The 66503-nt window shown below is 47.7% G+C and overlaps 1 protein-coding gene across 1 annotated transcript; it reads left to right on the forward strand.

Annotated features, from left to right (window-relative positions):
* The first annotated feature begins 3413 nt into the window (after positions 1 to 3413).
* On the forward strand, positions 3414 to 38576 carry MED6 (mediator complex subunit 6). The gene is made up of 8 exons (XM_063947289.1): positions 3414 to 3567; positions 15764 to 15923; positions 17725 to 17816; positions 30816 to 30898; positions 33645 to 33753; positions 35642 to 35757; positions 36094 to 36121; positions 38251 to 38576. The coding sequence occupies exons 1-8, from the start codon at positions 3546 to 3548 to the stop codon at positions 38379 to 38381; spliced, it is 741 nt and encodes a 246-aa protein (XP_063803359.1). The 5' UTR covers positions 3414 to 3545; the 3' UTR covers positions 38382 to 38576.
* The last annotated feature ends 27927 nt before the right edge of the window (positions 38577 to 66503 follow it).

Genomic DNA, 66503 nt, shown 5'->3' on the forward strand with positions numbered 1-66503 from the left:
CTCTGGGTCACAAAGAGACAGCAGAGTGTATGTATGCAGTGGCGGAACTGTGGGAGGCAGTGGACTCGGCTGCCGCCGGGCTCCTGACCACAAGGGGGCACATCTCCTCCACTGTCTCCCGCTGCCCGAGGATCGCTCGCTGCTATTGCAGACGGAGGAGCTGTGTCAGTGACGCGGAAGCTGCCTCCTGTATATGCGGAGAGCTGGCACTGGCTGCAGCTAGGGGGAGCTCCAGAGCGCAGCTCCTCCCAGGCCCTTCTAGTTAAGCAAGCCAGCCGAGGGAAGCTCAGAGCTCTCTGTTCCTCGGTCAGCCTGATGATAGCCAAAGGTAGGCACTGTGTAGGCGTTAATAAATGTTGGAGGCACTGTGTTTTGTGTGTGCTTGTTTTTAAGTGAGGTGTGTGTGTGTATGTTTTTAAGGAAAGTTGTGCGTTCAAGTAAAATAGGCATGGTGTGTGAGAGGCATGTGTGTGAGTGGCATGTGTGTGAGTGGCATGTGTGTAAGTGAGAGGCATGGGTGTATGTAAGTGAGAGGCATGTGTATGTAAGTGAGAGGCACGTGTGTGTGTAAGTGAGAGGCATGTGTGTGTATGTAAGTGAGAGGCATGTGTGTGTGTGTATGTAAGTGAGAGGCACGTGTGTGTGTAAGTGAGAGGCATGTGTGTGTGTGTAAGTGAGAGGCATGTGTGTGTATGTAAGTGAGAGGCATGTGTGTGTGTGTGTGTGTGTATGTAAGTGAGAGGCACGTGTGTGTGTGTAAGTGAGAGGCATGTGTGTGTATGTAAGTGAGAGGCATGTGTGTGTGTGTGCATGTAAGTGAGAGGCATGTGTGTGAGAGGCAAGGATTAAAGGAGGCATTTGAGCATTTCTACAGGACTGTGTACAGAGCACACTCCTGGTCTGGGTACACGCTACCTTATAAATATATGGATGGGTGTTCGTTCTGAATGTGTGTGTGTGAGGCATGTGTGTGTGTGTAAGTGAAAGGCATGTGTGTGTGTTTAAGTGAAAGCGGCGTGTGTGTGTTTTTAAGTGAAGGAGGCATGTGTGTGTGTGTGTGTGTGTGTGTGTGTGTGTGTGTGTGTGTGTGTGTGTGTGTGAAAGCGGCGTGTGTGTTTTTAAGTGAAGGAGGCAAATGTGTGTGTGTGAAAGCGGCGTGTGTGTTTTTAAGTGAAGGAGGCATGTGTGTGTGTGTGTGTGTGTGTGAAAGCGGCGTTTGTGTTTTTAAGTGAAGGAGGCAAGTGTGTGTGTGTGTGAAAGCGGCATGTGTGTTTAAGTGAAAGAGGCATGTGTGTGTTTAAGTGAATGAGGCATTTGTGTGGTTTTTTTTATATATATCTAGTGTTCACGATAGGTGTCTTTCACAGGGCGCTGCGCCCTGCCCCTTTTTTAGACGGCTGAATCCCGCCCTGCCCGTTTTTGTGCGCCCTGCCACCCCGCCGTTTGCTGCCTGCTGGACCCCGCCACGCCGCCGGACCCAGCCATGCGCCGCCGGACCCGGTAAGCACATGAGAGTCCCCCTAGGCTAAATTAACCTTGTAAGTACCTTGCAGTTGTAAACTTCAATCTCAGTGCTCTCTACCTGGTGCAGTGTGCCTCAGTGCTCTCTGTCTGGTGCAATGTGTCTCAGTGCTCTCTACCTGGTGCAGTGTGCCTCAGTGCTCTCTACCTAGTGCAGTGTGCCTCAGTGCTCTGCCTGGTGCAATGTGTATAACGTGCTCTATCTGGCGCAATATGTATAATGTGCTCTACCTGTCCCAGTGTGTATAGGAGGTTCTACCTGGTGCAATGTGTATTAGGTGCACTACTGTGTGGTGTAATGTGAATTGCCACTATTATGTGGCCACGCCCCTTCCCCACGAAACAACGCCCCTACATTTTTGCTGTCCATGTTTTGGTCTATAGGAATGGGAGCACCAAGCATTATAGTATGTACCTAAGTTTGCCCATCTAACTTAAAAATGTGCCCTCCCCATGATCAGCACCCTGCCCTAAAAAAATCCTAGAGTGAACACTAATTATGGGGGTCATTCTGAGTTGTTCGCTCGCTAGCAGATTTTAGCAGCATTGCACACGCTAAGCCGCCGCCCTCTGGGAGTGTATCTTAGCTTAGCAGAATTGCGAACGAAAGATTAGCAGAATTGCGCATAGAAATTTTTTAGCAGTTTCTGAGTAGCTCGAGACTTACTCTTACACTGCGATCACCTCAGTCAGTTTCGTTCCTGGTTTGACGTCACAAACACGCCCTGCATTCGGCCAGCCACTCCCCCGTTTCTCCAGACACTCCCGCGTTTTATCCTGGCACGCCTGAGTTTTTCCGCACACTCCCTGAAAACGGTCAGTTTCCGCCCAGAAACACCCACTTCCTGTCAATCACACTCCGATCACTTCAACGATGAAAATTCTTCATTCGGACGTGAGTAAATCTAAGTTTTGTGCTAAATTACTTAGCGCATGCGCGCTGCGTACCATGTGCATGCGCATTTTTGCCTTAATCGCTCCGTTGCGAAAATCGGCAACGAGCGAACAACTCGGAATGACCCCCTATATCGGCACACCGCTGTGCCAAAGCATCTCAATCGAGACCTGCTGGCGGGTGAGGGAGCACTCTAGGTGTACTATAATGTTATGCTGGTGTCTGTTTTATTGTAATGACTGACTTGGAGTGCGTCCACTTTCTATGTGTATGTATATTACTATTGGGAAAGGTACCTGAGCACGCTGCTACTGTTCACCCTTAGTGCCGGATAGCTACATATGGTATGTGTGTGTATATGTAGGGGGGCACCAGTATTTATCATGCCTCCAGGCGACTGGGACGAACTTACGCCACTGTATGAGTGCCGCGCCGAGCCGCATACCTTCACAAGTCCTCTGTGAGGGCATCTGCTGTAGGTATTAATGGTGTGTGTGAGCGTAAAAAATCCATTCAGAAACAGATTCAGAACCCACAGGCCCAATAAATGTGCAAAAAGAATCAAAAACATTTATTGCACATAGGTGTAACATGCCATACAATATACAGCACACATAGCGCTCACATAAGCAGTGTAGCGCCATAATACACATCTGTGTGCAATAAATATACTTGATACAATATATATTAGGTGTGCAAATATATGGTAGCTGTAAACGTTTGTGTATATGAGCAGACACACCTCCTCATATCACAGGAGTATATGCCCTGTGTAGGCTGGAGAGGAGTTTTCTTTTGCTGAGCCTCTATCCAGCTGCTCAGTGCTCACACACTGGGAGACAGTTACCAGGGGCCGGCCCTGCTCACCATTCCTCCATGCTCTAGGGGGCGATCCAATAACCCAAGCACAATAGAGCACAATACTTTCTATCACTAGAGAGAACACTGTGTAGTGTAACAGGCTGTAGTAGAGTCTCCTGTGCCCGGTTAGTCTGCTGGAGTATATTCTTCTGAGTCGGCACGTAGGACGTGACAAGGAAAGCTCCGGAAACATGGCCGCCACTGTGCCCTCGCACGGCGCTTCCTCTAGTGTTCGGCTCCGGAAGTGGTGTGTGTGCGGCTCCTCAGGATGGCTGCTGTAGACATCAGAGGTGAGTATTGTCCCTGCTCCGCTGCTTACTGAGGGGTTCTGTGTTTGTGTCTGCTGCATGTTCTTGGCTGAGTCTGTATGTAGCCAGGCATTGTCTCTGTATACCCAGGCATTGTCTCTGTATACCCAGGCATTGTCTCTGTATACCCAGGCATTGTCTCTGTATACCCAGGCATTGTCAGTAATACAGGCTGCACTCTATATACCCAGGCATTGTCAGTAATGCAGTCTGCACTCTGTATACCCAGGCATTGTCAGTAATGGTGGCTGCACTCTGTATACTCAGGCATTGTCAGTAATACAGGCTGCACTCTGTATACCCAGGCATTGTCTCTGTATACCCAGGCATTGTCAGTAATACAGGCTGCACTCTATATACCAAGGCATTGTCAGTAATGCAGACTGCACTCTGTATACCCAGGCATTGTCAGTAATGCAGACTGCACTCTGTATACCCAGGCATTGTCAGTAATGCATTCTGCACTCTGTATACTCAGGCATTGTCAGTAATGCATTCTGCACTCTGTATACTCAGGCATTGTCAGTAATGCATTCTGCACTCTGTATACTCAGGCATTGTCAGTAATACAGGCTGCACTCTGTATACCCAGGCATTGTCATTAATACAGGCCGCACTCTGTATACCCAGGCATTGTCAGTAATACTGTCTGCACTCTGTATACCCAGGCATTGTCAGTAATACAGGCTGCACTCTGTATACCCAGGCATTGTCAGTAATACTGTCTGCACTCTGTATACCCAGGCATTGTCAGTAATACAGGCTGCACTCTGTATACCCAGGCATTGTCAGTAATACAGGCTGCACTCTGTATACCCAGGCATTGTCAGTAATACTGTCTGCACTCTGTATACCCAGGCATTGTCAGTAATACTGTCTGCACTCTGTATACCCAGGCATTGTCATTAATACAGGCCACACTCTGTATACCCAGGCATTGTCAGTAATGCATTCTGCACTCTGTATACTCAGGCATTGTCAGTAATGCATTCTGCACTCTGTATACTCAGGCATTGTCAGTAATGCATTCTGCACTCTGTATACTCAGGCATTGTCAGTAATACAGGCTGCACTCTGTATACCCAGGCATTGTCATTAATACAGGCCGCACTCTGTATACCCAGGCATTGTCAGTAATACTGTCTGCACTCTGTATACCCAGGCATTGTCAGTAATACAGGCTGCACTCTGTATACCCAGGCATTGTCAGTAATACTGTCTGCACTCTGTATACCCAGGCATTGTCAGTAATACAGGCTGCACTCTGTATACCCAGGCATTGTCAGTAATACAGGCTGCACTCTGTATACCCAGGCATTGTCAGTAATACTGTCTGCACTCTGTATACCCAGGCATTGTCAGTAATACTGTCTGCACTCTGTATACCCAGGCATTGTCATTAATACAGGCCACACTCTGTATACCCAGGCATTGTCATTAATACAGGCCACACTCTGTATACCCAGGCATTGTCAGTAATACTGTCTGCACTCTGTATACCCAGGCATTGTCAGTAATACTGTCTGCACTCTGTATACCCAGGCATTGTCATTAATACAGGCCACACTCTGTATACCCAAGCATTGTCAGTAATACTGTCTGCACTCTGTATACCCAGGCATTGTCAGTAATACTGTCTGCACTCTGTATACCCAGGCATTGTCATTAATACAGGCCGCACTCTGTATACCCAGGCATTGTCAGTAATACTGTCTGCACTCTGTATACCCAGGCATTGTCAGTAATACAGGCTGCACTCTGTATACCCAGGCATTGTCAGTAATACTGTCTGCACTCTGTATACCCAGGCATTGTCAGTAATACTGTCTGCACTCTGTATACCCAGGCATTGTCAGTAATACAGGCTGCACTCTGTATACCCAGGCATTGTCAGTAATACTGTCTGCACTCTGTATACCCAGGCATTGTCAGTAATACTGTCTGCACTCTGTATACCCAGGCATTGTCATTAATACAGGCCACACTCTGTATACCCAGGCATTGTCATTAATACAGGCCACACTCTGTATACCCAGGCATTGTCAGTAATACTGTCTGCACTCTGTATACCCAGGCATTGTCAGTAATACTGTCTGCACTCTGTATACCCAGGCATTGTCATTAATACAGGCCACACTCTGTATACCCAAGCATTGTCAGTAATACTGTCTGCACTCTGTATACCCAGGCATTGTCAGTAATACTGTCTGCACTCTGTATACCCAGGCATTGTCAGTAATACTGTCTGCACTCTGTATACCCAGGCATTGTCAGTAATACTGTCTGCACTCTGTATACCCAGGCATTGTCAGTAATACAGGCTGCACTCTGTATACCCAGGCATTGTCAGTAATACTGTCTGCACTCTGTATACCCAGGCATTGTCAGTAATACTGTCTGCACTCTGTATACCCAGGCATTGTCAGTAATACAGGCTGCACTCTGTATACCCAGGCATTGTCAGTAATACTGTCTGCACTCTGTATACCCAGGCATTGTCAGTAATACAGGCTGCATTCTGTATACCCAGGCATTGTCAGTAATACTGTCTGCACTCTGTATACCCAGGCATTGTCAGTAATACTGTCTGCACTCTGTATACCCAGGCATTGTCAGTAATACAGGCTGCACTCTATATACCAAGGCATTGTCAGTAATGCAGACTGCACTCTGTATACCCAGGCATTGTCAGTAATGCAGACTGCACTCTGTATACCCAGGCATTGTCAGTAATGCATTCTGCACTCTGTATACTCAGGCATTGTCAGTAATGCATTCTGCACTCTGTATACTCAGGCATTGTCAGTAATGCACTCTGTATACTCAGGCATTGTCAGTAATACAGGCTGCACTCTGTATACCCAGGCATTGTCATTAATACAGGCCGCACTCTGTATACCCAGGCATTGTCAGTAATACTGTCTGCACTCTGTATACCCAGGCATTGTCAGTAATACAGGCTGCACTCTATATACCAAGGCATTGTCAGTAATGCAGACTGCACTCTGTATACCCAGGCATTGTCAGTAATGCAGACTGCACTCTGTATACCCAGGCATTGTCAGTAATGCATTCTGCACTCTGTATACTCAGGCATTGTCAGTAATGCATTCTGCACTCTGTATACTCAGGCATTGTCAGTAATGCATTCTGCACTCTGTATACTCAGGCATTGTCAGTAATACAGGCTGCACTCTGTATACCCAGGCATTGTCATTAATACAGGCCGCACTCTGTATACCCAGGCATTGTCAGTAATACTGTCTGCACTCTGTATACCCAGGCATTGTCAGTAATACAGGCTGCACTCTGTATACCCAGGCATTGTCAGTAATACTGTCTGCACTCTGTATACCCAGGCATTGTCAGTAATACAGGCTGCACTCTGTATACCCAGGCATTGTCAGTAATACTGTCTGCACTCTGTATACCCAGGCATTGTCAGTAATACTGTCTGCACTCTGTATACCCAGGCATTGTCATTAATACAGGCCACACTCTGTATACCCAGGCATTGTCATTAATACAGGCCACACTCTGTATACCCAGGCATTGTCAGTAATACTGTCTGCACTCTGTATACCCAGGCATTGTCAGTAATACTGTCTGCACTCTGTATACCCAGGCATTGTCATTAATACAGGCCACACTCTGTATACCCAAGCATTGTCAGTAATACTGTCTGCACTCTGTATACCCAGGCATTGTCAGTAATACTGTCTGCACTCTGTATACCCAGGCATTGTCAGTAATACTGTCTGCACTCTGTATACCCAGGCATTGTCAGTAATACTGTCTGCACTCTGTATACCCAGGCATTGTCAGTAATACAGGCTGCACTCTGTATACCCAGGCATTGTCAGTAATACTGTCTGCACTCTGTATACCCAGGCATTGTCAGTAATACTGTCTGCACTCTGTATACCCAGGCATTGTCAGTAATACAGGCTGCACTCTGTATACCCAGGCATTGTCAGTAATACTGTCTGCACTCTGTATACCCAGGCATTGTCAGTAATACAGGCTGCATTCTGTATACCCAGGCATTGTCAGTAATACTGTCTGCACTCTGTATACCCAGGCATTGTCAGTAATACTGTCTGCACTCTGTATACCCAGGCATTGTCAGTAATACTGTCTGCACTCTGTATACCCAGGCATTGTCAGTAATACAGGCTGCACTCTGTATACCCAGCCATTGTCAGTAATGCAGACTGCACTCTGTATACCCAGCCATTGTCAGTAATGCAGGCTGCACTCTGTATACCCAGGCATTGTCAGTAATACTGTCTGCACTCTATATACCCAGGCATTGTCAGTAATACAGGCTGCATTCTGTATACCCAGGCATTGTCAGTAATACTGTCTGCACTCTGTATACCCAGGCATTGTCAGTAATACTGTCTGCACTCTGTATACCCAGGCATTGTCAATAATACTGTCTGCACTCTGTATACCCAGGCATTGTCAGTAATGCAGGCTGCACTCTGTATACCCAGGCATTGTCAGTAATGCAGGCTGCACTCTGTATACCCAGGCATTGTCAGTAATGCAGGCTGCACTCTGTATACCCAGGCATTGTCAGTAATGCAGGCTGCACTCTGTATACCCAGGCATTGTCAGTAATACAGGCTGCACTTTATATACCCAGGCATTGTCAGTAATACAGGCTGCATTCTGTATACCCAGGCATTGTCAGTAATACTGTCTGCACTCTGTATACCCAGGCATTGTCAGTAATACTGTCTGCACTCTGTATACCCAGGCATTGTCAATAATACTGTCTGCACTCTGTATACCCAGGCATTGTCAGTAATGCAGGCTGCACTCTGTATACCCAGGCATTGTCAGTAATGCGGGCTGCACTCTGTATACCCAGGCATTGTCAGTAATGCAGGCTGCACTCTGTATACCCAGGCATTGTCAGTAATACAGGCTGCACTCTATACCCAGCCATTGTCAGTAATGCAGGCTGCACTCTGTATACTCAGGCATTGTCAGTAATACTGTCTGCACTCTGTATACCCAGGCATTGTCAGTAATACTGTCTGCACTCTGTATACCCAGGCATTGTCAGTAATACTGTCTGCACTCTGTATACCCAGGCATTGTCAGTAATACTGTCTGCACTCTATATACCCAGGCATTGTCAGTAATACTGTCTGCACTCTATATACCCAGGCATTGTCAGTAATACAGGCTGCACTCTGTATACCCAGGCATTGTCAGTAATACAGGCTGCACTCTGTATACCCAGGCATTGTCTCTGTATACCCATGCATTGTCAGTAATGCAGGCTGCACTCTGTATACCCAGGCATTGTCGGTAATACTGTCTGCACTCTGTATACCCAGGCATTGTCAGTAATACTGTCTGCACTCTATATACACAGGCATTGTCAGTAATACAGGCTGCACTCTGTATACCCAGGCATTGTCAGTAATACAGGCTGCACTCTGTATACCCAGGCATTGTCAGTAATACAGGCTGCACTCTGTATACCCAGGCATTGTCAGTAATACAGGCTGCACTCTGTATACCCAGGCATTGTCAGTAATACAGGCTGCACTCTGTATACCCAGGCATTGTCAGTAATACAGGCTGCACTCTGTATACCCAGGCATTGTCAGTAATGCTGTCTGCACTCTGTATACCCAGGCATTGTCAGTAATGCAGGCCACACTCTGTATACCCAGGCATTGTCAGTAATACTGTCTGCACTCTGTATACCCAGGCATTGTCAGTAATACAGGCCGCACTCTGTATACCCAGGCATTGCCAGTAATGCAGGCTGCACTCTGTATACCCAGGCATTGTCAGTAATACAGGCTGCACTCTGTATACCCAGGCATTGTCAGTAATACTGTCTGCACTCTGTATACCCAGGCATTGTCAGTAATACAGGCTGCACTCTGTATACCCAGGCATTGTCAGTAATACAGGCTGCACTCTGTATACCCAGGCATTGTCAGTAATACTGTCTGCACTCTGTATACCCAGGCATTGTCAGTAATACTGTCTGCACTCTGTATACCCAGGCATTGTCATTAATACAGGCCACACTCTGTATACCCAGGCATTGTCAGTAATGCATTCTGCACTCTGTATACTCAGGCATTGTCAGTAATGCATTCTGCACTCTGTATACTCAGGCATTGTCAGTAATGCATTCTGCACTCTGTATACTCAGGCATTGTCAGTAATACAGGCTGCACTCTGTATACCCAGGCATTGTCATTAATACAGGCCGCACTCTGTATACCCAGGCATTGTCAGTAATACTGTCTGCACTCTGTATACCCAGGCATTGTCAGTAATACAGGCTGCACTCTGTATACCCAGGCATTGTCAGTAATACTGTCTGCACTCTGTATACCCAGGCATTGTCAGTAATACAGGCTGCACTCTGTATACCCAGGCATTGTCAGTAATACAGGCTGCACTCTGTATACCCAGGCATTGTCAGTAATACTGTCTGCACTCTGTATACCCAGGCATTGTCAGTAATACTGTCTGCACTCTGTATACCCAGGCATTGTCATTAATACAGGCCACACTCTGTATACCCAGGCATTGTCATTAATACAGGCCACACTCTGTATACCCAGGCATTGTCAGTAATACTGTCTGCACTCTGTATACCCAGGCATTGTCAGTAATACTGTCTGCACTCTGTATACCCAGGCATTGTCATTAATACAGGCCACACTCTGTATACCCAAGCATTGTCAGTAATACTGTCTGCACTCTGTATACCCAGGCATTGTCAGTAATACTGTCTGCACTCTGTATACCCAGGCATTGTCATTAATACAGGCCGCACTCTGTATACCCAGGCATTGTCAGTAATACTGTCTGCACTCTGTATACCCAGGCATTGTCAGTAATACAGGCTGCACTCTGTATACCCAGGCATTGTCAGTAATACTGTCTGCACTCTGTATACCCAGGCATTGTCAGTAATACTGTCTGCACTCTGTATACCCAGGCATTGTCAGTAATACAGGCTGCACTCTGTATACCCAGGCATTGTCAGTAATACTGTCTGCACTCTGTATACCCAGGCATTGTCAGTAATACTGTCTGCACTCTGTATACCCAGGCATTGTCATTAATACAGGCCACACTCTGTATACCCAGGCATTGTCATTAATACAGGCCACACTCTGTATACCCAGGCATTGTCATTAATACAGGCCACACTCTGTATACCCAGGCATTGTCAGTAATACTGTCTGCACTCTGTATACCCAGGCATTGTCAGTAATACTGTCTGCACTCTGTATACCCAGGCATTGTCATTAATACAGGCCACACTCTGTATACCCAAGCATTGTCAGTAATACTGTCTGCACTCTGTATACCCAGGCATTGTCAGTAATACTGTCTGCACTCTGTATACCCAGGCATTGTCAGTAATACTGTCTGCACTCTGTATACCCAGGCATTGTCAGTAATACTGTCTGCACTCTGTATACCCAGGCATTGTCAGTAATACAGGCTGCACTCTGTATACCCAGGCATTGTCAGTAATACTGTCTGCACTCTGTATACCCAGGCATTGTCAGTAATACTGTCTGCACTCTGTATACCCAGGCATTGTCAGTAATACAGGCTGCACTCTGTATACCCAGGCATTGTCAGTAATACTGTCTGCACTCTGTATACCCAGGCATTGTCAGTAATACAGGCTGCATTCTGTATACCCAGGCATTGTCAGTAATACTGTCTGCACTCTGTATACCCAGGCATTGTCAGTAATACTGTCTGCACTCTGTATACCCAGGCATTGTCAGTAATACTGTCTGCACTCTGTATACCCAGGCATTGTCAGTAATACAGGCTGCACTCTGTATACCCAGGCATTGTCAGTAATGCAGACTGCACTCTGTATACCCAGGCATTGTCAGTAATGCAGACTGCACTCTGTATACCCAGGCATTGTCAGTAATGCATTCTGCACTCTGTATACTCAGGCATTGTCAGTAATGCATTCTGCACTCTGTATACTCAGGCATTGTCAGTAATGCACTCTGTATACTCAGGCATTGTCAGTAATACAGGCTGCACTCTGTATACCCAGGCATTGTCATTAATACAGGCCGCACTCTGTATACCCAGGCATTGTCAGTAATACTGTCTGCACTCTGTATACCCAGGCATTGTCAGTAATACAGGCTGCACTCTATATACCAAGGCATTGTCAGTAATGCAGACTGCACTCTGTATACCCAGGCATTGTCAGTAATGCAGACTGCACTCTGTATACCCAGGCATTGTCAGTAATGCATTCTGCACTCTGTATACTCAGGCATTGTCAGTAATGCATTCTGCACTCTGTATACTCAGGCATTGTCAGTAATGCATTCTGCACTCTGTATACTCAGGCATTGTCAGTAATACAGGCTGCACTCTGTATACCCAGGCATTGTCATTAATACAGGCCGCACTCTGTATACCCAGGCATTGTCAGTAATACTGTCTGCACTCTGTATACCCAGGCATTGTCAGTAATACAGGCTGCACTCTGTATACCCAGGCATTGTCAGTAATACTGTCTGCACTCTGTATACCCAGGCATTGTCAGTAATACAGGCTGCACTCTGTATACCCAGGCATTGTCAGTAATACTGTCTGCACTCTGTATACCCAGGCATTGTCAGTAATACTGTCTGCACTCTGTATACCCAGGCATTGTCATTAATACAGGCCACACTCTGTATACCCAGGCATTGTCATTAATACAGGCCACACTCTGTATACCCAGGCATTGTCAGTAATACTGTCTGCACTCTGTATACCCAGGCATTGTCAGTAATACTGTCTGCACTCTGTATACCCAGGCATTGTCATTAATACAGGCCACACTCTGTATACCCAAGCATTGTCAGTAATACTGTCTGCACTCTGTATACCCAGGCATTGTCAGTAATACTGTCTGCACTCTGTATACCCAGGCATTGTCAGTAATACTGTCTGCACTCTGTATACCCAGGCATTGTCAGTAATACTGTCTGCACTCTGTATACCCAGGCATTGTCAGTAATACAGGCTGCACTCTGTATACCCAGGCATTGTCAGTAATACTGTCTGCACTCTGTATACCCAGGCATTGTCAGTAATACTGTCTGCACTCTGTATACCCAGGCATTGTCAGTAATACAGGCTGCACTCTGTATACCCAGGCATTGTCAGTAATACTGTCTGCACTCTGTATACCCAGGCATTGTCAGTAATACAGGCTGCATTCTGTATACCCAGGCATTGTCAGTAATACTGTCTGCACTCTGTATACCCAGGCATTGTCAGTAATACTGTCTGCACTCTGTATACCCAGGCATTGTCAGTAATACTGTCTGCACTCTGTATACCCAGGCATTGTCAGTAATACAGGCTGCACTCTGTATACCCAGCCATTGTCAGTAATGCAGACTGCACTCTGTATACCCAGCCATTGTCAGTAATGCAGGCTGCACTCTGTATACCCAGGCATTGTCAGTAATACTGTCTGCACTCTATATACCCAGGCATTGTCAGTAATACAGGCTGCATTCTGTATACCCAGGCATTGTCAGTAATACTGTCTGCACTCTGTATACCCAGGCATTGTCAGTAATACTGTCTGCACTCTGTATACCCAGGCATTGTCAATAATACTGTCTGCACTCTGTATACCCAGGCATTGTCAGTAATGCAGGCTGCACTCTGTATACCCAGGCATTGTCAGTAATGCAGGCTGCACTCTGTATACCCAGGCATTGTCAGTAATGCAGGCTGCACTCTGTATACCCAGGCATTGTCAGTAATGCAGGCTGCACTCTGTATACCCAGGCATTGTCAGTAATACAGGCTGCACTTTATATACCCAGGCATGGTCAGTAATACAGGCTGCATTCTGTATACCCAGGCATTGTCAGTAATACTGTCTGCACTCTGTATACCCAGGCATTGTCAGTAATACTGTCTGCACTCTGTATACCCAGGCATTGTCAATAATACTGTCTGCACTCTGTATACCCAGGCATTGTCAGTAATGCAGGCTGCACTCTGTATACCCAGGCATTGTCAGTAATGCGGGCTGCACTCTGTATACCCAGGCATTGTCAGTAATGCAGGCTGCACTCTGTATACCCAGGCATTGTCAGTAATACAGGCTGCACTCTATACCCAGCCATTGTCAGTAATGCAGGCTGCACTCTGTATACTCAGGCATTGTCAGTAATACTGTCTGCACTCTGTATACCCAGGCATTGTCAGTAATACTGTCTGCACTCTGTATACCCAGGCATTGTCAGTAATACTGTCTGCACTCTGTATACCCAGGCATTGTCAGTAATACTGTCTGCACTCTGTATACCCAGGCATTGTCAGTAATACTGTCTGCACTCTATATACCCAGGCATTGTCAGTAATACTGTCTGCACTCTATATACCCAGGCATTGTCAGTAATACAGGCTGCACTCTGTATACCCAGGCATTGTCAGTAATACAGGCTGCACTCTGTATACCCAGGCATTGTCTCTGTATACCCATGCATTGTCAGTAATGCAGGCTGCACTCTGTATACCCAGGCATTGTCAGTAATACTGTCTGCACTCTGTATACCCAGGCATTGTCAGTAATACTGTCTGCACTCTATATACACAGGCATTGTCAGTAATACAGGCTGCACTCTGTATACCCAGGCATTGTCAGTAATACAGGCTGCACTCTGTATACCCAGGCATTGTCAGTAATACAGGCTGCACTCTGTATACCCAGGCATTGTCAGTAATACAGGCTGCACTCTGTATACCCAGGCATTGTCAGTAATGCTGTCTGCACTCTGTATACCCAGGCATTGTCAGTAATACAGGCTGCACTCTGTATACCCAGGCATTGTCAGTAATACAGGCTGCACTCTGTATACCCAGGCATTGTCAGTAATGCTGTCTGCACTCTGTATACCCAGGCATTGTCAGTAATGCAGGCCACACTCTGTATACCCAGGCATTGTCAGTAATACTGTCTGCACTCTGTATACCCAGGCATTGTCAGTAATACAGGCCGCACTCTGTATACCCAGGCATTGCCAGTAATGCAGGCTGCACTCTGTATACCCAGGCATTGTCAGTAATACAGGCTGCACTCTGTATACTCAGGCATTGTCAGTAATGCAGGCTGCACTCTGTATACTCAGGCATTGTCAGTAATGCAGGCTGCACTCTGTATACCCAGGCATTGTCAGTAATACTGTCTGCACTCTGTATACCCAGGCATTGTCAGTAATACTGTCTGCACTCTGTATACCCAGGCATTGTCATTAATACAGGCCACACTCTGTATACCCAGGCATTGTCATTAATACAGGCCACACTCTGTATACCCAGGCATTGTCAGTAATACTGTCTGCACTCTGTATACCCAGGCATTGTCAGTAATACTGTCTGCACTCTGTATACCCAGGCATTGTCATTAATACAGGCCACACTCTGTATACCCAAGCATTGTCAGTAATACTGTCTGCACTCTGTATACCCAGGCATTGTCAGTAATACTGTCTGCACTCTGTATACCCAGGCATTGTCAGTAATACTGTCTGCACTCTGTATACCCAGGCATTGTCAGTAATACTGTCTGCACTCTGTATACCCAGGCATTGTCAGTAATACAGGCTGCACTCTGTATACCCAGGCATTGTCAGTAATACTGTCTGCACTCTGTATACCCAGGCATTGTCAGTAATACTGTCTGCACTCTGTATACCCAGGCATTGTCAGTAATACAGGCTGCACTCTGTATACCCAGGCATTGTCAGTAATACTGTCTGCACTCTGTATACCCAGGCATTGTCAGTAATACAGGCTGCATTCTGTATACCCAGGCATTGTCAGTAATACTGTCTGCACTCTGTATACCCAGGCATTGTCAGTAATACTGTCTGCACTCTGTATACCCAGGCATTGTCAGTAATACTGTCTGCACTCTGTATACCCAGGCATTGTCAGTAATACAGGCTGCACTCTATATACCAAGGCATTGTCAGTAATGCAGACTGCACTCTGTATACCCAGGCATTGTCAGTAATGCAGACTGCACTCTGTATACCCAGGCATTGTCAGTAATGCATTCTGCACTCTGTATACCCAGGCATTGATAGGCTTTATTCCAGATCTCATTGTCCTTTTATATTTGCAGATAATTTGCTAGGTATATCCTGGGTTGATAGTTCTTGGATCCCCATATTAAACAATGCGACTGTGCTTGACTACTTCTCAGAGAGGAGCAACCCCTTCTACGACAGGACCTGCAATAATGAGGTGGTGAAAATGCAAAGGCTGACACTAGATCATCTCAAGTAAGTTCTCCAGAAAGCCGTGTTTTCATCACCCCCATTTATTCCCTCCGTAGTTATCTGCTTATAATGATTTTTATTATACATATTTTTACGTGCAGCAAGAGGTGTAAAGATGATTTCAGATGTCAACCAGTGTGCATACCTTTTGGGATACAGAGGAAATGTATTAAACCTCCTGAAAAGTGGAGAAGTTGCCATAGCAACAAGTCACCTTCTAGCTAAATGATCGGTAGAAGCTCATGGTTTGGTATGGTCCACTTCTCTACTCTTTTGAATGTTTGATACATCTCCAAAAACTTATGGAATGCCTTTCATACCACCAAACTCTTTATATAGGTGGTACAGTCCTTACCCAGCATTTGGTGGTGCTGACCAATCAGCAGTGATTGGTTGCACGGCAGACACTGGGGGGAGGGTGCAGGAAGGCAGAGGGACCTTCCAGTCCCTCTGAGAGCGGCAGCAGAGGGAAGTTCTCTTCCCTGCAGCCGCACACGCTGTGTATCTGACTGGTCGCATCTTGTGCAACCAGGTCAGATAAAGCACTTGCTGGTGTGGTCGCATTTGATGCCACCATGCCTGCCAAGTGGTTAAAGCACCACCAACCACGTAACCTGGAAGAAGTGAATTGTCTTTGTTTTTGAAATCTTTAAATTAAATGGAAAATAATCATGAGGACTGTTCCAGAGTACGAATTGTTTTCCATGGACTCATGTGACTGACAGAATTCCTATTCACAGAAGAAATGTTAATTGGGTACAGGTGCAGATTGAAAGACATGAAAAGTAATTATCGGAAAAGAAAAACAGAACTATTAAATGATGGAGCTTGTCAATATGAGAACATCCCTATCTGCGTACAGCAGTCCCTGAGATAATGGTGTGGTGCGATGATTGATCTGTATTGAAGGAATCCGGGGGAAAGCACAAGTAGCGTTGTTTGTACCTGCGGTGCCTTATTCCTGTGGTCTGTTCACCCCTGCAGTTTCCACTAAGCAGTGATACAGTAAAAGGAAACGGAAACCATTCACATTTCTCTGCAACAAAAACGCCCAACAAGACAAAGGGCGTAATTCAGATCTGATCGCTGCTGGGCGCTTTCGCGCAGAAGGTGATCAGATCTGAACTGCGCATGCACCGCACTGCGCTGGCGTGTCACACAGCTGCAACGGGGATCGCCGGTCAGCGATGGGTTTGTGCGAAGGATCGCACAGGCTTTCGCAAGGAGATTGACAGGAAGAGGGCATCTATGGGTGTCAACTGCCCGTTTTCAGGGAGTGTCTGGAAAAATGCAGGCGTGTCCAGGTGTTTGAAGGGAGGGTGTCTGACGTCAAATCTAGTCCCGAACAGCCTGATGTGATCGCAGCGGCTGAGTAAGTCCTGGGCTGTGCAGAAATTGCACAAAATTAGTTATTGCAGCTCTGCTACACGTGCGAACGCACACTTGCACAGTGGAAACCTACTCCCCTTGTAGGCGGCGACTATCTGATCGCAGGGCTGCAAAAATCGCTGCCCAGCGATCCGATCTGAATTACCCCCAAAAACCTTTATGCTCTGATTCTTCCGTTAAGGAATTGTGGGTGGAGAAAACTGATTGTTAGGTGTCCCACAATTGCCGGCTATTTCATAGCACGGACATGTGAATGGTATCTTTTAAGAAGGATTTGTAATGTATTTTGTTTACAATGGTGGGCTTTTTGGTTCCTATAATAAAATGCTATCATATTGTATAACTTGTAGAGCTATCACATAACCATCCACACTGTACATTACTACTGCTCCTAATTCTGTGTCCTATGTATTAGTCAGATGGTTGGCGTGGAGTATATTTTGCTGCATGCTCAGGAGCCCATATTGTTTATCATCAGAAAGCAGCAGAGACAATCTCCTACACAAGGTAAGTCCTGACTCTGTATATGGGCTTTCGTGGGCAGCAATGTGGCCACCTTGTTGTTACGTGGCAGAGACGTGGGTGGGGGAAAGGCTGAGACATAAGACCTCTGTGTGTATCAGTGATCTAACTGATAGCAGAACTCCTCCGGCTTCCATCTGTCAGTAGCACTCTATACAATTCCATAATAGATACAGGTTGAGTATCACTTATCCAAAATCTAAAAATCCCTGATTTTTGGGTGCCCTACTGAGATAGATAGATATATTATGTGTGTGTGTGTATATATATATATATATATATATATATATATATATATATAATATATATACACACACACACATAATATATATATATATATATATATATATATATATATATATATATATTCTCTGACGTCCTAGTGGATGCTGGGCACTCCGTAAGGACCATGGGGTATAGACGGGCTCCGCAGGAGACTGGGCACTCTTAAAAGAAAGATTAGGTACTATATCTGGTGTGCACTGGCTCCTCCCTCCATGCCCTCCTCCAGACCTCAGTTAGTATCTGTGCCCGGCCAGAGCTGGATGCACCCTAGGGGCTCTCCTGAGCTTCCTAGAAAATAAAGTATTTGTTAGGTTTTTTATTTTCAGTGAGATCTGCTGGCAACAGACTCACTGCTACGTGGGACTGAGGGGAGAGAAGCGAACCTACCTGCTTGCAGCTAGCTTGGGCTTCTAGGCTACTGGACACCATTAGCTCCAGAGGGATCGAACACAGGCCCAGCCTCGGTCGTCCGGTCCCGGAGCCGCGCCGCCGTCCCCCTTGCAGAGCCAGAAGCAAGAAGAACGTCCAGGAAATCGGCGGCTGAAGACTCCGGTCTTCATTAAGGTAGCGCACAGCACTGCAGCTGTGCGCCATTGCTCCCTTAGCACACCACACACTCCGGTCACTGATGGGTGCAGGGCGCTGGTGGGGGGGGGGGGCGCCCTGGGCAGCAATAAGACTACCTTACATTGGCAAAAATAAACATAATATAGTCATTAAGACTATATATGTGTAAAATCCCCTGCCATATATCCATAGAAAAAGCGGGAGAAGTCCGCCGTGAAGGGGGCGGGGCTATCTCCCTCGGCACACTGGCGCCATTTCCTCACAGCTCCACTGGAAGGACGCTCCCCAGGCTCTCCCCTGCAGTTTCCAGGCTCAATAGGGTAAAAAAGAGAGGGGGGGCACTAAATTTAGGCGCAAATAATATATATATAGCTGCTATAGGGTAAAATCACTCATTATAGTGTACATCCCTGTGATTTATAGCGCTGTGGTGTGTGCTGGCTTACTCTCTCTCTGTCTCCCCAAAGGACTTTGTGGGGTCCTGTCCTCAGTCAGAGCATTCCCTGTGTGTGTGCGGAGTGTCGGTACGCCTGTGTCGACATGTTTGATGATGAGGCTTATGTGGAGGCGGAGCAGGTGCCGATAAATGTGATGTCAACCCCTGCGGGGTCGACACCTGAGTGGATGGATATGTGGAAGGAATTACGTGACAGTGTCAACTCCTTACATAAGAGGTTTGATGACATAGCAGATGTGGGACAGCCGGCTTCTCAGTCCGTGCCTGCCCAGGCGTCTCAAAAGCCATCAGGGGCTCAAAAACGCCCGCTACCTCAGATGGCAGACACAGATGTCGACACGGATACTGACTCCAGTGTCGACGACGATGAAACTAGTGTACATTCCAATAGGGCCATCCGTTACATGATTACGACAATGAAAAATGTGTTGCACATTTCTGACATTAACCCTGGTACCACAAAAAAGGGTATTATGTTTGGGGAGAAAAAGCAACCTGTGGTTTTTCCCCCTTCTGAAGAGTTAAATGAAGTGTGTGATGAAGCGTGGGTTTCCCCCGATAAGAAACTGGTAATTTCCAAAAAGTTACTAAGGGCGTACCCTTTCCCGCCAGAGGATAGGATACGTTGGGAGACATCCCCTAGGGTGGATAAAGCGCTCACACGCTTGTCAAAGAAGGTGGCACTACCGTCTCCGGATACGGCCGCCCTAAAGGAGCCTGCGGATAGAAAGCAGGAGGCTATCCTGAAGTCTGTATATACACACTCAGGTATTATACTGAGACCGGCTATTGCTTCAGCATGGATGTGCAGTGCTGCAGCTGCGTGGTCAGATTCCCTGTCTGATAACATTGATAGCCTTGACAGGGACACTATATTGCTAACTGTAGAGCATATTAAAGACGTAGTCTTATACATGAGAGATGCACAGAGGGATATTTGCCAACTGGCATCTAGAATAAATGCAATGTCCATTTCTGCCAGGAGAGTATTATGTACTCGGCAGTGGACAGGTGATGCGGATTCTAAAAGGCACATGGAGGTTTTGCCTTACAAGGGTGAGGAATTGTTTGGGGATGGTCTCTCGGACCTCGTTTCCACAGCGGCGGCTGGGAAGTCGACATTTTTACCCCATGTTCCCTCACAGCCAAAGAAAGCACCGTATTATCAGGTACAGTCCTTTCGGCCCCAGAAAGGCAAGCGGGTTAGAGGCGCGTCCTTTCTGCCCAGAGGCAGAGGTAGGGGGAAAAAGCTGCACCAAACAGCAAGTTCCCAGGAACAAAAGTCCTCTCCCGCTTGCTCTAAGTCCACCGCATGACGCTGGGGCTCCACAGGTGGAGCCAGGTGCGGTGGGGGCCCGTCTCCGGAACTTCAGCGACCAGTGGGTTCGCTCACGGGTGGATCCCTGGATTCTACAAGTGGTATCTCAGGGGTACAAGCTGGAATTCGAGACGTCTCCCCCTCGCCGTTTCCTCAAATCAGCCTTGCCAACTACTCCCCCAGACAGGGAGGCGGTGCTGGAGGCGATTCACAAGCTGTACTCCCAGCAGGTGATAACCAAAGTACCCCTCCTTCAACAGGGACGGGGTTACTATTCCACAATGTTTGTGGTACCGAAACCGGACGGTTTGGTGAGACCAATTTGAAATTTGAAATCCTTGAACACTTATATAAGAAGGTTCAAGTTTAAAATGGAATCGCTCAGGGCGGTTATTGCAAGCCTGGACGAAGGGGATTACATGGTATCACTGGACATCAAGGATGCTTACCTGCATGTCCCCATTTACCCTCCTCACCAGGAGTACCTCAGATTTGTGGTACAGGACTGTCATTACCAATTCCAGACGTTGCCGTTTGGTCTGTCCACGGCACCAAGGGTATTTACCAAGGTAATGGCCGAAATTATGATACTCCTTCGAAAAAATGGAGTTATAATTATCCCGTACTTGGACGATCTCCTTATAAAGGCGAGGTCCAGGGAACAGTTGTTGATCGGTGTAGCACTAGCTCGGGAAGTGCTACAACAGCACGGCTGGATCCTGAATATTCCAAAGTCGCAGCTGGTTCCTACAACGCGTCTACTGTTCCTGGGGATGGTTCTGGACACAGAACAGAAAAAGGTATTTCTCCCGGAGGAGAAGGCCAAGGAATTGTCATCTCTAGTCAGAGACCTCCTAAAGCCAAAACAGGTGTCGGTGCACCACTGCACGCGAGTCCTGGGAAAGATGGTAGCTTCTTACGAAGCAATTCCATTCGGAAGGTTCCATGTAAGGATCTTTCAGTGGGATCTGTTGGACAAGTGGTCCGGATCGCATCTTCAGATGCATCGGCTGATAACCCTGTCTCCAAGGACCAGGGTGTCGCTGTTGTGGTGGCTGCAGAGTGCTCATCTTCTAGAGGGCCGCAGATTCGGCATACAGGACTGGGTCCTGGTGACCACGGATGCCAGCCTTCGAGGTTGGGGGGCAGTCACACAGGGAAGAAACTTCCAAGGACTATGGACGAGTCAGGAGACATCCCTACACATAAATATTCTGGAACTAAGGGCCATTTACAATGCCCTAAGTCAGGCAAGACCCCTGCTTCAACACCAGCCGGTGCTGATCCAGTCAGACAACATCACGGCGGTCGCCCATGTAAACCGTCAGGGCGGCACAAGAAGCAGGATGGCGATGGCAGAAGCCACAAGGATTCTCCGATGGGCGGAAAATCATGTGTTAGCACTGTCAGCAGTGTTCATTCCGGGAGTGGACAACTGGGAAGCAGACTTCCTCAGCAGGCACGACCTCCACCCGGGAGAGTGGGGACTTCATCCAGAAGTCTTCCAAATGATTGTACACTGTTGGGAAAGGCCACAGGTGGACATGATGGCGTCCCGCCTCAACAAAAAGCTAAAAAGATATTTCGCCAGGTCAAGGTACCCTCAGGCGATAGCTGTGAACGCTCTAGTGACACCGTGGGTGTACCAGTCGGTTTATGTGTTCCCTCCTCTGCCTCTCATACCCAAGGTACTGAGAATAATAAGAAGGAGAGGAGTAAGAACTATTCTTGTGGTTCCGGATTGGCCAAGAAGAGCTTGGTACCCAGAACTTCAAGAAATGATCTCAGAGGACCCATGGCCTCTGCCGCTCAGACAGGACCTGCTGCAGCAGGGGCCCTGTCTGTTCCAAGACTTACCGCGGCTGCGTTTGACGGCATGGCGGTTGAACACCGGATCCTAAAAGAAAAGGGCATTCCGGAGGAAGTCATTCCTACGCTGATTAAAGCTAGGAAAGATGTGACCGTACGACATTATCACCGCATATGGCGAAAACATGTTGCTTGGTGTGAGGCCAGGAAGGCCCCAACGGAGGAATTTCAGCTCGGTCGATTTCTGCACTTTCTACAGTCAGGAGTGACTATGGGCCTAAAATTGGGTTCCATTAAGGTCCAGATCTCGGCTCTGACGATTTTCTTCCAAAAAGAACTGGCTTCACTGCCTGAAGTTCAGACTTTTGTTAAAGGAGTGCTGCATATTCAGCCCCCTTTTGTGCCTCCAGTGGCACCGTGGGATCTCAACGTGGTGTTGGATTTCCTAAAGTTGCATTGGTTTGAGCCACTTAAAACCGTGGAGCTAAAATACCTCACGTGGAAAGTGGTCATGCTGTTGGCCTTGGCGTCGGCCTGGCGTGTATCAGAATTGGCGGCTTTATCTTGTAAAAGCCCTTATCTGATTTTTCATATGGATAGGGTGGAATTGAGGACTCGTTCCCAATTCCTCCCTAAGGTGGTTTCAGCTTTTCATGTGAACCAACCTATTGTGGTGCCTGCGGCTACTCTGGACTTGGAGGATTCCAAGTTACTGGACGTAGTCAGGGCCCTGAAAATATATGTTTCCAGGACGGCTGGAGTCAGGAAAACTGACTCGCTGTTTATCCTGTATGCACCCAACAAGCTGGGTGCTCCTGCTTCGAAGCAGACTATTGCTCGCTGGATCTGTAGCACGATTCAACTTGCACATTCTGCGGCTGGACTGCCGCATCCTAAATCTGTAAAAGCCCATTCCACGAGGAAAGTGGGCTCTTCTTGGGCGGCTGCCCGAGGGGTCTCGGCTTTACAACTTTGCCGAGCTGCTACTTGGTCGGGTTCAAACACATTTGCAAAATTCTACAAGTTTGATACCCTGGCTGAGGAGGACCTTGAGTTTGCTCATTCGGTGCTGCAGAGTCATCTGCACTCTCCCGCCCGTTTGGGAGCTTTGGTATAATCCCCATTGTGGATTACGGAGTTCCCAGCATCCACTAGGACGTCTGAGAAAATAAGAATTTACTCACCGGTAATTCTATTTCTCGTAGTCTGTAGTGGATACTGGGCGCCCATCCCAAGTGCGGATTATCTGCAATACTTGTATATAGTTATTGCCTAACTAAAGGGTTATTGTTATGAGCCATCTGTTCGTGAGGCTCAGTTTTTGTTCATACTGTTAACTGGATTTGTACGAGTTGTACGGTGTGATTGGTGTGGCTGGTATGAGTCTTACCCTGGATTCCAAATCCTTTCCTTATTGTGTCAGCTCTTCCGGGCACAGTTTCCTTAACTGAGTACACACCAGGTAGTCCTAGTTCTTTCTTAGAGTGCCCAGTCTCCTTCGGAGCCCGCTATTCCCCATGGTCCTTACGGAGTTCCCAGCATCCACTACGGACTACGAGAAATAGAATTACCGGTGAGTAAATTCTTAATATATATATATATATATATATATATATATATATATATATATATATATATCATTATCTCAGTAGGGGACCTACAAATTTACAATTTTGGATAAGGGATGATCAACCTGTATTGACTGTCTCGTGTTGTCCTTTACAAAGATTTGTTGTACGTGGCAACTACATCTATACTACAGTGTAGCCCAAAGGAGCCATTCAGGTTCGGTTTGGTTCAGTTGGCTAGGCGGATACCTTGTGAAGTCTTTGGGTCCCCTCTGCCGGAGAGGCAGTGGCTGTATGTTACCGAATGACCCAATTTACCTTTGATTTATTATTACTGACAATACAAGTGACCTAAATTCTATAGTTTGTAATCTGGTTCAAAAAGAAAAATGTTTCCAGTTTAGCCACAACTGCGTGTAACTGAATTGGAAATGCATTGTGGCAGAAATGGACATTGCTGGGTTAGCCCTTGTCTGACTGCGTTGGTACGGGCTACCACCCGCCAGAATGCCGGCAGTGGAGAGAGCGCAACGAAGCCCCTTGCGGGCTCGCTGCGCTTGTCACAGGTTCTATTTCCACTCTATGGGTGTCGTGGACACCCACGAGTGGGAATAGCCCTGAGCCCCCTGCGGGCATTCTTGCGGTCGGGATCCCTGCGTCGGTATGCTGACCGCCGGGATGGTAACTACATCCCGTGTGGCCGTGTCGGAGCTATACCAGACTGATAAATCTGCAGGCAGTAGCCCCTTTGGCCACCACGTGTTTGTGTTTTCCCAGAAAGTGACCAGCGAAATAACGGTTAACGTTTTTTGCTCCTAGACTAACCTATTGTTTCTCTATCGTCCTAAGTGGATGCTGGGGTTCCTGAAAGGACCATGGGGAATAGCGGCTCCGCAGGAGACAGGGCACAAAAGTAAAGCTTTTACAGGTCAGGTGGTGTGTACTGGCTCCTCCCCCTATGACCCTCCTCCAGACTCCAGTTAGATTTTTGTGCCCGGCCGAGAAGGGTGCAATTCTAGGTGGCTCTCATAAAGAGCTGCTTAGAGAGTTTAGCTTAGGTTTTTTATTTTACAGTGATTCCTGCTGGCAACAGGATCACTGCAACGAGGGACAGAGGGGAGAAGAAGTGAACTCACCTGCGTGCAGGATGGATTGGCTTCTTGGCTACTGGACATGAAGCTCCAGAGGGACGATCACAGGTACAGCCTGGATGGTCACCGGAGCCACGCCGCCGGCCCCCTCACAGATGCTGAAGCAAGAAGAGGTCCAGAATCGGCGGCTGAAGACTCCTGCAGTCTTCTTAAGGTAGCGCACAGCACTGCAGCTGTGCGCCATTTTCCTCTCAGCACACTTCACACGGCAGTCACTGAGGGTGCAGGGCGCTGGGGGGGGGGCGCCCTGGGAGGCAAATGAAAACCTTTAAAAAGGCTAAAAATACCTCACATATAGCCCCAGAGGCTATATGGAGATATTTACCCCTGCCTAAATGTACTAAATAGCGGGAGACGAGCCCGCCGAAAAAGGGGCGGGGCCTATCTCCTCAGCACACGGCGCCATTTTCTGTCACAGCTCCGCTGGTCAGGAAGGCTCCCAGGTCTCTCCCCTGCACTGCACTACAGAAACAGGGTATAACAGAGAGGGGGGGCAAAATAAATGGCAATATATTAATATAAAAGCAGCTATAAGGGAGCACTTAATCATAAGGCTATCCCTGTCATATATAGCGCTTTTTGGTGTGTGCTGGCAGACTCTCCCTCTGTCTCCCCAAAGGGCTAGTGGGTCCTGTCTTCGTATAGAGCATTCCCTGTGTGTCTGCTGTGTGTCGGTACGTGTGTGTCGACATGTATGAGGACGTTATTGGTGTGGAGGCGGAGCAATTGCCAAATATGAGGATGTCACCTCCTAGGGGGTCGACACCAGAATGGATGCCTTTATTTGTGGAATTACGGGATAGCGTCAACTCGCTTAAGCAGTCGTTTGCCGACATGAGGCGGCCGGACACTCAATTAGTGCCTGTCCAGGCGCCTCAAACACCGTCAGGGGCTGTAAAACGTCCCTTGCCTCAGTCGGTCGACACAGACCCAGACACAGGCACTGATTCCGGTGGTGAAGGTGACGAATCAACCGTATTTTCCAGAAGGGCCACACGTTATATGATTTTGGCAATAAAGGAGATGTTACATTTAGCTGATACTACAGGTACCACTAAACAGGGTATTATGTGGGGTGTGAAAAAACTACCAGTAGTTTTTACCGAATCAGAAGAATTAAATGACGTGTGTGATGAAGCGTGGGGTGCCCCGATAAAAAACTGCTAATTTAAAAGAAGTTATTGGCTTTATACCCTTTCCCGCCAGAGGTTAGGGAGCGCTGGGAAACACCTCCTAGGGTGGACAAAGCGCTAACACGCTTATCAAAACAAGTGGCGTTACCCTCTCCTGAGACGGCCGCACTTAAAGATCCATCAGATAGGAGGATGGAAAATATCCAAAAAGGTATACACACATGCAGGTGTTATACTACGACCAGCTATTGCGACTGCCTGGATGTGCAGTGCTGGGGTAGTTTGGTCAGAGTCCCTGATCGAAAATATTGATACCCTGGACAGGGACAATATTTTACTGTCGTTAGAACAAATAAAGGATGCATTTCTTTATATGCGTGATGCACAGAGAGATATCTGCACACTGGCATCACGGGTAAGTGCTATGTCCATTTCGGCCAGAAGAGCTTTATGGACACGACAGTGGACAGGCGATGCGTAGAGGAGTTATTTGGGGTCGGTCTATCGGATTTGGTGGCCACGGCTACGGCCGGGAAATCCACCTTTCTACCTCAAGTCACTCCCCAACAGAAAAAGGCACCGACCTTTCAACCGCAGCCCTTTCGTTCCTTTAAAAATAAGAGAGCAAAGGGCTATTCATATCTGCCACGAGGCAGAGGACGAGGGAAGAGACAGCAACAGGCAGCTCCTTCCCAGGAACAGAAGCCCTCCCCGGCTTCTACAAAAGCCTCAGCATGACGCTGGGGCTTCGCAAGCGGACTCGGGGGCGGTAGGCGGTCGTCTCAAGAATTACAGCGCGCAGTGGGCTCACTCGCAGGTAAATCCCTGGATCCTGCAGATAATATCTCAGGGGTACAGGTTGAAATTAGAGACAGAGCCACCTCGCCGTTTCCTGAAGTCTGCTTTACCAACGTCCCCCTCAGAAAGGGAGACGGTTTTGGAAGCCATTCACAAGCTGTATTCTCAGCAGGTGATAGTCAAGGTACCTCTTCTACAACAAGGGAAGGGGTATTATTCCACTCTTTTTGTGGTACCGATGCCGGATGGCTCGGTAAGGCCTATTCTAAATCTGAAGTCCTTGAACCTGTACATAAAGAAGTTCAGGTTCAAGATGGAGTCACTCAGAGCAGTGATAGCGAACCTGGAAGAAGGGGACTTTATGGTATCCTTGGACATCAAGGATGCGTATCTCCACGTTCCAATTACCCCTCACACCAGGGGTACCTCAGGTTCGTTGTACAAAACTGTCACTATCAGTTTCAGACGCTGCCGTTTGGTTTGTCCACGGCACCTCGGGTCTTTACAAAGGTAATGGCCGAGATAATATTTCTTCTTCGAAGAAAAGGCGTATTAATTATCCCATACTTGGACGATCTCCTAATAAGGGCAAGGTCCAGAGAACAGCTAGAGATGGGTTTAGCACTATCTCAAGAGGTGCTAAAGCAGCACGGATGGATTCTGAATATTCCAAAATCCAAATTAATGCCGACAACTCGTCTGCTGTTCCTGGGGATGATTCTGGACACAGTTCAGAAAAAGGTTTTTCTTCCCGAAGAAAAAGCCAAGGAGTTATCTGACCTGGTCAGGAACCTCATAAAACCAGGAAAGGTGTCTGTACATCAATGCACAAGAGTCCTGGGAAAAAATGGTAGCTTCTTACGAAGCAATCCCTTTCGGCAGATTCCATGCAAAGGGATCTGTTGGACAAATGGTCAGGGTCGCATCTTCAGATGCACCTGCGGATAACCCTGTCGCCGAGGACAAGGGTATCCCTTCTGTGGTGGTTGCAGGAGGCTCATCTATTGGAGGGCCGCAGATTCGGCATGCAGGATTGGATCCTGGTGACCACGGATGCCAGCCTGAGAGGCTGGGGAGCAGTCACACAGGGAAGAAATTTCCAGGGAGTGTGGTCGAGCCTGAAAAAGTCTCTTCACATAAGCATTCTGGAACTAAGAGCAATCTACAATGCTCTAAGCCAGGCGGAACCTCTGCTTCAAGGAAGACCGGTGTTGATCCAGTCGGACAACATCACGGCAGTCGCCCATGTAAACAGACAGGGCGGCACAAGAAGCAGGAGGGCAATGGCAGAAGCTGCCAGGATCCTTCGCTGGGCGGAGAATCACGTGATAGCACTGTCAGCAGTATTCATCCCGGGCGTGGACAACTGGGAAGCAGACTTCCTCAGCAGACACGACCTTCACCCGGGAGAGTGGGGACTTCATCCAGAAGTTTTCCACATGCTATTAAACCGTTGGGTAAAACCAATGGTGGACATGATGGCGTCTCGCCTCAACAAAACACTGGACAGGTATTGCGCCAGGTCAAGAGATCTGCAGGCAATAGCTGTGGACGCGCTGGTAACACCTTGGGTGTACCAGTCGGTATATGTGTTTCCTCCTCTGCCTCTCATACCAAAGGTATTGAGGATTATACGGCAAAGAGGAGTAAGACTAGTGGCTCCGGATTGGCCAAGAAGGACTTGGTACCCGGAACTTCAAGAGATGGTCACGGACGATCCGTGGCCTCTACTTCTGAGAAGGGACCTGCTTCAGCAGGGTCCTTGTCTTTTTCAAGACTTACCGCGGCTGCGTTTGACGGCATGGCGTTTGAATGCCAGATCCTAAAAGGAAAAGGCATTCCAGAAGAAGTCATTCCTACCTTGATAAAGGCAAGGAAGGAAGTCACCGCGAAGCATTATCGTCTTATTTGGCGAAAATATGTTGCGTGGTGCGAGCAGCGGAGTGCTCCGATGGAGGAATTTCAACTGGGTCGTTTTCCTACATTTCCTGCAATCAGGATTGTCTATGGGTCTCAAATTGGGATCTATTAAGGTTCAAATTTCGGCCCTATCAATATTCTTCCAAAAAGAATTGGCCTCAGTCCCTGAGGTCCAGATTTTTATCAAAGGAGTACTGCATATACAGCCTCCTGTGGTGCCTAAGGTGGCACCGTGGGATCTAAATGTAGTTTAGATTTCCTCAAATCCAATTGGTTTGAACCACTAAAGAATGTGGATTTGAAATATCTCACATGGAAAGTGACTATGTTACTGGCCCTGGCTTCGGCCGGGAGAGTATCTGAACTGGCGGCTTTGTTTTATAAAAGCCCTTATTTAATTTTCCATTCGACATAGGGCAGAGCTGCGGACGCGTCCGCATTTTCTCCCTAAGGTGGTATCAGCGTTTCACCTGAACCAGCCTATTGTAGTGCCTGCGGCTACAGACGACTTGAAGGACTCCAAGTTGTTGGACGTTGTCAGAGCCTTAAAAATATACATTTAAAGGACGGCTGGAGTCAGAAAATCTGACTCGCTGTTTATACTGTATGCACCCAACAAGTTGGGTGCACCTGCTTCTAAGCAGTCGATTGCTCGTTGGATTTGTAACAAAATTCAACTTGTACATTCTGTGGCAGGCCTGCCACAGCCTAAATCTGTTAAGGCCCATTCCGCAAGGAAGGTGGGCTCATCTTGGGCGGCTGCCCGAGGGGTCTCGGCATTACAACTCTGCCGAGCAGCTACGTGGTCAGGGGAGAACACGTTTGTAAATTTTTACAAATTTGATACCCTGGCAAAGGAGGACCTGGAGTTCTCTCATTCGGTGCTGCAGAGTCATCCGCACTCTCCCGCCCGTTTGGGAGCTTTGGTATAATCCCCATGGTCCTTTCAGGAACCCCAGCATCCACTTAGGACGATAGAGAAAATAAGAATTTACTTACCGATAATTCTATTTCTCGGAGTCCGTAGTGGATGCTGGGCGCCCATCCCAAGTGCGGATTATCTGCAATACTTGTACATAGTTATTGTTAACTAATTCGGGTTATTGTTTAGGAAGCCATCTTTCAGAGGCTCCTCTGTTATCATACTGTTAACTGGGTTTAGATCACAAGTTGTACGGTGTGATTGGTGTGGCTGGTATGAGTCTTACCCGGGATTCAAAATCCTCCCTTATTGTGTACGCTCGTCCGGGCACAGTACCTAACTGGAGTCTGGAGGAGGGTCATAGGGGGAGGAGCCAGTACACACCACCTGACCTGTAAAAGCTTTACTTTTGTGCCCTGTCTCCTGCGGAGCCGCTATTCCCCATGGTCCTTTCAGGAACCCCAGCATCCACTACGGACTCCGAGAAATAGAATTATCGGTAAGTAAATTCTTATTTTTTATTTTGGAACTCATTGTTACCATGTTCTTTCTTTTTTTTTTCCCTATGCTATGTTACACAAATACTTTTGTCTATGTATAATTTCCTTCTCTAGTCCAAGATCATAGGTGTACTGGTGTTCAAATATATTATACCTGTATATAATTGTGTTACATATTATGGGCCTAATTCAAGGTTGCTCACAAAAGCAATATCTTCCTCTAATGGGCAAAACCATGTGCACTGCAGGTGGGGCAGATGTAACATGTGCAGAGAGAGTTAGATTTTGGGTGGGGTGTGTTCAAACTGAAATCTAAATTGCAGTGTAAAAATAAAGCAGCCAGTATTTACCCTGCACAGAAACAAAATAACCCACCCAAATCTAACTCTCTCTGCACGTTATATCTGCCCCCCCCCCCCCCCACCCCCCTGCAGTGCACATGGTTTTGTCTATTAGAGGAAGATTTTGCTTTTGCAATCAACCTTGAATTAGGCCCTACATTTTTACGCGCGTCTTTGTGCACAGTTGCTGACCTCACATTCCATTTATTTTGCAGCTATTCCACTTGCAGATTACTATATTATTGCTGGAGTGATCTACCAGGCTCCAGACTTAGGATCTGTTATCAACTCCAGAATGGTAACCTTCATTTTATGACTCCTCTAGGCATGTTCATGTAGCCATGTATTAAAGTATACACTCGCCCGCAACGTAATTAAAAAGATGCTTACTGGACAGCTCTGGGAAGCTCGGAAAATGTTAGCCCAGTTGGAGTCTACAGCCAGAGGTTGTAGATGGTGCTCCCGTTCTCTTCTAAACTTCATTAGTATATTAAAGATGTTTCTATTAATGATTTGTAGATAGCGGAAGAGAAATGCTTTAACTTCATGTGTCTCTAAATCTCAAAGTACTTTGGGGGTTATTCAGAGTTGCTAGCAAACCAAAAAACTTAGCAATTGGGCAAAGCCATGTGCACTGCAGGTGTGGCAGATGTAACATGTGCAGAGAGAGTTAGATTTGGGTGGGTTATATTGTTTCTGTACAGAGTAAATGCAATTTAGATTTCTGTATGAACCCCCCCCCCCCCAAATTTAACTCCCTCTGCACATGTTACATCCGCCCCACCTGCAATACAACATGGTTTTGCCCAGTTCTGTGCTTTTTTGGTTGTTTCTGAATAACCCCCTTAGCACGTTAAAGTATATCCTATGTTCTGTACATGAACTGGGTTATTGTGTGGTTGTATAAAAATTCAGGTAGCCTTAATATACCTTTTAATACCATACCTTGGTAACACACTGTATGACGTAGTGTTCCTTCTAGGATCATGAAGGGGCAGGGTGCCGGAGTCTGTGGGCACATTGGCGCGTGCGCCCGAAACGGGGGGATGCAAATTAAGGGGCGTGGTCATGCCCCCGTCATTTTAGTGGGCGGTGCTGCCCACAGACGCTGCTATAGAGGGCGTCTGTGGCCGTCGATGCCACTGTTGGGGGCGTGCCCAGCACCTCCGTCGGTGCTGGGCTTCCCCCAGCTCTCTCCTAATGCGTGCATGGATGCCGCGCGCATGCGCACGGTATCTTTACACGCTGGGAGGGCAGGAAGCGGGCGGCTGTTCTAGCAGGGTGCCGCAAAAGGGGCAGGGCGGATTTTGCCTTTTAAAAATCGGGCAGGGCGCGGCGCCCTGCTAAAACAGCCTAGACTGAACACTAATGACCTCTGTATTATAGACATGGCTACTTTTGAGACTTTAGTGCTATATCATTCTAGCATATATGTTTACATATAAATGTGTAAATTTATATGATGTGACAAATTCATCCAATGTTGAAATTCAGCATATTACAAAGATGAACCACTGATATTAGATTACAGTGCATCCGGAAAGTATTCACAGCGCTTCACTTTTTCCACATTTTGTTATGTTACAGCCTTATTCCAAAGTGGAATAAATTAATTCCCCCCCCCCCCTCAAAATTCTACATACAATACCCCATAATGATGACGTGAAAAAAGTTTTGAGATATTTGCACATTTATTAAAAATAAAAAACTAGATATCACATGTACATAAGTATTCACAGCCATTGCTCAATACTTTGTTGATGCAGCAAATACTTTCCGGGTGCACTGTACGTTTAAAACCACAGAGCAGGTGTATTGAAGCCATTTAAATACATCTGCCGTTTAATGCTGCAATGGGAAAGTGATTGGAAGAAACTATTTTCTCTGTGCTGTATTTCAGTCCATATTAACATGTTCACTGTTTTTAATAATAAGACTGTGGGGTGTATTCAATAACTGTCGGCAAGACGGCAGCTTCCGACAGAAATAGGTCGGAAGGGGTTCCGACCTATTCAATAGCGGCTGATTTTTTTCTGACAAGTCGGAAAACACATGGATCGGCGGAATACCCGCCGATCCACGTGCTTCTGTCGGGAATGGGGCCAAATCCGACAGGTTTTGGCCCCCTTTCCGACAAACTCAATCCGACTTGAAAACAAGTCGGATTGAGGTGAGGAGACAAGTGGGGCGGCGGGGGGAGCAGAGTTCGGCGGCCGGCGGTGGGACATGTCTGCGGCGGGGGGAGGCGCTGCAGTTAGAGAGGTGCCCGGCTGTCCCCCCGCAGCAGACATGTTCCCCCGCAGCCAGCTCCTCCCACTGGCCGACGATCTCTGCCCCCCCCCCCCCCCCCCCCCCGCCGCTGTCTCGCTCACGCCCACCGCCGTCTGCACCCCTGGCCACTGCTGTCAGCGCAGGACAGAACCCTGTGTACGGCCAAATCCGACAGTCTGATTTGGCTGTCCATTTAATAGGGGTTGTCGGTTCCATTCCGACAACTGCATGTCGGAATGGATCCGACTCTTATTGAATATACCCCTGTATCTGCTTATGTTCAGTGTTATCATCTGCTTTGTCCAGATTATTATTTAGCATTTCAAAAAAGTTTTATCACTTTAAGAGATGAGCGCAATAATGAGGGCATTAAACATATTCTCACATGTGATAATTATCCCAGGTTTTGGCATTGATTTTCTCTTTTCCACACTCATGTACAGTACATGGCAAAGTAACGTGTGAATAAAAGACGGAAACATTTGCATTATTTGAATTATACCCCTTTCACACCAAGCTTCTGACTTGGGTTACTGCCGAAGCAACTCGGGTCCTGGCTTTAACGGGACAGGGTCATCCCGGGTTGTGTTACCTGGGTTGAACCCGGCACCTACCCAAGTAGGGGTCTTAGCTAAAACAAAGCCGGTTTTCTTGCTGGAAAGCACGATGGAACCTCACTTCTAATTGAATCTCCTCCTTTATATTCACTTGATAATATTTCTAATAAAGTTACAATATGTTTTTATACGTGGACTTCTTTTTTATTTTTTTAGCTTACTGCAATTCATGGGATCCAGTCTGCATTTGATGAGGCCATGTCTTACGGTCGTTATCATCCATCTAAAGGGTACTGGTGGCACTTCAAAGACCAGGAAGAGCGAGGTACACTATGTAATGCAGTGGACAGCAGGGAAATTGTAGTCTTGCCTTCACGTGCATCAAGTTCCAAAGAAAGTCATTATATCAAGGACACTCGGTCACTACTACAACAGTGCAAGTGTGGTTTGCTCGTTCAGACAGTGGCAGAATTTATTTTATTATTTTCTCTAAAAAAAACCCCAACCCTTTTGACCATTTCAATTAAGGCACTGACCCCACGCTTTCAGCTGACGGACAGTTTTGTAGTTAAACTGACATTCATGAATGCTGGTTTCTTGGTTATAAAAGTTGTTGGCTTATATGCATGTGATGATTGGGACAATCCATGGGTGTGGCCAGACTGGATATAGATCAGGACATTCGATCATCAGAACAAAAGGTCGGCCAGTGTTGTTGTTTGGCTAGAATAAATTCATTTAGGTTTAGAACGCAGAGTTCCACACAGACTGTCACCATCTAATACCAGTGGTGCAAACTCTTTTTTTTAAATGAACACAGCACTGCCACAAGGTCATGCTAGATCAGGGGTGGGGAACTTTTTTTTTTTCTACCAAGGGCCATTTGGATATTTATACAATGCTTCGCGGCCCATACAAAATTTATCAACTTAAAAATTACCCTGCCCCCCAGTAGTTACACCCCTTAGTGGTGCGCCAAAAATGGGTGTGGCCAATTAAAATGAGATGTGATACACATATGCCCCCAACAGTGCAGTGCCAGATACACAAATGTCCCCACAGTGCCAGATACACAAATGCCCCACACATGCGCCCCCCCCCCCCTACCGCTGCTGCTGTGTGTCAGGAGAGGAGAGCGCAGCGTGCGCCACTCTTGCCCCTTGGTGCTCAGTCCGGCGGCGTGTCAGGGACCAGGCAAGGAGGGAGAGCGAAGCTACGTCGGGTGGTGGCGTGTAGGACCTCCAAACCAGCTGCCAGTTCGTGAGCCAATCAGAGTTTGCGGACCGGCAGCGGTGGCTCCTGATTAGCTGCTGGTCCGCAAGCTCTGATTGGCTCATGAACCGGCGGCTGGTTTGAGATCCTACCCGCCGCTGCCGCCGGACATAGCTGCGCTCTCCTCCCTGCCCTGACAGCTGAGACACGCCGCCGCTGGACTGAGGGGCGACGTGTCTCGCTGACACACAGCAGTGGGTGGGCCGGAACAAACGGCTTTGCGGGCCTTATACGGCCCGTGGGCCGGAGGTTCCCCACCCCTGTGCTAGATAGAGGCAGCGCCCAAGGAAGCGCCACCTAAGTTCCCAACTAAAATACAGGCATCACAGATAAACACGTGTAAAAATAGATCTTTACACAGTGTCAGAACACCTATTATACCTCCCATAGGGGGTAATTCAGACCTGATCGCTCGCTAGGGATTTTTGCAGCCCTGCGATCAGGTCAGAACTGCGTATGCAGTGCGCTGGCGTGTCGCACGGGTACAAAGCGGAACGTTGCTGTGCGATGGGTTTTACGAAGAATCCATTCGCACAACCGATCGCAAGGAGATTGACGGGAAAAAGGCGTTTGTGGGTGGCAACTGACCGTTTTCAGGGAGTGGTTGGAAAAACGCAGGCGTGTCCAAGAGTTTGCGGGGCAGGTGTCTGACGTCAAATCCGGTCCCGGACAGGCTGAAGTGATCGCAGCGGCTGAGAAAGTTCAGGGCTACTCAGAAACTGCACAAAGTTTTTTTGTACCGCTCAGCTGCACATGCGATCGCACACTTGCATAGCTAAAATACAATCCCCGGTGGGCGGCGACTATGCGAACGCAGGACTGCAAAAACCAGCTAGCGAGCGATCGGGTCTGAATTACCTCCATAGTTGCCAGTTTAATGTACGTAATGCACAAAATCTATTGGTTTGGTCTTTCATTACTTTTTTTTTTTGTCTTTCCAGATAAAGCGAAACCAAAGGCTAAAAAGAAGGAAGAAGCCAGCTCGCTTTTCCAGAGGCAGAGAGTAGATGCTCTCCTGCTAGAACTCCGGCAAAAGTTTCCTCCTAAATTTGTCCAGGTAATGCAGACTCTGAAAAGACTTTACCATGCACAACCTTTGTAAGTGTGCACCATCTATGGCTTTTGTACTCTAAATTGGTGGGAGCCCTTTCCCGCACAGCTTGGGAGGATGAAAGCTAGAACACGCATTTCTCCTTGTTTTTAGGATTGTTTCATCAATAGAATTAGAGAGACTGGAAATCTTAGGTTGCATCACATCCGTATAGGAGTGATGATTGAATGCATTGTACATTGTCTACTAGATCCAGGAAGTTTCTTCTTTCTTCCTTAACCATTATTTACTTTTTTGATTTCTAGGATGTCTAAATTTATAATTATAATTTTCTTATTGCAGCAAAAACCTGGGGAGAAGCCAGTACCAGGTAAGCTTTTATTTCCTTACTAAAACTAAAAAAATAAATAAATGAAAGTTTATCTCTTTCTGAAACACAATTTGTGTAAAATATTTTCAGCTCAAATTACAAATAAAAGTATTTCCTTATCGCATGACTTGGTTCGTTTGCACAGATTAGCCAATCAGGAAATGGAAACACACCTTTTTTCACACAATGGGGGTCATTCCGAGTTGATCGCTCGCTAGCTATTTTTTGCAGCGCTGCGATCAGATAGTCGCCGCCTATGGGGGAGTGTATTCTCGCTTTGCAAGTGTGCGAACGCTTGTGCAGCCGAGCGGTACAAAAACAGTTTGTGCAGTTTCTGAGTAGGTCTGATCTTACTCAGCCGCTGCGATCACTTCAGCCTGTCAGGTCCCGGAATTTATGTCAGACACCCGCCCTGCAAACGCCTGGACACGCCTGCGTTTTTCCAACCACTCCCTGAAAACGGTCAGTTGACACCCATGAACGCCCTCTTCCTGTCAATCTCCTTGCGATCGGCTGTGCGAATGGATTCTTCGTTAAATCCATCGCCCAGCAACGATCCGCTTTGTACCTGTACGACGCGCCTGCGCATTGCGGTGCATACTCATTTGCAGTTTTGCCGAGTCTTGACCTTATCACAGCACTGCAAAAAATAGCGTGCGATCAGGTCGGAATGACCCCCTATATCAGCTTCTCCAAGAAGCTGTTACTTCTATGATACTTACCTAGTTTGCTGCAGGGGACGAGTGGTAATGGCTCGTTGGGGTTGATTTGAACCCGTGGAGGAGGAAGTCGGTCTACCTTACTTCCCCGATGATCACATGACTTTTCATTGCCTCATCCAAAAGTGTGATTTCATGAAACGCAGGGGTCCAAGCTGAGTGCTTCCAAATCTTCACTCCATAGTGGCGTTGTCTGATGCAGTAATTAAGGCGGACTGCAGACAGTGATGGATGATTTTTATTTCTCATTTAGAGTAATGGAATTAAGAATGTAATTACCGGACAGTCAAACCAATTTCGTACAAGGCTAAAATAAATTTTCTGAAAGAGTACAGAATGTGACTTACTTTCTCCCCCTTAGAGTATGGGATGAACTTTTTGGCTTTTCTGCTTGCGATAATTTAGTGCATTTACGCTCTCACCTGCGTAAACTTATATTTGCAACTTTCTAGATGTTAGTTAGAATTTAATAGGTTCTAGGTGATCATTTTCTACCACTTCTTCTTAGGAGGCTTAGATAAATATGTTTGTGTAATCACTGATGTGCCATGCACATTTTTGGCCTGTTTTCGAGTTAAAGGTTCAATAGCGACTTTTGGTACATGGAAAGAGTGTTTCCATACACCTGTGTTCCTGCAGCTGTTGACTTGTACATATCTTAAGATATATGCAACTTTAAATCTAGCGTGTAGACAAGTCTAGTGCAAATTTGCAACAAAGTTTCACCATTTCTGTGGAACTTGCAGAAGTATGTCTCCCAACTTGTCAGATACATGTAATGGGCCCTACACACTGCGGGATCCGCCGCCAAGCTGCCCGACGGCGGGTACGGCCGACGGGCAACCCGGCGGCGGGCAGTGACGGGGGGAGTGAAGTTTCTTCACTCCCCCCGTCACCCGGCTCCATAGCAGTGCAGGCAAATATGGACAAGATTGTCCATATTGGCCTGCATGCACAAGTGACGGGGCACCAGCGATGAACGAGCGCGGGGCCACGCATCGTTCATCGCTGGTGCCTCCACACTGAAAGATATGAACGGTATATGAACGAGATCGTTCATCGTTCATATCTTTCACTCATATCGCCCAGTGTGTAGGGCCTATAAGTCAATATTATACATCTATCTGAGGGATGTGACTTGCTTGTATCTTCACTCCCCTTCTCTAATAAACTTACTGGTGAACGCCTCACCTCTTCTAGCGGAAGGAGGTTTAATAATAAGACCTGCTCAACTTGAGATGTGTGACAAATGTTGTGCAAGTTGTACTTGTATGGAGTGGTGTCCGACTGTAAATGCTTTTACCTACAGTATATAATGAACTACTAGCCACAGCTGCTAGTGCTCAGAGATATCATGTGAGCTCGGATTGAATTGATGCATTAATGACGGGTGTCTTCATTTGCTTTCAGTTGAACAAATAAAAAAAGAACAGGAACCGCCGGCTGAGATGGTGAAACAAGAAGAAAAGGAACCAGTTAAAACCCCGCAAGGACAAGCAACAACCAAAGGACCACCGGAAAAACGAATGAGACTACAGTAGAATTTGGTTTAAGGTTTCCTCAAATCTCTGGGGATCTGCTACATTGACTGGAAAGTATTGGAGAAATGGACATTGTAAATAGGCGGATACGTCGTCATGGTGTTTAGGTATGCCAGCCCTGCCACTCTGCACAGGGTATGGTGAGAAATGTTTGTACCCGTACCCTTTTGTTAAAAGAGAAAGTTAAAAGAAGAATGTGGTGAGTTGGTGGTTTTTATGATGGCACCTAGAAATTCCTAGGTTCAGGGTTACTATCTGTTGAAGTGACTTCTACTCCCTGCCCAAGTATATTGCATTAAGAGACGAGTTACAGTATGTTTCGTAGCGGAAGCACTTGTTATGGGTATATAGGCCTCTTGGTATAGGCATATGGCAAAACACAGTAGGGAGCAGCTTGTGTCCTTTAATATACGGAATTATCACTTACAGTCAGCTAGATAACAAAGATCAAAGCAGCCTCCGTAATGATACTTATCTATACTGAATATCTCACAAAATTATATTTTGTACTTGATGGACATATTTTAAAGGTATGTATCCCGAAAAATGGTTGTTTCTATGGGGGTCATTCCGAGTTGATTGTAGCTGTGCTAAGTTTAGCACAGCTACGATCGTAAACTCAGACATGCGGGGGGACGCCCAGCACAGGGCTAGTCCGCCCCGCATGTCAGTACCAACCCACCCCCCGCACAAATACAAAAGCATCGCACAGCGGCGATGCCTTTGTATTTGAGGAGTAACTCCCGGCCAGCACGGCTCCTGCGGCTGACAGGGAGTTACTGCGTGACACACTGCCGCGGCCCGCCCCCCCCCCCCCCCCCCCCCCAATGGTCCGCTCCCCTAAACTAAGCACACAAATATAATACAACAACTACCTTTAGCACCCGCAGCTGCTGAATGAGATATTATTATCCCAGTGATGGAATATGAAAATAATAATTAACATAGTAGAAAAGTGATGCTTGAGCGTAGACGGAGAACTTATTCTGTCAATTGGTCTTTAAGGAGCACACGGCTGTGAACCAATCGGGAAGGGGGTTTAAATTCTGAGCATTGTGCTGACAGACATCACTGCGCTATCCGGCTAAAAATAAGAATTTACTTACCGATAATTCTATTTCTCATAGTCCGTAGTGGATGCTGGGGACTCCGTAAGGACCATGGGGAATAGCGGCTCCGCAGGAGACTGGGCACATCTAAAGAAAGCTTTAGGACTAACTGGTGTGCACTGGCTCCTCCCCCTATGACCCTCCTCCAAGCCTCAGTTAGGATACTGTGCCCGGACGAGCGTACACAATAAGGAAGGATTTTGAATCCCGGGTAAGACTCATACCAGCCACACCAATCACACCGTATAACTTGTGATCTGAACCCAGTTAACAGTATGATAACAGAGGAGCCTCTGAAAAGATGGCTCCCAAAAATAATAACCCGATTTTTGGAACAATAACTATGTACAAGTATTGCAGACAATCCGCACTTGGGATGGGCGCCCAGCATCCACTACGGACTATGAGAAATAGAATTATCGGTAAGTAAATTCTTATTTTCTCTAACGTCCTAAGTGGATGCTGGAGACTCCGTAAGGACCATGGGGATTATACCAAAGCTCCCAAACGGGCGGGAGAGTGCGGATGACACTGCAGCACCGAATGAGAGAACTCCAGGTCCTCCTCAGCCAGGGTATCAAATTTGTAGAATTTAGCAAACGTGTTTGCCCCTGACCAAGTAGCTGCTCGGCAAAGTTGTAAAGCCGAGACCCCTCGGGCAGCCGCCCAAGATGAGCCCACTTTCCTTGTGGAACGGGCTTTTACAGATTTTAGCTGTGGCAGGCCTGCCACAGAATGTGCAAGCTGAATTGTACTACAAATCCAACGAGCAATAGTCTGCTTAGAAGCAGGAGCACCCAGCTTGTTGGGTGCATACAGGATAAACAGCGAGTCAGATTTCCTGACTCCAGCCGTCCTGGAAACATATTTTCAGGGCCCTGACAACATCCAGCAACTTGGATTCCTCCAAGTCCCTAGTAGCCGCAGGCACCACAATAGGTTGGTTCAGGTGAAAACGCTGGAACCACCTTAGGGAGAAACTGAGGACGAGTCCTCAATTCCGCCCTGTCCGAATGGAAAATCAGATAAGGGCTTTTAAAGGATAAAGCCGCCAATTCTGACACGCGCCTGGCCCAGGCCAGGGCCAACAGCATGACCACTTTCCATGTGAGATATTTTAACTCCACAGATTTAAGTGGTTCAAACCAATGTGACTTTTGGAACCCAAACTACATTGAGATCCCAAATTGCCACTGGAGGCACAAAAGGAGGCTGTATATGCAGTACCCCTTTTACAAACGTCTAAACTTCAGGGACTGAAGCTAGTTCTTTTTTGGAAGAAAATTGACAGGGCCGAAATCTGAACCTTAATGGACCCCAATTTCAGGCCCATAGACACTCCTGTTTGCAGGAAATGTAGGAATCGACCCAGTTGAATTTCCTCCGTCGGGCCTTACTGGCCTCGCACTACGCAACATATTTTCGCCAATTGCGGTGATAATGTTTTTGCGGTTACATCCTTCCTGGCTTTAGATCAGGATATGGATGACTTCATCCGGAATGCCTTTTTTCCTTCAGGATCCGGTGTTCAACCGGCATGCCGTCAAACGCAGCCGCGGTAAGTCTTGGAACAGACAGGGTCCTTGCTGGAGCAGGTCCCTTCTTAGAGGTAGAGGCCACGGATCCTCCATGAGCATCTCTTGAAGTTCCGGTTACCAAGTCCTTCTTGGCCAATCCGGAGCCACGAATATAGTGCTTTCTCCTCTCCATCTTATCAATCTCAGTACCTTGGGTATGAGAGGCAGAGGAGGGAACACATACACTGACTGGTACACCCACGGTGTTACCAGAGCGTCTACAACTATTGCCTGAGGGTCTCTTGACCTGGCGCAATACCTGTCGAGTTTTTTAATCATGTGGACGACTTCTGGGTGAAGTCCCCACTCTCCCGGGTGGAGGTCGTGCTGAGGAAGTCTGCTTCCCAGTTGTCCACTCCCGGAATGAATACTGTTGACAGTGCTATCACATGATTTTCCGCCCAGCGAAGAATCCCTGCAGCTTCTGCCATTGCCCTCCTGCTTCTTGTGCCACCCTGTCTGTTTACGTGGGTGACTGCCATGATGTTGTCCGACTGGATCAACACCGGCTGACCTTGAAGCAGAGGTCTTGCTAAGCTTAGAGTATTGTAAATGGCCCTTAGCTTCAGGATATTTATGTGAAGTGATGTATCCAGGCTTGACCCTAAGCCCTGGATATTCCTTCCCTGTGTGACTGCTCCCCAGCCTCGCAGGCTGGCATCCGTGGTCACCAGGACCCAGTCCTGAATGCCGAATCTGCGGCCCTCTAGAAGATGAGCACTCTGCAACCACCACAGGATGGATACCCTTGTCCTTGGTGACAGGGTTATCCGCTGATGCATCTGAAAATGCGACCTGGACCATTTGTCCAGTAGGTTCCACTGGAAAGTTCTTGCGTGGAATCTAACGAATGGGATTGCTTCGTAGGAAGCCACCATTTTTACCCAGAACCCTTGTGCCTTGACGCACTGAGACTTGGTTCGGTTTTAGGAGGTTCCTGACTAGCTCGGATAACTCCCTGGCTTTCTCTTCCGGGAGAAACACCTTTTTTTTTTTTTTTTTCTGGACTGTGTCCAGGAACATCCCTAGGAAACAGAAGACAAGTCGTCGGAACCAGCTGCGATTTTGGAATATTGAGAATCCAATCGTGCTGCCGCAACACTACCTGAGATAGTGCTACACCGACTTCCAACTGTTCCCTGGATCTTACCCTTATCAGGGAATCGTCCAAGTAAGGGATAACTAAAATTCCCTTCCTTCGAAGGGATATCATTTCGGCCATTACCTTGGTAAAGACCCGGGGTGCCGTGGACCATCCCTACGGCAGCGTCTGAACTGATAGTGACAGTTCTGTACCATAACCTGAGGTACCCTTGGTGAGAAGGGTAAATTTTGACATGAAGGTAAGCATCCTTGATGTCCCGAGACATCATGTAGTCCCCTTCTTCCAGGTTCGCAATCACTGCTCTGAGTGACTCAATCTTGAATTTGAACCTCTGTATGTAAGTGTTCAAAGATTTTAGATTTAGAATCGGTCTCACCGAGCCGTCTGGCTTCGGTACCACAATAGTGTGGAATAATACCCCGTTCCCTGTTGCAGGAGGGGTACCTTGATTATCACCTGCTGGGAATACAGCTTGTGAATGGCTTCCAAAACTGCCTCCCTGTCAGAGGGAGACGTCGGTAAAGCCGACTTTTGGAAACGGCGAGGGGGAGACGTCTCGAATTCCAATATGTACCCTTGAGATATTACCTGAAGGATCCAGGGGTCTACTTGCGAGTGAGCCCACTGCGCACTGAAATTCATTGAGAACGGGCCCCCACCGTGCCTGAGCTTGTAAGGCCCTAGCGTCATACTGAGGGCTTGGCAGAGGCGGGAAAGGGTTTCTGTTCCTGGGAACTGGCTAATCTCTTCAGCCTTTTTCCTCTCCCTCTGTCACGAGCAGAAAAGAGGAACCTTTTGTCCGCTTGCCAACAAAGGACTGCGCCTGATAATACGGCGTCTTATTTTGAGAGGCGACCTGGGGTACAAACGTGGATTTCCCAGTTGTTGCCGTGGCCACCAGGTCTAAAAGACCGACCCCAAATGTCCCCTTTCAAAGGCAATACTTCCAAATGCCGTTTGGAATCCGCATCACCTGACCATTTTACTGGTAGAATTGGACAACGCACTTATACTTGATGCCAGTCGGCAAATATTCCGCTGTGCATCATGCATATATAGAAATGCATCTTTTAAATGCTCTATAGGCAATAATATACTATCCTTATCTAGGATATCAATATTTCCAGTCAGGGAATCCGACCATGCCAACCCAGCACTGCACCTCCAGGCTGAGGCGATTGCTGGTCGCAGTATAACACCAGTATGTGTGTGAATACATTTTTGGATACCCTCCTGCTTTCTATCAGCAGGATCCTTAAGGGCGGCCATCTCATGAGAGGGTAGAGCCCTTGTTCTTACAAGCGTGTGAGCGCCTTATCCCCCCTAGGGGGTGTTTCCCAACGCACCCTAACCTCTGGCGGGAAAGGGTATACAGCCAATACTTTTTAAGAAATTATCAATTGTTATCGGGGGGAAACCCACGCATCATCACATACCTCATTTTATTTCTCAGATTCAGGAAAACTACAGGTAGTTTTTCCCTCACCGAACATAATACCCCTTTTTGGTGGTACTCGTATTATCAGAAATGTATAAAACATTTTCCATTGTCTCAATCATGTAACGTGTGGCCCTACTGGAAATCACGGTTGTCTCTTCACCGTCGACACAGGAGTCAGTATCCGTGTCGGCGTCTGTATCTGCCATCTGAGGTAACGGGCGCTTTAGAGCCCCTGACGGCCTATGAGACGTCTGGACAGGCACAAGCTGAGTAGCCGGCTGTCTCATGTCAACCACTGTTTTTTTATACAGAGCTGACACTGTCACGTAATTTTCAACAGTACATCCACTCAGGTGTCGACCCCCTAGGTGGTGACATCACTGTTACAGACACTCTGCTCCGTCTCCACATCATTTTTCTCCTCATACATGTCGACACAAACGTACCGACACACAGCACACACACAGGGAATGCTCTGATAGAGGACAGGACCCCACTAGCCCTTTGGGGAGACAGAGGGAGAGTATGCCAGCACACACCAGAGCGCTATATATATATATATACAGGGATAACCTTATATAAGTGTTTTTCCCCTTATAGCTGCTGTATAGTTAATACTGCGCCTAATTAGTGCCCCCCTCTCTTTTTTTAACCCTTTCTGTAGTGTAGTGACTGCAGGGAAGAGCCAGGGAGCTTCCCTCCAACTGAGCTGTGAGGGAAAATGGCTCCAGTGTGCTGAGGAGATAGGCTCCGCCCCCTTTTCGGCGGCCTTATCTCCCATTTTTCTGTATATTCTGGCAGGGGTTAAATGCATCCATATAGCCCAGGAGCTATATGTGATGTATTTTTTGCCATGTAAGGTATTTTTATCATGTTTTATTGCGTCTCAGGGCGCCCCCCCCCAGCGCCCTGCACCCTCAGTGACCGGAGTATGAAGTGTGCTGAGAGCAATGGCGCACAGCTGCACTGCTGTGCGCTACCTTGTTGAAGACAGGACGTCTTCTGCCGCCAATTTTTCCGGACCTCTTCGCTCTTCTGGCTCTGTAAGGGGGCCGGCGGCGCGGCTCCGGGACCCATCCAGGCTGGGCCTGTGATCGGCCCTCTGGAGCTAATGTCCAGTAGCCTAAGAAACCCAATCCACTCTGCACGCAGGTGAGTTCGCTTCTTCTCCCCTTAGTCCCTCGATGCAGTGAGCCTGTTGCCAGCAGGTCTCACTGAAAATAATAAACCTAAACTAAAACTTTCACAAAGAGCTCAGGAGAGCCCCTAGTGTGCACCCTTCTCGTCGGGCACAGAAATCTAACTGAGGCTTGGAGGAGGGTCATAGGGGGAGGAGCCAGTGCACACCAGATAGTCCTAAAGCTTTCTTTAGATGTGCCCAGTCTCCTGCGGAGCCGCTATTCCCCATGGTCCTTACGGAGTCCCCAGCATCCACTTAGGACGTTAGAGAAATATATAATGCCCAATCTGCTCGTTTCCCACCTCTATGGGTTTAAGGATAAAACATAGATATTGGTGACAGAGTGCCTCGCCCATCCATTCTAGTGCCACGTTGGTCTGAACTGAATCCCCCTCCTCCCGGTACATTTGCAGAGTCTGTAGTGATTGTGGTCTGTACTAAAAGCTGACAGAAGAGTAATCATCAATAATAGAGTAAAGGTTAAAAATAAACTGTATATAACCATCCAAGAAGTAGGTGAGATGACTATCCAAGAAGTAGGTGAGATGACTATCCAAGAAGTAGGTGAGATGGAAATTGTAGGAAAAAAGATAGTCGGAGATACGGGTTGTAGTTGTGATCCCGGCGGTCAGAATACTGACGCCGGGAACCCGATCAGCAGAATGCCGGCAGCAGCTCCGCTGCTATTCCCACTCGTGGGTGACCACGAAACCCATAGAGTGGGAATAGAACCTGTGGCGAGCACAACAAGACCGCGAGGGGCTTTCTAATGCTCACCCCGCTGCTGGCATTCTGGCGGCCAGGATACCATACCCAACCCGAGATACCATTTATTACTTCTCATTTGCCAGTCATAGTTTTTTATTCATATTTCACAGCTTTCTACAATCTATTGAGTACTACTTACTGGCCTGCAGCTTATTATTAGAGTGTGCTTCATTTTGGTATTGGCACCCCTCCCATCTACCCTCAGGTGTTTTACTTAGCACAGATTCTTACATTGACTACATATTAGAATGGGCTCTATTTTAAAGAAAATAATACATTTATAGTGTTCATAGTACAGATGTTAGGGACTCATCTAATGAAGTTCACCTGGACGCTGTGGGTGGGCACACATATTTGACCAAACATATGCTAAGAACTTCACTACCAAGGATGAACCCGTGAATGACCCGGGTCATGCTTAAAGCCTATGGAGAGCCGACTTACCGGCACTCTCCAAGCACCAACAGAGAGAAGACCCGCCACTAACTCCTGTCCAGCCTGCAGTGTAAACGGGGTTTCAGGCCGCTATGACACTGTTTGAAACTGTGTTTGATTTCCAGGGTAAGACCTGGGTTTTTGGTTGAAAAGGGGTAAGTGTAATTCATTAGCTGCTGTAATATCTCAATGTGAGTTGCCCTTGTAGCATAGTCCTATATACATACTTAAAGTGATACAAACCTTAGGTGTTGTGTTGACCAGTAGAGTGCAGGTTTTCATGGATCCCTAGATGGAGGAACATCACATTCATATTGCCAACTAAGGGTATGTGCACTGATGGCGTTTCTCCCTATGATTACAGTGGCAGTGTGTGCAGAATAACGCTGCTATCTAAAAGATAGCATGCCGATGTGCAGGGACAATGTATGAACAGTTGCACCGACTGTTCTGACTGGATTCGACAGGATATCTCAGTTGAAATACAGACACCGGAATCCTGACACTACCTGGTGCCAGGAACACAACATTGATAACATCCCGGCGCCGGAATACCGAATGAAGATGTAACGGGGGGCCTGAGACGTAAGGGGAGGATTTTTAGTGTTAGGCTGCGGGGGGAGGGTTAGTGTTAGGCTGCGGGGAAGGGGGGGGGGGGTCAGGATTAGGCACCCCTGGGGAAGGTTAGGTTGTCAGCAGCAGTGAAACTTGGAAGATTCTGATACCATGTGGCACATGGCTGTATGGTCAGATGAGACCAAGATAGAACTTTTTGGACTGACTCCAAATGCTGTGTTTGGGGAAACCAAACACAGCACACCACCCAAACATTAACTACTGTGAAGTATGGTGGTGGCAACATTATGTTGTGGGTGTTTTTTTTCTTCAGCAGGGACTGGGCAATTTGTCAGGATTGAAGGGAAGATGGATGCTGCCAAGTACATCCAAATTCTGCTGGACAGCTGAAGAGGGGAAGGTGGTGCACCTTCCAGTATAATGACAATCCTAAACATGCTGCCAGGTAAACATCACTTAAGGATAGGAAGGTGAATGTCATTGAGTGGCCTAGACAGAGCCCTGACCAACATCTGGTAGAAAGCTCTGGTTGGACTTGAAGAGAGCTGTCCATCACCGCTCACCACGAACTTTGACTCAACTGGAACAATTCTGTAAGGAAGCAAGGGCACGTGTCCCAGTCTAGGTGCTGAAAGCCGGTAGAGGCCTGTCCAAACAGACTGATTGATGCCTGTAATTTCCACAAAGAGGCTCTACAAAGTATTACAGCAGGGGACTGATCACTTTTCTAACCCTGTATATTATAGTTTTTATTTTCGGAACTCTAGCCTTTATTCGTCAAATGTGTAAATAAAGATTTATTTTATTTCCCAGCTCGTAATGTGACAAAAGGTGAAGATTTTTACAGGGTATGATGATTTTCTACAGCAGGGGTGGGGAACCTTTTTTCTACCAAGGGCCATTTGGATAATTATAAAATCCTTCGGGGGGCCATACAAAAATTACCAACTTAAAAATGAGCCTGCCCCCAGTAGATATGCCTCCATTAGATATGACCCCTAGAAGTGCCGCTTACACACACACACATTAAAAGAAAGAAAAAACACAATACTCACCAGCCACGCTCCTGCTTCCGGACCCTTGCCTCCTCTGCCTGGCTGCCCGCTCCTCAGATCTATGGGAGAGACGTCATGACATCTCTCCCATAGCACCGCACAGGCACACACTGCCGGAGCTCAGGAGTGAGCTCCTGCCTCCGGCTGCTGCTGAGGGGAAGAAGCTGGGCGCACGCTATTAACAAAATCTCAGTGGGCGCCCGGCATCTACCTTGGTTAGGTGAGCCTAGTTGGGTTGGATCAAGTGGCTTTGTGGGCCTTATACGGCCCGCGGGCCTGAGGTTCCCCACCCCTGTTCTACAGGCACTGCATGTAAGGCATGTGGAGACCATACCTGACCTGATTCCACTGTTCCTAATTCATAACGAGAACAGTGTTTTTTCTCTATCGTCCTAGTGGATGCTGGGGTTCCTGAAAGGACCATGGGGAATAGCGGCTCCGCAGGAGACAGGGCACAAAAAGTAAAGCTTTTCCAGATCAGGTGGTGTGCACTGGCTCCTCCCCCTATGACCCTCCTCCAGACTCAAGTTAGATTTTTGTGCCCGGCCGAGAAGGGTGCAATTCTAGGTGGCTCTCATAAAGAGCTGCTTAGAGAAAGTTTAGCTTAGGTTTTTTATTTTACAGTGATTCCTGCTGGCAACAGGATCACTGCAACGAGGGACAGAGGGGAGAAGAAGTGAACTCACCTGCGTGCAGGATGGATTGGCTTCTTGGCTACTGGACATCAGCTCCAGAGGGACGATCACAGGTACAGCCTGGATGGTCACCGGAGCCGCGCCGCCGGCCCCCTTGCAGATGCTGAAGTAAGAAGAGGTCCAGAATCGGCGGCTGAAGACTCCTGCAGTCTTCTAAAGGTAGCGCACAGCACTGCAGCTGTGCGCCATTTTCCTCTCAGCACACTTCACACACAGTCACTGAGGGTGCAGGGCGCTGGGGGGGGGCGCCCTGGGAGGCAAATGTAAACCTATATAAAGGCTAAAAATACCTCACATATAGCCCCCAGAGGCTATATGGAGATATTTAACCCCTGCCTGTATTCACAAAATAGCGGGAGACGAGCCCGCCGAAAAAGGGGCGGGGCCTATCTCCTCAGCACACGGCGCCATTTCCTCTCACAGCTCCGCTGGTCAGGACGGCTCCCAGGTCTCTCCCCTGCACTGCACTACAGAAACAGGGTAAAACAGAGAGGGGGGGCAAATTTAATGGCAATATCTTGATATATATAAAGCAGCTATAAGGGAGCACTTATTATAAGGCTATCCCTGTCATATATAGCGCTTTTTGGTGTGTGCTGGCAGACTCTCCCTCTGTCTCCCCAAAGGGCTAGTGGGTCCTGTCTTCGTTTAGAGCATTCCCTGTGTGTCTGCTGTGTGTCGGTACGTGTGTGTCGACATGTATGAGGACGATATTGGTGTGGAGGCGGAGCAATTGCCAAATATGGGGATGTCACCTCCTAGGGGGTCGACACCAGAATGGATGCCTTTATTTATGGAATTACGGGATAGTGTCAACACGCTAAAGCAGTCGTTTGACGACATGAGGCGGCCGGACAATCAATTAGTGCCTGTCCAGGCGCCTCAAACACCGTCAGGGGCTGTAAAACGCCCTTTGCCTCAGTCGGTCGACACAGACCCAGACACAGGCACTGATTCCAGTGGTGACGAATCAACCGTATTTTCCAGTAGGGCCACACGTTATATGATTTTGGCAATGAAGGAGGCGTTACATTTAGCTGATACTACAGGTACCACTAAACAGGGTATTATGTGGGGTGTGAAAAAACTACCTATAGTTTTTCCTGAATCAGAAGAATTAAATGACGTGTGTGATGAAGCGTGGGTTGCCCCTGATAAAAAGCTGATAATTTCAAAGAAATTATTGGCATTATACCCTTTCCCGCCAGAGGTTAGGGAGCGCTGGGAAACACCTCCTAGGGTGGACAAGGCGCTAACACGCTTATCAAAACAAGTGGCGTTACCTTCTCCTGAGACGGCCGCACTTAAAGATCCATCAGATAGGAGGATGGAAAATATCCAAAAAAGTATATACACACATGCAGGTGTTATACTACGACCAGCTATAGCGACTGCCTGGATGTGCAGTGCTGGGGTAGTTTGGTCAGAGTCCCTGATTGAAAATATTGATACCCTGGACAGGGACAATATTTTACTGTCGTTAGAACAAATAAAGGATGCATTTCTTTATATGCGTGATGCACAGAGGGATATCTGCACACTGGCATCACGGGTAAGTGCTATGTCCATTTCGGCCAGAAGAGCTTTATGGACGCGACAGTGGACAGGCGATGCGGATTCAAAACGGCATATGGAAGTTTTGCCGTATAAAGGGGAGGAGTTATTTGGAGTCGGTCTATCAGATTTGGTGGCCACGGCTACAGCCGGGAAATCCACCTTTCTACCTCAAGTCACTCCCCAACAGAAAAAGGCACCGACTTTTCAACCGCAGCCCTTTCGTTCCTTTAAAAATAAGAGAGCAAAGGGCTATTCATATCTGCCACGAGGCAGAGGTCGAGGGAAGAAACAGCAACAGGCAGCTCCTTCCCAGGAACAGAAGCCCTCCCCGGCTTCTACAAAAGCCTCAGCATGACGCTGGGGCTTCTCAAGCGGACTCGGGGACGGTGGGAGGTCGTCTCAAAAATTACAGCGCGCAGTGGGCTCACTCGCAGGTAGATCCCTGGATCCTGCAGATAATATCTCAGGGGTACAGGTTGGAATTAGAGACAGATCCACCTCGCCGTTTCCTGAAGTCTGCTTTACCAACGTCCCCTTCCGAAAGGGAGACGGTTTTGGAAGCCATTCACAAGCTGTACTCTCAGCAGGTGATAGTCAAGGTACCTCTTCTACAACAAGGGAAGGGGTATTATTCCACTCTATTTGTGGTACCGAAGCCGGATGGCTCGGTAAGGCCTATTCTAAATCTGAAGTCCTTGAACCTGTACATAAAGAAGTTCAAGTTCAAGATGGAGTCACTCAGAGCAGTGATAGCGAACCTGGAAGAAGGGGACTTTATGGTATCCTTGGACATCAAGGATGCGTATCTCCACGTTCCAATTTACCCCTCACACCAGGGGTACCTCAGGTTCGTTGTACAAAACTGTCACTATCAGTTTCAGACGCTGCCGTTTGGTTTGTCCACGGCACCTCGGGTCTTTACAAAGGTAATGGCCGAGATGATGATTCTTCTTCGAAGAAAAGGCGTATTAATTATCCCATACTTGGACGATCTCCTAATAAGGGCAAGGTCCAGAGAACAGCTAGAGATGGGATTAGCAATATCTCAAGAGGTGCTAAAGCAGCACGGATGGATTCTGAATATTCCAAAATCCAAATTAATGCCGACAACTCGTCTGCTGTTCCTAGGGATGATTCTGGACACGGTTCAGAAAAAGGTTTTTCTTCCCGAGGAAAAAGCCAAGGAGTTATCCGACCTGGTCAGGAATCTCCTAAAACCAGGAAAGGTGTCTGTACATCAATGCACGCATCTTCAGATGCACCTGCGGATAACCCTGTCTCCAAGGACAAGGGTATCTCTTCTGTGGTGGTTGCAGAGGGCTCATCTATTGGAGGGCCGCAGATTCGGCATACAGGATTGGATCCTGGTGACCACGGACGCCAGCCTGAGAGGCTGGGGAGCAGTCACACAAGGAAGAAACTTCCAGGGAGTGTGGTCGAGCCTGGAAAAGTCTCTTCACATAAACATTCTGGAACTAAGAGCAATCTACAATGCTCTAAGCCAGGCGGAACCTCTGCTTCAAGGAAGACCGGTGTTGATCCAGTCGGACAACATCACGGCAGTCGCCCATGTAAACAGACAGGGCGGCACAAGAAGCAGGAGTGCAATGGCAGAAGCTGCCAGGATCCTTCGCTGGGCGGAGAATCACGTGATAGCACTGTCAGCAGTGTTCATCCCGGGAGTGGACAACTGGGAAGCAGACTTCCTCAGCAGACACGATCTTCACCCGGGAGAGTGGGGACTTCATCCAGAAGTTTTCCACATGCTAATAAACCGTTGGGAAAGACCAATGGTGGACATGATGGCGTCTCGCCTCAACAAAAAACTGGACAGGTATTGCGCCAGGTCAAGAGATCCGCAGGCAATAGCTGTGGACGCGCTGGTAACACCTTGGGTGTACCAGTCGGTGTATGTGTTTCCTCCTCTGCCTCTCATACCAAAGGTATTGAGAATCATACGGCAAAGCGGAGTAAGAACGATACTAGTGGCTCCGGATTGGCCAAGAAGGTCTTGGTACCCGGAACTTCAAGAGATGGTCACGGACGATCCGTGGCCTCTACCTCTAAGACAGGACCTGCTTCAGCAGGGACCGTGTCTATTCCAAGACTTACCGCGGCTGCGTTTGACGGCATGGCGGTTGAACGCCAGATCCTAAAAGGAAAAGGCATTCCAGAAGAAGTCATTCCTACCTTGATTAAGGCAAGAAAGGAAGTCACCGCGAAGCATTATCACCGCATTTGGCGGAAATATGTTGCGTGGTGCGAGGATCGGAGTGCTCCGACGGAGGAATTTCAACTGGGTCGTTTCCTACATTTCCTGCAATCAGGATTGTCTATGGGTCTCAAATTGGGATCTATTAAGGTTCAAATTTCGGCCCTGTCAATATTCTTCCAAAAAGAATTGGCCTCAGTTCCTGAGGTCCAGACTTTTGTCAAATGAGTACTGCATATACAGCCTCCTGTGGTGCCTCCGGTGGCACCGTGGGATCTAAATGTAGTTTTAGATTTCCTCAAATCCCATTGGTTTGAACCACTAAAAAATGTGGATTTGAAATATCTCACATGGAAAGTGACTATGTTACTGGCCCTGGCGTCCGCCAGGAGAGTATCTGAACTGGCGGCTTTATCTTATAAAAGCCCTTATTTAATTTTCCATTCGGATAGGGCAGAGCTGCGGACGCGTCCGCATTTTCTCCCTAAGGTGGTATCAGCGTTTCACCTGAACCAACCTATTGTAGTGCCTGCGGCTACAAGCGACTTGGAGGACTCCAAGTTGTTGGACGTTGTCAGAGCTTTAAAAATATACATTTCAAGGACGGCTGGAGTCAGAAAATCTGACTCGCTGTTTATACTGTATGCACCCAACAAGTTGGGTGCGCCTGCTTCTAAGCAGTCGATTGCTCGTTGGATTTGTAACACAATTCAACTTGCACATTCTGTGGCAGGCCTGCCACAGCCTAAATCTGTTCAGGCCCATTCCACAAGGAAGGTGGGCTCATCTTGGGCGGCTGCCCGAGGGGTCTCGGCATTACAACTCTGCCGAGCAGCTACGTGGTCAGGGGAGAACACGTTTGTAAAATTCTACAAATTTGATACCCTGGCAAAGGAGGACCTGGAGTTCTCTCATTCGGTGCTGCAGAGTCATCCGCACTCTCCCGCCCGTTTGGGAGCTTTGGTATAATCCCCATGGTCCTTTCAGGAACCCCAGCATCCACTAGGACGATAGAGAAAATAAGAATTTACTTACCGATAATTCTATTTCTCGGAGTCCGTAGTGGATGCTGGGCGCCCATCCCAAGTGCGGATTATCTGCAATACTTGTACATAGTTATTGTTAACTAATTCGGGTTATTGTTTAGGGAGCCATCTTTCAGAGGCTCTTCTGTTATCATACTGTTAACTGGGTTTAGATCACAAGTTGTACGGTGTGATTGGTGTGGCTGGTATGAGTCTTACCCGGGATTCAAAATCCTCCCTTATTGTGTACGCTCGTCCGGGCACAGTACCTAACTGGAGTCTGGAGGAGGGTCATAGGGGGAGGAGCCAGTGCACACCACCTGATCTGGAAAAGCTTTACTTTTTGTGCCCTGTCTCCTGCGGAGCCGCTATTCCCCATGGTCCTTTCAGGAACCCCAGCATCCACTACGGACTCCGAGAAATAGAATTATTGGTAAGTAAATTCTTTTTTTTTGTGCCCTCAATTCAGAGTGATTCCAAATTGTGTGCAGAAGGCACCTCCAAACTTGTAGACTTTTTTTTTTTTTTTTTGCATTGGGGCCTTCAACAAGTTCCGCCAGAGGGTTGGAGAGACAATTCTGCACCCACCTCTTGATCACATTTTCCCTAATTGCCAAAACTTCAAACACAAGTTGTTTCCCCCCCCCCTTTTTTTCACTTTGATGTGCTAGTGATCCTAGGTAAGATATGTACTATAGCTCATTGCAGGGTTATAGGGTAGATCTTTAATTAGGTGATTTGTGAGTTCCAATCCTGGGCCCAGAAGCATATCATCAGTGGAATCTGCCCTGCTTACAAGAGGGTCGCTGCCTGCTCTCCTCTGTCTCCTGCTCTGAGGGAGACGTTATGCACGGTGTTGAACAAGGTGGCTCTCCTCCGTCCCCTGCCTTGAGGGAGAGACGTTCTGCACGTTGCTGAGCTAGGTGGCTCTCCTCCGTCTCCTGCCCTGAGGGAGAGACGTTCTGCACGTTGCTGAGCTAGGTGGCTCTCCTCCGTCTCCTGCCCTGAGGGAGAGATGCCATGCACAGTGGTGTGCAAGAGGAGCAGCCTCAGGATGGACCCTTCCTCCAACCTTGGAATGTTTGTTATGGTTGGAATCAGTAAAGCTCTCAGGGAAATTGGGGAGGGGGAATCGGCGACAGGACAGAGCGCATGGCTTCCATGTTATGGTACTGTGCACAAACGGCAAAGGCTACTTAGTTTTATTAATATGTTACCATATGGTCTTTTTTTGTACATGATAATATGCTCACCTCTGTGACTGGTAGACCCTAGCACAGGCATTCCCAACCTTGGTCCTCAAGGCACACGAATACTACTTTTACATCTAAATGCCGGGTCGCACCCAGGATTCTGTAGTCTGCTCCAACCTGGATGCGACTCTGATCAGACTGGCGGCAGGACCCGGCTTATTGCTGTGTCTGTGGTCATGTGTGCAGTGCCGGCGCTAGGAGATGAGATCATCTCATAGCGCCTACTCTCCCAGTGCGGTAAATGGGTGCCGGGTCGTATTAACCCGGCTTACCCATTAACACTGCAACATGACCCGGGTCCTTCCCTGGCCCAACCGTGCAAGCTAGCCGGGTAGGATTCCTGGGTCACTGGACCCAGGTTATTACAGTAATGACCTGGGTTTCTGCAGCAGGGTACATTGGTTTCCACAGGGAAACATCGGGGTGTAGAGTGAATCCTGATCCAGAGGCACCAACAGGATAAAGCTTTAGGCTGTCCCAGGGGGTATGGGACTCAGGGTCAACAGTGTCTAGGTCTACACACATTAGGTCGACAGTGACTAGGTCGACACAGTAAATGGGTTGACACTGCCATTGGGTTGACATGAACAAGGTTGACGTGAGTTTATAATTGTTTTTGGTGTCGTTTTCTTTGTAAAGTGACGGGGAACCCCAATTAGTGCACTGCGTCCCCTCGCATGGTTCGGGCAAGGTACCTTGCTGCGTTCGGCATAGGTCACCGTTCCCAATTGTAGTCCACGTGGATCGTAAAGTATGAAAAAGCTCAAAAAAATTAAAACATTTTTGAAAAACTCATGTCGACCTATTTCCTGTGTCGACCTTCTCAGTGTCGACCTAGAGTCCAGATACCATCCCAGGATGCATTGGGGCCTCCTCTAAAACCCCGCCTCCAGGCACTGAGAGCTCAGTTTCGAGTTGGTGCCCTGAAAAAGCTTTTCTGAAGAAGATTCCTTCTCTGGGCTGTCAGCGCTTTATGTCAGGGTGACACTTCAGCGCTGCGGCTCCATCACCTCCCAAGTGTCGTCGCATACTCCCGTGGCTCTGTTCCCGGGTACTTGCGGCGGAGACGTCCCGGCTTAGGCACACAGTTGCAGACTGCTCTCCTGGTTCACGTGGCTGCTACGGGGAAGAGGTGAGAGCGTGCCCTAGGCGGGACCTGCCATTAAATCGCATTCCATCCGCGACCTAGGTAGATGGGTTGCGACGCTGGCGTGGACACTGTCACCGAGCAGGGACCCCACTAGACCACTGGGGCATATGAGTACAGGTGGGATTTAATAACACCCCATTTAATAAGGCTCACAGTACCTGGGGTGGAAGTCCAGCATAGGGGAGGAAGCTCTTGACCTGTAGCCCCGGTCCAGGGCGCCATCTCCTTGCAGATTTCCCGCCCTGGAGCTGCCTCTCACTCCCAGACCGAGACGCTGGGCACCATCTTTTTTTTATTTTATTTTTTATCTTTTTATGTCATTTTTGCCATATAACATTGTACATAAAACAAACAAACGCAATCAGGTAGTGATCGCAAGAGAAGAACTGAATAGAAATACATACACACTAATACCACTAGGTTGAAGGCTACCAAAGTAGGGAACCATAGGCATAAGTGGTAAACCAATAAACAGTATTATATACCAAGACCGTAAAGCCAACATCAGTATATAGATATACTAAGTGATTAAGGGAATGATGAGACAATCTTTTACAAGTAAACAGTGTAGAACATGAAAAACACTACCAGTATCACATCATTAGAAGAAAGAAGAAGAAAAGAGAGAAAGAAAGAAAAGGGAAAAAAGAAATGTTGGGGAGAGGGATGTAGGGACACACATGAGGAGAGATGGGGAGGGAATTTGAGGATGCCATATCATCATGAGAATGTAATTAGTACTTCAATATAAGTACAGACAGTGTAGTAAATGCAATATAATATAGGAATGCAAGGGGGAGGAGTATCACAACGCAGAGTCTTCCAAAAGTCTCCTATGAAGGAACCATTCACTATGTTCAAACACTTTCAAAATCTGAGTCTGTCTGGACTGATCCTGCGAGTTAATAGAGAGACCCCATTTTTTATAAAAATATTTGACACATGGTTTCTATATTAACCTGGGCTGATTTTCTGTCATAATATAATATTTGTAAAAGTTTGCTATGAACCTCCACCAGAGTGGGTGAGAATGATGAAAGCCAGTTGGACAAAATCATTTTTCTGGAGACCGTTACTAGGACAGTGCGAAACGGTAGGAACCGTCGTTTCCTGGTACCCAGGTCCTATTCCGAAAAATTCGCACATAGGCAAGATAAGGGAGTCGCCACCACTCTTACATGGAGTAATTGGTTAATATATGCTACCACTTTGTGCCAGAATCGCCGGATCAGACCACACTCCCAAAACATATGATAAAAGGAAGCTATGCTTATATGACATTTAGGGCATTCCCCAGATTCTGCGGGGTTAAATGTAGCATGTTGTATCGGAGAGATATAGGCCCTCTGCAGAGTGCGGAGGTGAACCTCCTGCAAATATGGGGAAGCCAGGATCTATAGTGTGGAGACATAGTGATCATTAAGTTGATGGTGACTGGTTAGGTGAGGTAGATCTTTGCGCCATTGAGTGAGAAGTCTATCCCATCTTTCGATGCAGATGTCAGAACGGAATAAATCTGTCTAATACGTGTTGGGCCAGATTTATGAATGTTAAGTGACACCAGTAATGGGTTAGGGGAAAGGGAAAGTTCTTGCGATGTAGTGCGCAAGCGAGAGACTGAATCTAGATAATGTCGTGTCTGCAAACACATGAAAAAATGGGAATGTGGGAGGTGAAATTTCTCCCGTAGAATTGAGAATGGAAGTATTGAGCCCCCTGGGTCAAACACTTTGGAGGAATTAGACAGGCCCTTCTCTGTCCAGAGGCGGTTATTAGGATTAATGAGAGATGGAGGGATAGCTGGGTTACCCCATAGTGGGATACATGCTGAGACCATGGGGTTGCATTTAAATTTCTTGTGTAAGGATCGCCATGTATAGTAAATATCATGAAAAAGAGGGTTGTGAAGTATTTGGGTCGGAATCGAGGAGGGTTTGGATAATAAGAGCGCTCCCGGAGAAAAGGGTGCGAAGAGTCGAGTCAGTAAAGAACTCCCGGTCATACAACCAATCAGCCGCACATCGAAACAAGGAAGCCACGGAGTAGGACGCATAATCTGGGATACCTATTCCGCCTGCTGATTTAGGGGCCATCAGTTTGTCTATGCTGGGCGCCATCTTATGAGCATAGCTGTGTCTGGTCTCTGGGACTGCAGAGCAAGGTCTCCCTTGTAAAAGCCGCCTGTATACAGCGCTGAGCCTTTACAAACACTTAAGTATCCTGCATGTCTTTATACAGACAGCGTTAGTTGAGAAAGAGTGTACTGTTTCCAGAATATATTGTACCAAATATTCTGATATATCCTCTGGTTACTGACCGCGCTGTGATATATATATTTGTGTGTGTGTGTGTGTATATATATATATATATATAAGACCAACAGTACCCTTATCTTGCGCCTATAAAGCAGCGCTACAGGAGAGATCTCTGTTGATAGACCTCAATTACATACAATATAAAACACAGTTCCCAGGTGCGCTAAAGTAGACGTAGTTATAACAATTTTTCAAAGAAAATCCAAGTGGATGTATAATAAGCACCGGAGAATAATGGTTCCTGGGGGACCTGAAACAGACAACCCCTCACCAGATAGTCACCCAAACAAGAGGCCCAAGGCCAATTAGTGAAAAATATTGATTTAATATCACAATTTATACACATAAAAGTTAAAAATGATTTTTTACACAGTCTTTACATATAAAAGATATAAATGCCAGTAAGTTATATCCAGTATGTTCAATATGTAGTAAGTACTCCCTCACCTTTTTTCAAGGTGTGAGCTCAACAGGGAGTGTTCTCACAGACTGGTTAAATAGCTTATGACTTACAAACCCAACGCGTTTCGTCTACACGACTTCATCAGGGGTAACGATATAAAAATCGGACTTGTTAAAATGAAGGGTTTATGCGCAAGGAATCAACCTTCATCTCCTGTGTGTCTGTTAATGATAATTTGTCTAAAGCTCTCCACAGGAGAGATGGTAGCTATCTTCCAATGTCAAACAAGCCACCTGATTGAATTATACGACTCATACTATCATAAATGATCTGGCTCAGACTTCCTCACTTGTGGGTGCTTTTGAAACTATCTGTATCTTTTGTGAACCTCATTAAGGAAGTTTCAGTATTCATACCCCTATGTCTGTTAAATCAGCTATATTTTTTTGATTTATGTACATTTGTACCAAAGTCTGAGCCAGATCAATCACTGAACAAGTTTGTGAGAGTGTCCAAGTTTCATATGGAAACACTGCACTCAATTGTCGTGGCTATGGAACCCGGAGACTATATGGTATCCCTGGATATACAGGATGCATACCTGCATATACCTATTGCCATATCGCATCAGCAGTTTCTGCGGTTTGCTATTGGCAATTACCAATTCCAGGCTCTGCCATTTGGACTAGCTACAGCTCCTTGGATCTACACCAAGGTCATGGCCGTGATGATGGCTCATCTTCGTCGCCAGGGAGTCAGAATCCTGCCGTACCTAGATGACCTGCTGATTCTGGCAAATTCCGACTAAGTGCTCAACAGTCATCTACTACTGACGGTAACCTTCCTGCCAGCCCACGGGTGGCTTATAAATTGGAAGAAGTCCTCGCTGGTCCCAGCTCAGAGCATGGTGCATCTGGGGGCACTCCTGGACACACACAGTCAGAGACTGTTTCTGTCTCTATAAAAAGTCCTGAAGCTTCAGGACAGGATAAGATGCTTCCTTCGTCGCCCAAGAGTGTCTATACACTCGCGATATAAGTACTTGGCCTGATGGTGTCGGCTTTCGACATGGTAGAGTACGCTCAATTTCATTCCCGCCCACTACTGAGGTTAATCCTCTCCAAGTGGGACGGCCTGCCTCATCGGATCAGATCTCACATGATCTCTTTGACTCCGGAGGTTAATCTGTCGCTGACGTGATGGCTCCAGGACCAGCAATTAAGCAGGGGCCGTCCCTTCTGGGTCCCCGACTGGGTCCTGCTGACAACGGACACCAGTCTGAGAGGATGGGGAGCAGTGTTGGAGCAACACTCTTTTCAAGGTCAAGGAATCACTCCTTCCAATAAATATTCTGGAGCTGAGGGCAGTGTTCAATGCACTATCTCTCGCCCTGCCTCTAGTACATAACAGGACTGTTCAAGTATGATCGGACAACGCCACCATGGTGGCATACATCAGCCATCAAGGCGGCACTCGAAGCCGCATGGCAATGATGGAAGTGTCAAAATCCTTTGTTAGACGGAATGCCATCTGCCAGCCATATCGGCAGTGTTTATTCCGGGGGTCCTGAACTGGGAGGCGGACTTGCCAGGACGTGCACGCCAGAGATTCGCGTCTTCATCCAGAAGTCTTTCAACTCCTAGTTAACAGGTGGGGCCTACTGGACTTAGATCTGATGGCGTCTCGACACAATCACAAGGTTCCGGTCTTCGGACCAAGAACCAGGGATCCTCAAGCAGCGTTCGTGGATGCACTGTCGGTTCCATGGAACTTTCGACTGTCCTATGTGTTCCCTCCAGTGTCACTCCTGCCCAGGGTCCGACGGAAGTTCAAACAAGGAGGAATACTACTTCTAATTGCTCCAGTGTGGCCCAGACGGTATTTGTTCTCATACCTGCAGGGTCTGTCGACAGAGCATCCCCTTCTACTTCCTCAGTGCCCAGCCCTCCTCGTACAGGGCCCTTGTCTTTACCCAGACATGGCCAGACTGGCTTTGACGGCGTGGTTCTTGAAGCTTCATTCCTGAGGGCCAAAGGATTCTCCGAGGCGGTTATCCAGACTATGCTGAAGGCCCGCAAACCGGCATCTGCCAGGATTTATTACAGGGTCCTTAAATCTTACTTAACTTGGTGTGCTGATAAGAATTATGATGCATATAGATTCAGAACTTCCAGAATTCTGGCTTTTCTGAAACAAGGCCTGGACTTAGGCCTTCATCTGGCCTCCCTCAAGGTTCACATATCAGCCTTGTCGGTGTGGTTTCAGAGAAAAATTGCATCTATACCTGACGTTCATACATTCACTGAGAGTGTACTGCGGATTCAGCCTCCCTATGTCCCTCCTGTGGCTCCATGGACTCTGTCTGTTGTACTAAATGCCCTGCAAGAGTCTCCATTTGAACCTCTTGAATCGGTGGACCTTAAATGGCTCATGGCCAAGGTCCTGTTCTTGCTGGCTATTGCCTTTGCAAGACGGGTGTCAGACTTAGGTGGAAATCAATGTAACTTGCTGCAGAAAAGGAGTGTTATGGTAGACTTACCATGGTTAACACTCTTTCTGCGAGGTACATTGGGTTCCACAGGGCGCCCACCCTGACGTACCTTGCTTCTATGGGTTTGTTTGGCATTAGCCGCTGGTACCTTCTTCTCCTGTTGTGAGAATGTGTTTGTATGTGACCAACATCTGCCTTCTCTCTTGCCTGCTCCTGCATTGGACTGATTAACGAAACTGAGCACCAGTGCCTGGAGCCAGGGTTATAGAGTAGGCCCCATTGCATCCTGGAACAGCTAAAGCTTTAGCCCAGGCATGTCCAAACTGTGGCCCTCCAGCTGTTGAGAAACTACACATCCCAGCATGCCCTGACACAGCTTTAGCATTCTCTGACAGCAAAACTGTGTCAGGGCATGCTGGGATATGTAGTTTCACAACAGCTGGAGGGCCGCAGTTTGGACATGCCTGCTTTAGCCCATGGGTGGGGAACCTTTGGCCCTCCAGCTGTTGCTGACCTACACAGTTTTGCTGTTTGGCTATGCTGAAACTGTTGCAGGGCATGCTGGGATGTGTAGTTCAACAACAGCTGGAGGGCCGCAGGTTGCCCACCCCTGCTTTAGCATGTTGGTGCCTCTGGATCCACTCTACACCCCGATGTTTCCCTGTGGAATCCAATGTACCTCACCAAAAGAGCTTTAACCCTGGTATGTCTACCATAACACACCTTTTTTGCGGCATTGGAAAAGGGGTGTAACAGAGCAGGTTTCACGATGTCCAGGTTTCAGCACTGGTACTTAATTCGTATCTCAGTTATTTCATACTTGCCTACATTGTATTTCTCCTCTACGAAGGCCGGAGAGGAGACGCTGCAGGAGTATTCGGGGGGCGGGGCCGGACTGTGACATCACTAAGCCCTGCATCAGAAAATTCCGCTTTCTCTGACGTCCTAGTGGATGCTGGGAACTCCGTAAGGACCATGGGGAATAGACGGGCCCCGCAGGAGACTGGGCACTCTAAAAGAAAGATTAGGTACTATCTGGTGTGCACTGGCTCCTCCCACTATGACCCTCCTCCAGACCTCAGTTAGATTTCTGTGCCCGGCCAAGCTGGATGCACACTAGGGGCTCTCATTAGCTCCTAGAAAGAAAGTTTATTTTAGGTTTTTTATTTTACAGTGAGACCTGCTGGCAACAGGCTCACTGCATCGAGGGACTAAGGGGAGAAGAAGCGAACCTACCTGCTTGCAGCTAGCTTGGGCTTCTTAGGCTACTGGACACCATTAGCTCCAGAGGGATCGACCGCATGGAACTGGCCTTGGTGTTCGTTCCCGGAGCCGCGCCGCCGTCCCCCTTACAGAGCCAGAAGCAAGAAGAGGTCCGGAAAATCGGCGGCAGAAGACTTCGGTCTTCACCAAGGTAGCGCACAGCACTGCAGCTGTGCGCCATTGCTCCTCATGCACACTTCACACTCCGGTCACTGAGGGTGCAGGGCGCTGGGGGGGGGCGCCCTGAGGGCAATATATGACACCTTGGCTGGCAAATCTACATCATATATAGTCCTAGAGGCTATATAGATGTAAAATTACCCCTGCCAGTATTCCAGAAAAAGCGGGAGAAAGTCAGTTGAAAAAGGGGCGGGGCTTCTCCCTCAGCACACTGGCGCCATTTTCTCTTCACAGTGCAGCTGGAAGACAGCTCCCCAGGCTCTCCCCTGTAGTTTTCAGGCTCAAAGGGTTAAAAAGAGAGGGGGGGCACAAAATTTAGGCGCAATATTGTATATACAAGCAGCTATTGGGAAAAATTCACTCAATATAGTGTTAATCCCAAAATTATATAGCGCTCTGGTGTGTGCTGGCATACTCTCTCTCTGTCTCCCCAAAGGGCTGTGTGGGGTCCTGTCCTCAGTCAGAGCATTCCGTGTGTGTGTGTGCGGTGTGTCGGTACGGCTGTGTCGACACGTTTGATGAGGAGGCTTATGTGATGGCAGAGCAGATGCCGATAAATGTGATGTCGCCCCCTGTGGGGCCGACACCAGAGTGGATGGATAGGTGGAAGGTATAAACAGACAGTGTCAACTCCTTACATAAAAGGCTGGATGACGTAACAGCTATGGGACAGCCGGCTTCTCAGCCCGCGCCTGCCCAGGCGTCTCAAAGGCCATCAGGGGCTCAAAAACGCCCGCTCCCTCAGATGGCAGACACAGATGTCGACACAGAGTCTGACTCCAGTGTCGACGAGGTTGAGACATATACACAATCCACTAGGAACATCCGTTACATGATTCCGGCAATAAAAAATGTGTTACATATTTCTGACATTAACCCAAGTACCACTAAAAAAGGGTTTTATGTTTGGGGAGAAAAAGCAGGCAGTGTTTTGTTCCCCCATCAAATGAGTGAATGAAGTGTGAAAAAGCGTGGGTTCCCCCGATAAACTGGTAATTTCTAAAAAGTTACTGATGGCGTACCCTTTCCCGCCAGAGGATAAGTTACGCTGGGAGATATCCCCTAGGGTGGATAAGGCGCTCACACGTTTGTCAAAAAAGGTGGCACTGCCGTCTTAGGATACGGCCACTTTGAAGGTACCTGCTGATAAAAAGCAGGAGGCTATCCTGAAGTCTGTATTTACACACTCAGGTACTAGACTGAGACCTACAGATAGTGCTGCTGCAGCGTGGTCTGTAACCCTGTCAAACAGGGATACTATTTTGCGAACATAAGACGTCGGCTTATATATGAGGGATGCACAGAGGGATATTTTGCCGGCTGGCATCCAGAATTAATGCAATGTCCATTCTGTCAGGAGGGTATTAGAGACCCGACACTGGACAGGTGATGCTGACTTTAAAAGGCACATAGAGCCTTATAAGGGTGAGGAATTGTTTGGGGATGGTCTCTGGGACCTCGTATCCACAGCAACAGCTGGGAAGAAAATTTTTTACCTCAGGTTTCCTCACAGCCTAAGAAAGCACTGTATTATCAGGTACAGTCCTTTCGGCTTCAGAAAAGCAAGCGGGTCAAAGGCGCTTCCTTTCTGCACAGAGACGAGGGAAGAGGGAAAAAGCTGCACCAGTCAGCCAGTTCCCAGAATCAAAATTCTTCCCCCGCTTCCTCTGAGTCCACCGCATGACGCGGGGGCTCCACAGGTGTAGCCAGGTACGGTGGGGGGCCGCCTCAAAAATTTCAGCGATCAGTGGGCTCGCTCACAGGTGGATCCCTGGATCCTTCAAGTAGTATCTCAGGGGTACAAGCTTGAATTCGAGGCGTCTCCCCCCCGCCGTTTCCTCAAATCTGCCTTGCCGACAACTCCCTCAGGCAGGGAGGCTGTGCTAGAGGCAATTCACAAGCTGTATTCCCAGCAGGTGATAGTCAAGGTGCCCCTACTTCAACAAGGACGGGGTTACTATTCCACACTGTTTGTGGTACCGAAACCGGACGGTTCGGTGAGACCCATTTTAAATTTGAAATCCTTGAACACATACATAAAAAAATTCAAGTTCAAGATGGAATCGCTCAGGGCGGTTATTGCAAGCCTGGAGGAGGGGGATTACATGGTATCCCTGGACATCAAGGATGCTTACCTACATGTCCCCATTTACCATCCTCACCAGGAGTACCTCAGATTTGTGGTACAGGATTGCCATTACCAATTCCAAACACTGCCGTTTGGACTGTCCACGGCACCGAGGGTCTTTAACAAGGTAATGGCAGAAATGATGATACTCCTTCGAAAAAAGGGAGTTTTAATTATCCCGTACTTGGACGATCTCCTTATAAAGGCGAGGTCCAAGGAGCAGTTGTTGGTCGGAGTAGCACTATCTCGGGAAGTGCTACAACAGCACGGATGGATTCTATACATTCCAAAGTCACAGCTGGTTCCTACCACACGCCTACTGTTCCTGGGGATGGTTCTGGACACAGAACAGAAAAAAGTGTTTCTCCTGCAGGAGAAAGCCAAGGAGCTGTCATCTCTAGTCAGAGACCTCCTGAAACCAAAACAGGTATCGGTGCATCACTGCACACGAGTCCTGGGAAAAATGGTAGCGTCTTACGAAGCAAAATTCCATTCGGCAGGTTCCATGCAAGAACCTTTCAGTGGGACCTCTTGGACAAGTGGTCGGGATCGCATCTTCAGATGCATCGGCTGATAACCCTGTCTCCAAGGACCAGGGTATCTCTACTGTGGTGGCTGCAGAGTGCTCATTTTCAAGAGGGCCGCAGATTCGGCATACAGGACTGGGTCCTGGTAACCACGGATGCCAGCCTTCGAGGCTGGGGGGCATTCACACAGGGAAGAAATTTCCAAGGACTTTGGTCAAGTCAGGAGTCGTCCCTACACATAAATATTCTGGAACTGAGGGCCATTTACAATGCCCTAAGTCTGGCAAGGCCTCTGCTTCAAAACCAGCCGGTACTGAACCAATCAGACAACATCACGGCAGTCGCCCATGTAAACCGACAGGGCGGCACAAGAAGCAGGATGGCGATGGCAGAAGCCACAAGGATTCTCCGATGGGCGGAAAATCACGTCTTAGCACTGTCAGCAGTGTTCATTCCGGGAGTGGACAACTGGGAAGCAGACTTCCTCAGCAGACACGACCTACACCCGGGAGAGTGGGGACTTCATCCAGAAGTCTTCCAACTGTTGGTAAACCGTTGGGAAAGGCCACAGGTGGACATGATGGCGTCCCGCCTAAACAAAAAACTAGATATTGCGCCAGGTCAAGGGACCCTCAGGCAATAGCTGTGGACGCTCTAGTGACACCGTGGGTGTACTAGTCGGTTTATGTATTCCCTCCTCTGCCTCTCATACCAAAGGTACTGAGAATAATAAGAAAACGAGGAGTAAGAACGATACTCGTGGTTCCGGATGGGCCAAGAAGAGCTTGGTACCCAGAACTTCAAGAAATGATATCAGAGGACCCATGGCCTCTACCGCTCAGACAGGATCTGCTACAGCAGGGGCCCTGTCTGTTCCAAGACTTACCGTGGCTGCGTATGACGGCATGGCGGTTGAATTACGGATCCTAAAGGAAAAGGGCATTCCGGAAGCAGTCATTCCTACGCTGATAAAAGCCAGGAAAGAAGTAACCGCAAACCATTATCACCGTATTTGGCGAAAATATGTTGCGTGGTGTGAGGCCAGGAAGGCCCCAACAGAGGAATTTCAGCTGGGTCGTTTTCTGCACTTCCTACAGTCAGGGGTGACTATGGGCCTAAAATTGGGTTCCATTAAGGTCCAGATTTCGGCTCTGTCGATTTTCTTCCAGAAAGAACTGGCTTTACTGCCTGGAGTTCAGACATTTGTAAAGGGAGTGCTACATATTCAGCCCCCTTTTGTGCCTCCTGTGGCACCTTGGGATCTCAACGTGGTGTTGAGTTTCTTAAAATCACATTGGTTTGAGCCACTTAAAACTGTGGATTTGAAATATCTCACGTGGAAAGTGGTCATGTTATTGGCCTTGGCTTCGACCAGGCGTGTGTCAGAATTGGCGGCTTTGTCATGTAAAAGCCCTTATCTGATTTTCCATATGGATAGGGCAGAATTGAGGACTCGTCCCCAGTTTCTCCCTAAGGTGGTATCAGCTTTTCACTTGAACCAACCTATTGTAGTGCCTGCGGCTACTAGGGACTTGGAAGATTCCAAGTTACTGGACGTAGTCAGGGCCTTAAAAATGTATATTTCCAGGACGGCTGGAGTCAGGAAAACTGACTCGTTTTTTATCCTGTAGGCACCCAACAAAATAGGTGCTCCTGCTTCTAAGCAGACTATTGCTC

Source organism: Pseudophryne corroboree, chromosome 12 (genome assembly GCF_028390025.1).
Source record: "Pseudophryne corroboree isolate aPseCor3 chromosome 12, aPseCor3.hap2, whole genome shotgun sequence".
Lineage (NCBI taxonomy): Eukaryota > Metazoa > Chordata > Amphibia > Anura > Myobatrachidae > Pseudophryne > Pseudophryne corroboree.

Excerpts from the sequence above, each read along its gene's own strand:
- MED6 (XM_063947289.1), top strand. The coding sequence starts at position 3,546 with ATGGCTGCTGTAGACATCAGAG. Across the intron at positions 15,924-17,724 it reads CTGACACTAGATCATCTCAA|TCAGATGGTTGGCGTGGAGT; the intron begins GTAAGTTCTCCA and ends CCTATGTATTAG. Across the intron at positions 36,122-38,250 it reads TGGGGAGAAGCCAGTACCAG|TTGAACAAATAAAAAAAGAA; the intron begins GTAAGCTTTTAT and ends ATTTGCTTTCAG.